Below are 72089 nucleotides of genomic sequence, written 5' to 3' on the forward strand. Positions count from 1 at the left end.
CATCACATGTTGTGTGTTTGAATCCAGCTGGAGCCATGACTTTTTTTTAACAAACATTTCTTTGAAAAAATAAAACGTTTCCCTGGGTCAGAGATTAAATAAAACTTCACTCGCACCAAACAAATTTATATTTCTAAATATCACAACATGATCGAATTTAAGTCATTTTAGTAACAATGAATAGTCACCTATGCGTTACAATATAAACATTTATATTGATTTAAATCGCGTTTAAATCGCCTTTATTTAAAACCCATAAATAAAGCTGATACTGTTTAGACTTTTAATTATTTAAAACTGTATTACAGCAGCACAATGCACAATGCAACGTAAATCGCTATCTTTGTCTTCTGCGTAATAATGTTCACCTCTCTGTCCAGCAAATTAACAATAGTAATAATAATGAACTTTATTGTATATGGCGCCTTTAAAGGTGTCTCCTCAAAGCGCTTTACAGGATAAAAATAATAACAACAATACTATTAGGCTGGGCAAACTATTTTTTTTTAAAGAAATACAAAATGAGATATAATGATGTGTTCCGGCTTAGACATTAACGAAGAGCATAACACGGGGGCGGCGTAGCGGTCGGCTCTGTCTTTCCCATCTATACCGATGCACTGCAAGTACAACCCCCCTCTCTGCGGGAGTGCTGGCTGTGACGAATTAAACCGGTTTCACAGGTATTTTCAAAGTAGAAGGGGGTGAGATTTCCAGCGAAAGACACCTCCCCCCCTCCAAAACCCAGTAAGTACAGTACTTACTAGTTAAGAAAGCTAGGCTCCTCAATGAAATCGCTTTAACATGCTAATGTGTTGGTGTAACAGTCCGGGCGTGGCAAGCTTCTAATGTCTCCCGACTACGGCGAAAGGAACCCTTCTTTCATTGGAAGACAATGAACATATTCTAGCCCTAAATGAATTAATAGCAAACATGGTTTACATAAAAGACATTTTTCCAAGAAAGTTTAGCCTTTGTCACTAATGAAACCACTAAATAAAGACATAAATATAGAAATCTTAAGATTTTTAAAATACATGACTTTGCTAAAATTTATTTAAAAATAAAAACGATTACAAACGCCAGCGGAGAGAGAGTGCTTACTTTGTCAGCACCCAGACAAAAATACAATGCTTTTATTCATTCTTAATCAGATGCTGAGAGTGAAGGGGGAGCGATAAGGTTGAAGGTGAGGAAAAAGAAGTGAAAGAGGGGGAAGCTTAATTGACTAGAACAGGGGAGGGATGTTGGTTTTGCATAAGGGGCGGGGCTATGGAAATTAGGTCTATTTGGGAATGTGGAGTTACATGTTCTGGCTGTTTGTGAATTATCGTTGTTGAGTATGGAGTGTTGAGGTACTGATTTTGTGTAATGCTTTATGTTGAAAATTGAGATGGATTTTGTTTATGATAAAGAGGATAAACTGGGATGGGAAGAGGGTTTGATTTTGCATAAGGGGCGGGATTATGATAATTGGAAGAATTTGAGAGAGTTTGCAGGCTGTTTTTGGTTTGTATTTCAAATAATTCGTACAAGATATTGAGATTTGTTGATAATTGGAGGACGGTTTTCCTTTAATGGTTTGATATATTTGATTTTGTATTGTGGTTGTTATCTATGTTTTTGGTTGGTATTATGTTTATATGGTTGTTTTTGTTGGTTGGTCGTTATTATGGTTATTATGCTTATTGTGTCATTTTTGATTATTGGATGCAATAATCAAAAGAGAGAGAGAGTGCCTTCTTTTTACTTTTGTAGCCAAAGGGCTTTGCAGATCAGATTCCCTTCCCCCTGCGGAAAGACAGACATGTTTTCACAGTTTAGAAGTCGCTATCCAGACGCAGGCGAGCAGCCCCCAGATAAAACATCAACTTGATTTAAACTCCAACGAAAGTATTAATGGTTTTTAAGTACCGTACTCTTATGGAACATGCCACCAGCCATCTGCATTGAACGATTAAAAATAAAAACAATTACGATTGGCACTCCTGTAGCTTTTTCACGAAACTTCCAACAGAGCTGTTCAACCGGATTTTATCGGGCACCTCTTATGTCAGGCATAAGCGATAAATATACAGTATTTAGCTGAAAAGCTGTACAACGCAAGACATTTCGTTACTCTAGGTTTTGTGAAAAAGCACATTGTGCTGCTGTAATACAGTTTAAAATAATTAAAAGTCTAAACAGTATCAGCTTATGTATGGGTTGTAATTTAAAAAAAGTCAAAAACCGCACTCAAAATGCAATTTAGAGCTTTCTGGCAAGAGGAGACACCCAAATTAGTAATGTAACATGCTACTGTTTGTGCATGGATATAGTTATACTGCTATTTCCTTAGACACATGATTCCATGTTTTATTTTGAATCCCCGGCGGAACCGGGCATCCATAAGAATCAAGTACTGTAATAGGTTTATTCCATGCTGAAAAAAAAGAAGAAAGAAAACACATTTCATAAGAATCAGCGCTTTTATATAGTGCCTTTAAAGGTGGCTTCTCAAAACGCTTTACAGGATAAAAACAACAATAACAACAACAACAACAATATTGTGTTTCATTACATTTTGACAGATCATCTTTAAATCAACTGTTGATTTAAAGTTTGACAGTAAATGTTTATATTGTAATGCATACAGCCTCCATTTCTTAATAAAAATGTAGCCTAAGAGGGGGGGGTCTGCTCTCACAATCCTCCATATACTCGAGTGAAAAATTAATAACGCCAATGTAAACGTCGTATTTACAATTTGTTGATAATAAAAATGTTAAATTCTCTAAAGCTTTGTGATAGTTTACCCAGTTTACCCATTGTTATTAAAAATGACTTGGATTCGAACATGTTGTGATATTTAGAAATATAAAAGTCAATGAATTGTCCATTTCTATATTTATGTCTTTATTTAGTGGTTTCATTGGTGACAAAGGCTAAACTTTCTTGGAAAAATGTCTTTGCTGTCTTGCTGAAAGAATTTCACCTCGGAACGTTTGCCCAGTGTACATATAGGCACATCCTGGAATTTTGACTTCACTGTGTAATGAAGAAATTTTAAAGACTACTTAGCATGGATAAAAAAGCTTGGATTCCCATGGACAGTATCTTATACAGTATACAAATCTTTTTCTATTGTCTTTGTTGATCTCTTGAGGATCCTTGTGATATTTGGAGCTCTCGTTGAATGATAAAAGTGTCACAGTTTAAATAATTTTCATTGTTAGAAATTATGAAACGCTCTGTTAAAAGCAAGGGAGTTTTTATATCTGTTATAGTAAAAGAAAATGCCTGACGAACTAGGGATTGAACAGTTTTTCAGTGCTTGTACAATCGATGGAAATGTTCAAATAAATGTGTTAAAGAAATAAACAAAAAAGTTATTCCTTTATCATATTGGCTAGCTAATGTCCCATCCTTGTTAGTTAGATCAACAGAATGCTGTGGTGGGTGTTACTTTTTGTCGATGAAAAAATAAAGTCGTTACAAATAGTGTGGACCAGCATAATACTTTGAGTTTTACTGGTGGAACTCATACAGCTGTGTCTGGATATCTTGGTCAAATATTTGGCTAGTGTGCATTGTCTGTTTGGGGTTCTGTAGCATTCCACACGGCTGGGCAGCTTGTTCCCCCCTCCCGCTGTTTAGGGAGAAATTGAGTATTGGTGTGTATTTTTTCTTTAAAATACCAATAACAGCAACATACAGTTTACGTAATATGTTTAAGTTCCTAAATTAATATTGTTTATGACCTTTATGACCTTCATTATGCTCCTCTGCCATTATGCTTAGCTACTAAAATTTCCCTTTTTTGACTGGGGCGGGGGACATTCGGGAATGTGAGTCTGATTAAGAATGAATAAAAGCATTTTATTAAAAACGCGTTTGCGTTTGTCTGGGTGCTGACAAAGTAAAAAACAATTACTTTTTGACAATGAAAAACTGTGTGTGTGTCTCTCTCTCTCCGCTGGCGTTTGTAATCGTTTTTATTTTTAAATACATTTTAGCAAAGTCATGTACCATAAAAGTATGGTAATTAAAAACCATTAATACTTTCGTTGGAGTTTAAATAAAGTCGATGTTTTCTCTTTTTGGCTAGACTTCACTATTTAGCCATGAGATAAACAATACTTTGTCATTAAACAACCTTATCATAAGGCGCATTTATGAGCAATCTTATTTCTTATTTCTGAACATTATTACGCAAAAGACAAAGGTAGCGATTTACGTTGCATTGTGTATTGTGCTGCTGTAATACAGTTTAAAATAATTAAAAGTCTAAACAGTATCAGCTTATGTATGGGTTGTAATTTAAAAAAAGTCAAAAACCACACTCAAAATGCAATTTAGCGCTTTCTGGCAAGAGGAGACACCCAAATTAATAATGTAACATGCTACTGTTTGTGCATGAACATAGTTACTGTATACTGTTATTTCTTTAGATACGCGATCCCATGTTTTTCTTTAATCCCTGGTGGGACCGGGCGTCCATAAGAATCAAGTTATAGGTTTCATTGCGCTTTGACAGAAACCAAATTATATCGTTATTAATTTCTTTAGATACGCGATTCCACATTATATTCCCTATTAATCAAATTCTAAAAGTATGCTTGTTGACTCCGGTATCGAGCGTATTCGCAGAAAAGATTAAAACTACCACTTTTTTACATGCTATTTCACGTTAGTTAAAGACTTCGATGCTTAAAATGTTTAGGGAGAAATGGAATACCGGTGTGTATTTTTTCTTTAAAGTACCGATTCCAGGAATCTGACTGGCTGACACCCTTCTGAAGTGGTTCCATAATATCTGGTATACGGAAAAGAAAACGTTGATAAAAAAGCCTGGATTCTCATGTATCTGATACAAGTATCTTTTAATACAGTCTTTGATGTGCTCTTGAGGATCCTTGTGATATTTTGAGCTCTGGTTGAATGATAAGTGTCGCAGTTTAAATAATTTTCGTAGTTAGAAATTATGAAACGCTCTGTTAAAAGCAAGGGAGTTTTTATGTCCGTTGCAGTAAAAGAAAATGCCTGACAAAGTAGGGCTTGGACAGATTCCAAGTGCTTGTACAAATGTGCTAAAGAAATTAGCAAAAAAAGTCATTCCTTTATCGTATTGGCTAGCTAATGTCCTGTCCTCGTTAGTTAGATCTACGAAATGCTGTGGTGTTTGTCAAAGAAAAAAACTAAAAGTATTTTCGTTTAAAATGACGGTTAGAAAGAATGTGGACCAGCGTAATACTTTGAGTTTACAGCTTGTCCAAAGTCATTCATTATTAATACTATTAGTAATATCTTCAGTAAAGGCTTTGATGCATAAATATTTCTGATAAAGGTAGGTTGTGTACTTTTGACCAACTGAGCAATCTTGCTTTCATAAAATATACTAGCTTTTTAATGACTTATGATTAACATGCTGTAATACACAGTTTAAATTTAAAAGCTCAAATGCTGTACATGAGAGGTTAACCTTTATTGGCTCCTCCTGGTGGTTTTACAAGGTGATTCCGGATACTTTCTGGCATGACGTCAAATGACGCAATATACCGCGTGATACTGCGTTTTGATGCGACACGCTCACTGGGGTATACCGCGAAATATCCCACCCATTTTGAATGGCTGCATCTGTACTTCGGACTTTAAGTACAACTCAAAGTCATGCCACCTGCAGAAGTTCTCAGATGACTCTGCAATTGTGGGATGCATCAACGGTGGGCAGGAGGAGGAGTACAGAGGACTGGTCAGCAGCTTTGTGGAGTGGTGTGGGGAGAACCACTTGGAACTGAATGTAACAAAGACAAAGGAACTGGTGGTAGATTTCAGGAGGAAGAAGGTCAAACCTACTCCTGTCTACATCCATGGGAGTGGCGTGGAGATGGTAGACTCGTACAAGTACCTGGGAGTGCACATCGACGATAGACTGGAATGGTCTAAGAACATCGAGGCCATCTATAAGAAGGGACAGAGCCGACTTTACTTCTTGAGGAGGCTCAGGTCCTTCAATGTATGTAATAAGATGCTACATATGTTCTATCAGTCGGTGGTAGCGAGCGCCATTTTCTACGCAGTGGTATGCTGGGGCCCTGGGATAAGAGCAGTGGATTCTAAAAGGCTGAACAAGCTCATCAGGAGAGCAAGCTCTGTCATTAGGTCTGACCTGGACCCCTTGGAGGTAGTGGCTGAGAGGAGAATGGTGTACAAACTAGAGGCCATCATGGACAACATCTCCCATCCCCTCTATGACAGGCTTGTAGAAATGAAGAGCACATTCAGCAATATAATGATTCATCCATGGTGCGACAGGGAGCGCTACAGGAGGTCATTCTTGCCTTCTGCTATAAGACTGTACAACGCATCCACCTTGCGTCTGGGCAGAGGCAACATTGACAGTGACCTGTTTCTGGACTGAACACATCTACACATCTACTGCTACATCTGTTCCTTTTCTTTTCCCGTTTACAACCGTTTTTTGTGAAACATATGCCAGGGACCTCTGCAATACATTTATATGTATATTTATATCTATATTTACATCTATATATTCATATGTGCAATATGATTTTTCTGCGTACTGTTCTGTTCTAGTTTGTTCTTTGTGTGTCCTGGACTGTGAGTAACTCTTTAGTGCACCCCTCACTGTACTGATTTTATTGTATGTATTGTATTATTATTATCATTGTATCATTCGTTACACTGTGGCTGTGTTGTCTGTGTTAAGCTGCTGTTGCACTTCAATTTTCCTCACGGGATCAATAAAGTATCTATCTATCTAATAAATGCCACTTACAAAATCCAAAAGTATTGGAAATATTAATATTTTTTCCTTGTCCCCTCATGTCAGAGCTTGTACTCAAAATATTGCATACTGTATAATAAGGAGGATTCTGCAGGACTCTATGGAAGCCTATTAGTGACACAGAAAAAAAAAACTGTTTAAACAATAATTACTGCATAAATAAGTGTGATGGTATATTAATATATTACAATAAATATATGCAATGATATCACCCCATGCAAAGTTCTATTTTCATCCACAAAAAAAATACATCATTACACTCCCCTTATTAATTAGTAAAAAGGAGTATGTGTAATGTCTTTGGTTTACAGCACATCAGGTACTGTATATCGCCCTGGGGTTGTTTCACAAAGTACACTTAGCCAGACATATAAAAATAGTTTATTGTATACTCAGTTGTGAACACAATGTGTTTTTTCAGGTTAACAAACACATTTAGATAATTTATATTGTGTCTTATTGCTAACTATGAACATTAAATGATACAAGGAAAACAAAATGAATATGAAAAGAGAGTTTGTTCTTTCTTTAAATGAAATAAGTCTTTTATCTTTGTTGTTTTTTACATGCTTATTTGCTTTCAGATATTATATTTTTAAAAGTGACTATGATGTATATTACATTTTAATAACATCTAAAATAAGATTAGCTGTTTTCTAATTAGTATTTATACACAAACATTTAATAATGTCCTGTTTTATCTGACAACCATAGCTGTGGTACTGTGGAACTGCACCACCTGGCAGTTTTACATAGTAGTGCAGTTCTGCATCTATTTATTTTTTAAAATAAAAATGGTGAGACGTGGTGCTGTTCATCATTCTTCAATGGTTACTGCAGTATACTGTCTGACACCTCGTGCATTCTAGATAGCTGCATCTGTACCTGTTCCACACTCTGCTCTGGTCCAAACCTTAGAGAGCTGTTCTCTAGAGAGTCGAAGTAGGGACAATTTCATTCTGTGTTTATGGACTTGGTACTCTCAAGAAGTGATACTTGAGGAAGAAACAACTGGCTTTTGAAAGTGTCTCTTTCACATGAATTCCTAAACAAACCATCCACTGAGATATACTGCATCTCAGCTTTATCTGCCTGAAGAAGTGAATGCTGACAGCAGAGCAGGTCTTCGCTTTTCACATTGGATCTGATGTGTCCTAAATGTATAACAACACGCTTAAATATTAAAGTCTGCATTTATTTTGAGATTCTATTGGTTTTTGTTCTTCTACAAGTACTAACATAAATGATTAAAATACTGTCATTCCAAAATTTGCAGAAATTTATCTCCTGACAAATTAATGTCGATACATTAATTCATATGTTTTAAGCAAGTGACAATTATACTCACCTCCATTTTCTTCCTGAAGGGACCATGTCATTGGTAACTGGGACGTTTGGGGGGATCTGTTTGCACTGTTTGATCAGTATGCGGTTGGTGCCATTTGACTTTCACTGAATTGACCACAAGAAAATGCTTTTACATTGCAATATTATGGGTTAGCACTGTTACTGCCATGCTCCAGCTCATGCCCATTGCTAAGACCTTCAATATACTTAAAAAGCAGTGGGAAACTCACAAGCACTGTGCACATACAGAATATACAGTATATGCAATGAAAATACACAATGAGAGGAGATAGTAGAGGGGGGTACAGAATACGGTAGGAGCAAAGGGATAGGGTGTCACGGATATAGGAAGGGATGAACCGTAGAATGGCAGGAGAGCGAAAAGACCCTATGCGTAGTGGCGAGACTGGGGTTAGCCCGGGCTCAGCTGTTCAGGGAATGCCATATAGAAACCTATGCCCTCAGGTAGCAGACGTGGGGCGACCTGGTGCAAGGTTGGTCTCAGGACATCCGAAAGTCAATGCTGAGCGAAGGCAGACTGAAAGACTCGGAAATATATAGCCCTAGAGAGAGAGAAACTCGGGAAGGACAGCAAAGAACCGGAAATGAGAGGAAGGACAGAGAAGGAGCGCCCTCTGGCTGCAGAGGGCGTGACAGTACCCCCCCCCCCCCCAAATCGGCGGCTCCTGACGCCCATACAAATAAATGAGCTGCACGGCATTGGGGGGAGGAAAAACCTCATTTAACTGAAAGGAAACCTCCGGGAGTCCACGGCTGAGAGCTACCCCCTCCTCCAGGGTATAAACTTTTATTGGGTAGAGGAGGGGGGGGGTTGAGTAGTGCTCCGGAGACTTAAAATAAAAAAGTACACAAGCACAAACACAACAGATAAAAACCTGGGAAAGACCAGGGAGACAAACCACAAAAAACAGATAGGAACCAAAAAAAGACACAGGGAGCAGGGAGGACCAAATAGGAGGGGAAACCAGGAAGAGAAAAATCAAAACAAGAATAAAAAACAAAAAACCCGGGGAAAAAATACCGCAGACTGGGCAATAGGCACGTTCACATTCCAACGCTGATATCGGAGTGGACAACCTGAGAAAAGCCAGACCGCAGTCCGCTCACAGACACAGATGCCAGGATTGATATCCAGCGAAAGGAATGGAGGAATGGCAGAAAGCTCACCAAACTAACGCCGATATCAGAGTGGACAGCCAGGCACAGGACCCGCTCACAGGCACGGATGACCTGAGTGATATCCAGCAATTAGGATGGGAGAGCCAGCTCAACATTCAATCACTGATATCGGAGAGATCTTATCCAAGGAAAGCCAGGTACAGGACCCGCTTACAGGCACAGAAGATCGGAGTGATATCCAGCAATTAGAATAGAGGAACTGAAAAAAAAAGCCCAGAGAAAAAAGAAAAAACTGCGGAAAAAGGCGCCGCTCAAGGGGTCGAAAATGGGCTCAGCATTCTGTCACTGATGTCGGAAGGGATGAACCATAGAATGGCAGGAGAGCAAAAAGACCCTATACGTAGCGGCGAGACGGGGGTTAGCCCGGGCTCAGCTGTTCAGGGAATGCTGTATAGAAACTTATGCCCTCAGGTAGCGGACGTAGGGTGACCTGGTGCTAGGCGGGTCTCAGGACATCCGAACGTCAATGCTGAGCGAAGGCAGACCGAAAGACCCGGATATATATAGCCCCAGAGAGAGAGAAACACCGGAAGGACAGCAAAGAACCGGAAATGAGAGGCAGGACAGAGAAGGAGCGCCCTCTGGCTACAGAGGGCGTGACATAGGAAAGGTGACACTCTGATATGGTGAACTCTGGGAATAGAGTTCCAGACCTCTGGGGCACAACAGGAGAAGGCCCCATCACCCATAGAGTGTAGACAGGTTTGGGAGAGAGATAAGAGACCAGAAAAATGATGAGAGAAGGGTGTGAGATGGAGAGCAGGGTGATAGTAGCTCAGACAGGTACTGAAGTACCAAGACATGCAGAGCCTTATAGGTGAGCATGAGGATTTTGAAATTGGCATTTGACATTTTGAACCCAACAGTAACATTAGCAGTAATGTGATCACTTGCATTAGATCTGGTCAGGATACTGGCTGCCGAATTTTGGACATACTGGAGGTTGTTCAATGTAGATTTAGAAACCCCAGCGAGTAGAGCATTACAGTATTCAATTCAGGAGAAAAATGTGTTTGACCTTTTTTCAGCAACAGTTAGCGATGACATAGGATGTAGTGTGGCTGTATTTCTTAGGTGAAAGAATGATATTTCGACAATATGTTGAACTGTAACCTTTGTGCTGTAAACCCACCTGGGCAATAGTCACCAGGGCAGATCATTACAACATAATGCTCTCCAACCCATAATACAATTGCACACTTAAATGCGAGGGAGTAAATCCTTAATTTTCTCAAGATGTTGGACAGCAAAATATTTAGATGTGCAGAAAAGTGCAGATTTGGTGCTAATGTGGCATTGAGTTTAAAATATTACTATAAATTAAGAAAAAGTTTGTGAGCCACCATCACAAAAGTAACTGCAGGTAAATTATATGTCTCCAGATATATTTTTTCTAAAATAAAGATGAAGAAGACATGTGATCATCACATTTTGGTAACATTTTTTCCTTATTTTACCTAATTTTTTCTGAGCTTACACTATAGTTCTACAGCATGTTATCTGAACTAACTATATGTGCATACTTCCTTATCTTTTCTTTATTTTGTTTGAAATACTGTAAGTACAATTTAAAACAGGATATTCAGCTTATTTGGTAAAAAGTTTTCTTATTGGAAACAAACTTATATTTAAAATGATTGAAAAATTATTATTACAAATATCCCTGAATCCTTCTGTAGATGGATATTGAAAAAGTCTCTCTTTACATTCACTATATTTGACATGGTAAGACTTTCAGGATTTTAAATATTGTAGATTTTGTTGGATACTTTTGTACATGTTATTAAGTGATAAAAAATGTTTACCAAAGGAATTTAAATACTAAAATATCACCTAGCCATCTTCTAGATTAACCCATAAAAAAGAGGTTCAGTTCTCTCATTCTGTATGTGTCTGACGTGTTTTTCAGGACGTCTATTAATCTGGATCCTTCCCTCTTAATTAGAAATACTGGTCTTACACTGTGGTGGCCAAAACACCCTAGATTTAATTATTGCAAATGACTCTTTTGTCTCCCACTGCTCTTCCCTTGATCTAGAACTCTCTGATCACTTAGCTATTCTTTTCAATCTGGAATTACCTGTTTCTAACACTTCCCCCTCATGCTCTGTAAATTTCCGCAATTGGCGATCAATTGATCACCCAAGGTTTGCAAATTCTGTTCTGTCCTCCTTATCTTGTTTCTCTTCCTCTGACTCACTAGTGGACAAAATACAGTTACTTGACAGTGCTCTTTTATCTACCCTTGATACCTTTGCTCCTTTAAAAACCTGAACCATCTCCTTTTCTCGCCCTGCCCCCTGGTACAACGACCATCTGCAATCTATGAAGGCAGCCTCCTGCAAACTTGAGCGTGGAGAGATTACTTGTCTGAATATACAGTAAGGTTACAATAGAGTCTGCTAGATCCACCTACTTCTCTCACATCATTGAAAATCACCATAACAACCCCAGACATCTTTTCTCCACCATCAACAGCTTGCTAAAGTCAAACTGCCCCACCACATTACCTGCCTCATTGCAACTTTGCAACAAATTCTTAATTTCTTTAGCTCCAAGATCGACAATATCCGGCATCACATTCTCTCCACTATGCATATCCTCCCTTCTTATTCAGCTTTTCTGGTTCCCTTCTCTCCAGCTTCTCTCTTCTTGACTCAGCATCCCTCTATAACCTAGTTACACATATGAAACCCACCACATTTATTTTAGATCCCATTCCCACCACTTTATTACAATCCTGTTTCTCTTCTCTCTGTCCCATTGTCCTCAATGTTATAATTGAATCCTTGAGCACAGGCATTGTGCCAACGGTCCTCAAAACTGCTGCCATTACCCCCGTGCCAAAAAAGCCTAACATGGCACTCGACAATCTTAATAATTTTCGCCCCACCTCCAACCTACCTTTTCTTGCATAAAATTCTAGAACGTGCTGTCACATTTCAGTTACATAACCACCTCATGACAAATAAACTTTTCGAACCCCTCCAATCTGGCTTCTGTCAACTTCACAGCACGGAAACTGCCCTGGTCAAAGTCACTAATGATCTTCTAATAGCTTCTGATTCTGGTTCTCTTTCTATTCATCCTTCTTGATCTCAGTGCTGCTTTTGACACTGTTGACCATGACATCTTACTTTCTTGTCTTGAGACTGTGTTTGGGTTTCTGACACTGCTCTCAAATGGTTCAAGTCCTACCTCACTGATCGCTGTCACTTTGTCTCTCTTAATGGGTATAGGTCTGAAATTGGTCTTGTTAAGTCTGGTGTTCCTCAGGGCTCAATACTGGGCCCCTTGCTCTTCAGCATTTACATGTTTCCACTTGGTCAGCTTTTAAGATCACATGGCCTCAGCTATCATTTCTACGCTGAAATAATGCTCTACTCGCTGGGGTATCTAAATCTACTTTGAACATACTGCAGTATGTACAAAATTCAGCAGCCAGAATCCTGACCAGGTCTAGTGCAAGTGATCACATTACTCCTATACAGGAGTCCTTGCACTGGCTTCCGGTCAAATTCTGTGTAGACTTTAAAATCCTCATGCTCACCTATATGGCTCTGCATGGCTTGGCACCTCAGTACCTGTCTGAACTATTATCGCCCTATTCCCCACCTCGCAACCTTCACTCTTCTAATTCTGCTTTCCTTACTGTCCCCCAAGCCCGTCTACATTATATGGGTGACAGGGCCTTCTCCTGTTATGCCCCCAAGCTCTGGAACTCTCTCCCCAAGGATATCAGAGAGTCACTTTCTCTAAACTCCTTCAAATCCAGACTTAAAACCTTCTTCTTTAGAAGAGCCTTTACTTTACTGGTTCCATTCTTCACCCCTCTGCTATTCTTAGTACCACCATCCACGGTCTCCTCTGTGTATTGTAATTTGTGTTTTATCTTGTGTATTCTTTTTATTTTTTGTTGTTGAGAAGCCACCTGTAAAGGCACTATATAAAATAAAGTTGATTATTACTTATTATTGAAACTGAAGGCAATGTTGCAAGTGAGTTCTAGCAAAAGCATTATATAATTTTCACATGACATCCAGTGATATAACTTAAACACTTTTAACATTTTAATCTAATTATGTTTTCTTCCCTGAACTGTTTTTTGAAGATTGTGATGAGTTATACATACATCCCTTGATCTTTCTCCTATGTTGCCTTTTCCAGTTCTACCCCACCCATCTGATATTTGACATACACCGCAAATTTCTTTCAGCATGCAGTTCTTTACACTTCTCAACATTACATTTTGTTTGCCAAGTAATGACCTCACTCTTTCCTGAGATAAATTCTCTTATCAGTGCCCCTTGTACTCAACTTTTAAAAACATCAAAATCTTGGATGTCTTGGATGTTTGCATGTCTCTTGTTTTCAAACATTATGTTCCTAAATCTTTTAAGTTGGTTAGACAAGATATACCTCTTCTATAGACAAGCTGATTGTCCTCTAAAATGCAGTTTTCCTATAAGCCTCATTTAATTGCCATTCAGGACTTGTTGATTTGAATCTGGTCAAGCCAAATCAATAAACAAGTCCTGGGGTTTGTAAGACTGATTTATATCAGTATAGTATGAATAATATAGCACTTCAAAAGGCCCCTAGCAATAAATACTGATACTCTATAGTGTTATATTATGTACAGTATATTGTATATCGTGACATTGAAATTTGTAAATTTTGAGATGTGATTGGATTTTTGGATTATTCAATAAAAGTGACTTTAAAGGTATTATGATTTTCAATTTAAATAATTTTAAAGTGATAACACAACAATACCTGATGTATCTGTTGCTTTGGAATGGCTGAAGAATTTGTCATAGATCTACATGCTCTCCCAGGAATACTTATGACTTATAAGTGAGAGGTCAGCTATTCAAATCCAGTTAGTGCCACAAATTTTCTTTTAACAAACATTTCTTTGAAAAAATAAAATAGCAATGTTATGGATAATTAATTGACTTTTTTATATTTCTAAATATCACAACATGTTCGAATCTAAGTCAGTTTTTAATAACAACGAATAGTTACCGTCTTTCCCTCTGAATCTTTCCAGAAGCAGGAACCTGTATCACATGGATCCCTTTAGATCTCCCTTCAGATTTAAAAGGTTATTAATAAATATCTTCGATGTCGCATCTTCCCTGTTTAGCTGATCTTTTGCTGCCTACGCATGCTTACACAGCTCCCTGGGTAAACTATCATACTTGACTGAAAAAGCTTTAGAGAACTAAACATTTTTATTATCAACAAATTGTAAATACGACGTTTACATTGGCGTTATTAATTTTTCACTTGAGTGTATGGAGGAGTGTCAGCTGTCAATGAGAGCAGACCCCCCCTCTTAGGCTGGGCAAATTATTTTTTTAATTAAAAAAAAAAATTAGATATAATGATATCATAATGCTACAGGGTTCACATGGGCACCCTCACCACTGCCATATCAGGTTGGTCCCCCATTGTCAGGGACTCAAACCCAGGCCTCCAGTGTCACTCAACAGGGACCCAGCCTCTTGAGCCAAAGGGGAATCTCCCCTCAGCCCAGTGGCTGCAGTCCCTGCTAGAACCAGGGAAGGGTGGTGACGTCACTGCGCTGGTAAGCCGGCTCTCACAAACAATGGAGGCTGTATGTGTTACAATATAAACATTTACTGTCAAACTTTAAATCAACAATTGATTTAAAGACGATCTGGCAAAGTGCAATGACATACAATATCGTTGTTGTTATTGTTGTTTTTATCCTGTAAAGTGCTTTGAGAAGCCACCTTTAAAGGTGCTATATAAAATAAAGTTTATTATTATTACTATTATTAATTTGCTGGACAGAGAGGTGAACATTATTATGCAGAAGACAAAGGTAGTGATTTACGTTGCATTGTCAGATTGTGAATCTATAAAGACATTTAATTAAACACGCGTTGCGATTTAAATTGAAATCTCTCTCTCTCGATGCTGTAATACAGTTTGAAATAATTAAAAGTCTAAACAGTATCAACTTGAATTCTTACCTCTATTAATGTAACTATCAAGTGGTATTGAATAAATACAGCTTTTTAGTATAGATTACACTTTTCTAAAATGTATTTAAAAAAACTCCCATCTTCTTTCACTGTTAATGAAAAAGAAATACAGTTTCAGGAAAAGTACAAGCATTGTTCTCTTATGATGTGCTTAAGAAAACCAACAGCATCTACTGTCAGAATTTTATTAGCAGTAACAGTACCAATACAAGTAGCATTTCACCTAGTGGGCAGGTTTAGTCCATCAATATATTCTTTTTTGTACATGTTTCGGTTTGAAATAATTATTATCTATTGTTGATTAACCCATATGGTTCAAGAACACATTTGTAAAGGTTGTATACGTTACAGAAATAGAAATGGAAAAGCCTGCCACATTAATACCATTGAAGTCTAAGCCATCAGTGTCTATAAAAGAGAGTGTATTTTTAAAAAGGAGCTGAGGAGGAGAATTCAGCATTTAGGGAGATGTCAAAGATTAGTAAGAGAAGGAAGAAGTGTTAATGATTTGTGCCATGAACTTAAGTCACTGTGTTTTGGATTGTAACCTCTTTCTTTTCTTAGGAGTATTATGTATAAAAGCAATTCATAAAGTCTGTATTGCATAACTGCATTACTGCATAACTTCTAGTGAACTAGGTAATTGTAAGACACAGGATGTGAACATTTATTTCTATATCATCATAGTGTCACGGATGTTGGAAGGGACGAACCATGGAATAACAGGAGAGCGTAAGAGACCCTATGCGTAGCGGCGAGACGTGGGTTAGCCCGGGCTCAGCTGTTCTGGAAATGCTTTATAGAAACCTATGCCCTCAGGTAGCACACGTGGGGCGACCTGATTCTAGGCGGGTCTCAGGACATCCGAACGTCAATGCTGAGCGAAAGCAAATGAAAGACCCAGAAATATGTAGCCCCAGAGAGAGAGAAAACCCGGAAGGACAGCAAAGCACCGGAAACAAGAGACAGGACAGAGAAGGAGTGCCCTCTGGCTGCAGAGGGCGTGACACATAGACTACAAAAAAAGCATACACATTTTATCATTAACTGCACATAGTACATCACTAACAATACTGTTGGAGATAAAGGAATAGTGATATTTTGTCAGTAATAACAATGATAATGTCAAACTTTACTCTGAATATAGCACATTTCAGAATGATAAACATAAATATAATGTTGGCATTTGTATACTGAAGTAAAATACAATGTAAATACATATTAAAATTATTCTATTTTTAAACAGGAAGAACTTTAAATTGCAACAAACAGTTGAGTCTAAAAATGGTTCTGCTCTTTTCAACAGAATATTTCACCAGGGATGTTTGACATTTTATTGTCTTTCCAATTCCAGGAAAACAACGGGTGAGACACAGGAAATGAATAATAACAAAACATGCGAAACAACTTTGTCCATTGTGAATAACCTTTAAAGAAGAAAAAAGTTTCTGTCATACTTTGAGAGTCAGATCTTGTACTGGAAACTGTGAGTAGGAAACAAGGGTGGACTTAAGAAAAAAAGAAAAGTACCAGCATCCATTGCTTCTGAGATAAAATATTTTTTCTTCCCTGGTTTTCAACCCAACCTCCCCCTCTGACTGTTATATATTGAGCTTGGTTCATACAGATGGTGCTATTGAGGCTTTAGAATAGGGTCACTGGAGGTCAGGGAGATGAGACAAGAACTAAATGATTCACTTACATCTAAAACAGGCTGCATGTGAGGAGAGCGAAAGTAAACAAAGGCAGCACAGGGGAGGGAGGGTGACACTGTCTGGGATCACTGTGGGTTGAATGGGTCACAATCCCACTGCTGGCATGCAGTTGCAGGACTTTCTCAAACTGTTTTGTTTGTGGGCTGCTTCTCTGGAAAAGTCTGATTCTCCTAAATGAAAAATCCTCATCCAAGCAGGTGCGCTCCTCTCTTCCCACTGAAAATGGGTCAGAGGCCTGATACGTCTGGTTGAAAATGAAGACACGCGCTTGTGGCCTTTCAGACAAACATCCAGAATGCGGTGCGAGGGTTCTGTTTCTTTTTCTGCTTTCCTCTTCATTTTCAAGCTGTTTATATGACAAGGTGAAGAAGAGAATTTCAGATTTTTGGCATCTGCATCTAAGTTACCCATTCTGTGCCTTGCAATGCCTTTCCCCAATTCTTCCTTTCAGCTTTTCAGCCTGTTACTCCATTGTCATCTGTTGTTGAAGCTCTGTGAGCTAGGTGACTTTGAGACCAGTTGTTATCCTAATTTATTTGAATCACCACAATTCAAATAGAGAAAAAAGAGCTGACTGACAAGATTTAAGATGTGGCTCCATAAAAAAATGAATTGAAGAATGTGCAATTAAGTTTTTTTGTGCCAGAATGATTTTCATCATCAATATTTCACTGATTCACAGTTTTAGGCGCTCTGGGATATGTTCACACACAATCAAGTTAGTATGTGCCAGAAACCCAAAACCATTCTCTGAAGACATGTTGGCAGTGCACAACATGTTGTAGCTAAAAATCATTACTAGCACTCACAATAGGTGAATATTTAGATCTGCATTTGTTCAGAAAAAAAACTACTTTTAGCTGTACTTAAAATCAGCACTGTTCAGATTTTGTTCACACAAGGAATCTTCACAAGAGGAAATGGCTCTGTCTTTGCATGAATGTGAGTGATTTGCATCAGGGAAGACGAATACGAACCTATTTCCCTTTGAAACTCCTCAAAAAAGACACACTCACCAGAGCTTGCACACCTAAAACCACTTTTGTGGGCATTTATGTACAAGTTTTCCATTCCATGTCCTCCTAACCCTGGTGTCTGCGTAGTTTTCTTGCAGCAGAGAGCCTGATTATTTAATTTACCCTCAAATTGAACTAATGTAATACTGACACAATTTAGACTGCATTGAGTTATGGAACTGACAGAGATGATAGTTTATTAAAAAAGTAAAACTGTAGCTTGTATGATAACAGAAAATAATTAAAAAGGTCTAATCAATCAAGGTACAGTATTAGAAAGGAAGAAAACCAGCAACACTCAAGCCCAGGTTTAGATGCTCTGGTGCTGGCTGGCTGTTCATGTTGCTGAGTGTGTGCCTCCCTGCAGTATTTCATACAATCAGAAGGACACAGTGAGGACAGCAAGATGCCAGGGTAGTGTCTGCAGGGAAGGCCTCATACCCTGTTCTGTTGTTTTAAAAAACCCTGCTCCCAGATTTTCATCATGGGCACAGCCAGTTCCCTGGCATTATATCCTAGAAGACACAGACCGACGCCAGACTGGGAGAATGCCCGCAGCATAAAAGTGCTTGTACAATCGATGGAAATGTTCAAATAAATGTGCAAAAGAAATAAACAAAATAATCATTTATTTCTTTATCATATTGGCTAGCTAATGTCCTCTCTTTGCTAGTTAGTGGCTGTGTTTCTGCGTTGGGTAGCAACGGGTGACTGTTCTCAGGCGGAAGATGTAAACAGCTTAATTTTCGTGTTAAATAATTTTTTTAAATTAAAATTCATTCTATACAGCAATCGCATATTTGGGTACCGTTTCATAAAACTTTCATGCTTAAAATGTTTAGGGAGAAATGGAAAACTGGTGTGTATTTTTTCTTTAAACTACCAAGACCAGCCATACACAGTACAGTTTACATACATACAGTAATGTTTATGTTCCTAAATTAATATCGTTTATGACCTTCAGATGCGTTATGCTCCTCTTCTTTTTATGCTCAGCTACTAAAATTTCCCTTTAGTGGTAAAATTCCATATAAATATTCAAAACTAAGCGGATTAAAATGTGCACAGTAAAGACATTAAATGATTAAATCTTTTCACTACCAACCAATGCACCAGGAGTGCCCCTGTCGGTCATTTTGGCCAGCCAATCACTTACCGCGGTGCCCTCCGGTGCCCCGCGGTGGCTTGTGGGTAGGTTACCGTACCGCGGGTTTGTACCGCGCATTTTGAATGGCTGCATCTGTAGCAAGTGAAGTAAAAAATGAGCCTTGTTTTGTCAAAGCAGCAGAGATCATCTCGCTTTCAAAAGACTACAAAGATAAACTTTCAAAAGACTGCAAAGATACTAGCAAAGGTTAATTGCACTATGAACCGCATAAAGAAATGTAAAATAGTCTTCTTTAGGTGTGAGGGCAGGAGTGGATGGCAGCAGGAATAAACAGCAAATCACAGGAAAACAAAGGGCAGGGCAGGTGAGAAGAGTATCTCAACAGTGAGTAATCAGAAAATCAAGGAACAAAACAATGATCGTACCCGGCTCCTCAACGGAATTGCTTTAACTTGCTAATACGTCAAACACATTTCCTGGTGTATTGTGTTTTAAAGAAGATGGGAGTGTCTTTCCCAGGTATTAGCTCATCAGTATAGTACACGTTTATCTGTACCATACTGTATATTGGTACAGACAACAAGCTGCACTACTGTATAGCTTTGGTAAGGAGACGGACTATGGCCGAAATCACAAAGACTCTCTCACACCAAATAATGAAGATGAAAAGAAACGGGAACTCAACACGAGACATTGTACAGCATTTGGCTTCGATGGACATCTTCGTTTGTGAAAGCACAGTGAGACGACATTATAAAGGGGAGAGGGGGCAAAGAGAATCTAAACCAAGGACGATTCAAAGGTAAATAACTTTCTAAAAATACTTTATTACATGTAAATACAACTACACACATTATTTTTATAACTAACTAACTGTTGATCTCTTTTTTTTTCAAGCCCTATTCTGCAAGCCATCGACAGACTGACGGATGAAAATGATGAGCTATCGGCGATGCAAGTTCAAAGACGGCTGGGGGCTGACCTCGGTGCGAGCGTGAGTCCGACGTTGATAAGAAGAGTGCGCAGAGGGCTTGGATGGAGATATAAAAAAACCAACACATGCCCCACAATAAGCGTAAAAAACAAAGAGGAAAGGCTCAAACAAGTGCTTCAATGGATTGAACAGGGAGAGGCATTTCATGATGTACTTTTCACTGACGAAACAACAGTGGCTCTGGAACAGTTTTCAACCATGTCATTTTGTAAAAAGCGGAGATATGTGAACAAGCCAAAGCCCAAACATCCACTGAAGGTTCACGTCTGGGGGGGTATATCTAGAAGAGGCCCGGGACCACTTCTTATTTTCGAAGGAATTATGGATCGTGAATTCTTTGAGGAAGTCGTGGTGAAACAGCAAGCCACCCCATATATCAGGGAGCACTTTGGATCAAGGCACCGTTTCTTTCAAGACAACGATCCGAAACACACAGCAGCAAGGGCGAGGCTTATAGCAGAAGGAGTGAACTGGGTGAAAACTCCAGCCGAATCCCCAGATTTAAATCCAATAGAGATGGTATGGCATTCTTCCTAGGATTGTGGGGGGTATTCGGGAATGTGAGTTATGTGAGTCAGATTATGAATGAAAAAAAGCATTTTATTAAAAACGCGTTTGAGTTTGTCTGGGTGCTGTACCAGCTGTACAGAAAATTAAAGTGCCCTTTTCCATTCAACGGGTGTCTGAGTCGCTGTGTCGTATCTTCTGACAGTCGCTGTTGTGAATGTCTGTAGATTGTATCTTATTTTTAGTTGTTGTTTTGTTTCACGTTAATTTTATAAGGGAGAGTGTCAAAGAGAAGACTTCCTTGCCCCCATCTTGATTAAAATATTTTTATTTTTTGACAATCTGGCAATGCCAGACAGAATTCACATTCACTGCAGCCAAATGGCCTTGGAGATCAGAAAATCAAGGAACAAAACAATTATTGTGCCCCGCTCCTCAATGGAATTGCTTTAATTTGCTAATGTGTCAAACACATTTCCTGGCGTATTGTGTTTTAAAGAACATGGGAGTTTTTTTAAAAACATTTTAGAAAAGTGTAATCTATACTAAAAAGCTGTATTTATTCAATACCACTTGATAGTTACATTAATAGAGATAAGAATTCAAGTTCATACTGTTTAGACTTTTAATTATTTTAAACTGTATTACAGCATCGAGAGAGAGAGATTTCTCTGTGTTTGACTAGATGTCTTTATAGATTCACAATCTGACAATGCAACGTAAATCGCTACCTTTGTCTTCTGCATAATAATCTTCACCTCTCTGTCCAGCAAATTAATAATAGTAATAATAAACTTTATTTTATATAGCACCTTTAAAGGTGGCTTCTCAAAGCACTTTACAGGATAAAAACAACAATAACAACAACGATATTGTATGTCATTGCACTTTGACAGATCGTCTTTAAATCAATTGTTGATTTAAAGTTTGACAGTAAATGTTTATATTGTAACACATACAGCCTCCATTGCTTGTGAGAGCCGCCTTACCAGCACGGTGACGTCACCACCCTTCCCTGGTTCTAGCAGGGACTGCAGCCAAGGGGAGATTCCCCTTTGGCTCAAGAGGCTGGGTCCCTGTTGAGTGACACTGGAAGCCTTGGTTTGAGTCCCTGACAATGGGGGACCAACCTGATATGGCAGTGGTGAGGGTGCCCATGTGAACCCTGTAGCATTATGATATCATAATATCTATTTTTTTTTTTAATTAAAAAAATAATTTGCCCAGCCTAAGAGGGGGGGGGGGTCTGCTCTCATTGACAGCTGACACTCCTCCATACACTCAAGTGAAAAATTAATAACGCCAATGTTAACGTCGTATTTACAATTTGTTGATAATAAAAATGTTTAGTTCTCTAAAGCTTTCTCAGTCAAGTATGATAGTTTACCCAAGGAGCTGTGTAAGCATGCGTAGGCAGCAAAAGATCAGCTAAACTGGGAAGATGCGACATCGAAGATATTTATTAATAACCTTTTAAATCTGAAGTGAGATCTAAAGGGATCCATGTGATACAGGTTCCTGCTTCTGGAAAGATTCAGAGGGAAAGACGGTAACTATTCATTGTTATTAAAAACTGACTAAGATTCGAACATGTTGTGATATTTAGAAATATAAAAAAGTCAATTAATTATCCATAACATTGCTATTTTATTTTTTCAAAGAAATGTTTGTTAAAAGAAAATTTGTGGTACTAGCTGGATTTGAATAGCTGACCTCTCACTTATAAGTCAGGTACATAAACCATCATGCCACTAGCATGGACAAGGACAAGTGGTGAAACAGCCCTACACATATCAATAGACACTGTATGTGTACAGTATATAGTACTGTTTGTGTTACAGTACATGAATATAATTATATCATTATTAATTTCTTTAGATACGTGATTCCATATTATATTCCCTATTAATCAAATTCTAAAAGTATGCTTGTTTACTCCGGTAGCGAACATATTCACAGAAAAGCTTAAGATTATCACTTTTCTCACGGAGTACTGTATACTGTATAAACGTCCTGTACAGTAACATGGTCAGAGGGTGCAAGGAGCATGTAAAAACGTTTCTGAAATAACCACATGTAAGACTTTGATGCTTAAAATGTTTAGGGAGAAATGGAATACTGGTGTGTATTTTTTCTTTAAAGTACAGTACCAAGACCAGCCAAATACAGTACAGTTTACATACAGTAATATGTTTATGTTCCTAAATTAATATCTTTTATGAGCATGTGAAAGGCATGGTGAATTGGAGATTCTCAATAATTACTTTTCATGATTGGAAACAAATGCGTGATTGGATCAACAAAATGCTGTGGTGTTACTTTTTGTTAATGAAAAAATAAAGTATTTTTGTTTACAAAGACAGTTACAAAGAATGTGGACCAGGGTAATACTTTGAGTTTACAGCTTGTCCAAGGTCATTCATTATTAATACTATTAGTAATATCTTCGGTAAAGACTTTGATGGCTTTATTAGCTCCACCTGGCAGAAATTACTATTATCTTACTTGCGGTATTATGCGGGATTATACGGTAACCCGTTTTAACGCGGTATAACCCGTTCGTTTTGAATGGCTGCATCTGTACCTCCCAGGCCAAGGTCCGCTAGACTAGGAGAATACAATAGAAAATGTTGAAATTAAATCATTGAACTGATTCTCACCGACCACATGCATTTATATTGTACAAGGAATATTTTTCGGGGTTAATATTGTGTATGTAGAGCATGCCCTCTCTATGAATTATTAAACCCTCCAAAAATGTTAAAACTAAGTGATCTAAGTGATATTCAAACTCAGGGTACAGGTTTAATTCTGTGGTCAAAATGTCACCAGCTCAAGTTCCATGAATCTAGTCAACTGTGACAGATTCAGCCTCTATAGTAAACTTCCAACAAATCGCTGACCAATGTCAAATTAAAATTCCATATTGGTTTAAATGTTTAAATGGATGGAGTTCTCCTCATGAGGGGTTGTTCACTGCCTTAAATTCCTTCTAATATTTGGTTTGGATGATTGGAACCAGGGAAGAGAATGGTTGTGTTCTGGTCTGGGGTGGCATTTCATGGAAAGGAATTATTGAGTACAAGTATTCTAATCTAATCTTATTATTTCATTTCATTTTATGTTTAGATTCTTATCAAGATCAGAACATGACCTATAGTACACAAGATAATCCCTGACTATACATGTACCATGATGCCTAGAAATTTCACAAAACTTAATCCCAGACCTTTTATTAATTATTAATGGTATTATTGATAAACTAGCATAGGATTTATAATCAACAAAACATATAATCAGTCTAGTACAGAACAGTGGTGCAGTGGTTGGCATTCACTGCCTTGCAGCACTGGGGCCAAGGGTTCAATTACTGGGGTGGTATCTGCATGGAGTTTGTATGTTCTCCCTCTGTTTGTGTAGGCTTCCCCTGGGGTGCTTCCTTCCCACAGTCTAAAAACATACTGGTAGGTTAATTGGCTTCTGGAAAGATTGGCCCTGATATGAATGTGAGCATCTTTCTGTTTGTGTCTGCCTTGAGAGGGTCTGGTCCATGATGTCTTTGTGCCTGTTGCTTGCTGGGATAGGCACTGGCTCCCCTGTGTGACCCTGAACTGAAAGAAGCAGTTAGAGAATGGATGGATGGATCTAATTTACAAAAGAAAAGATCTCTCTGCTTCAGACAACTATTCTTAATTCTACCAAATACTTTTTTATCCTTGAATAATAGTCCAAGCATTTCAGACAAGTTAGTAACTGCGGTTAGCATCAGGATTTCTTCTCTTTTCAAATGCAGCTGGCAGAGTGGAGCAGCAAGGTACTGCTTCTTCATATTGATGGTGGTGGTTTGGATGCCATCCAGCAGTTTATAGTCCACCAGGTAGATAGTACCTTTCTGTAGAAAACAATTACTCATTTGCTGCCTTTACAAACTGGAGTTGCTACGGTAATTGTTTGAAAATAGAAGACAACCCAAGACTCATAGCACTCAAGACACTGACCATGATTCACACTCAAACTGAAATGCTTATACACTAACTGTCATGCCCAACATCCCTCCCCTAGAGGGCGCTCCACTACTCCCGTTATTGTTCCTGTGATTGTGACTAAGCTTCCCCAGGTGTACTGTTATGTGTACTGTCATTTAAAGACTAGCTCAGGGCCAGGTGGGTTAGATTGCCCATGTTCGTGTTGTCCCCCTTCCCGGTGATTTTAACCTTGTTGCGTCCCAGGATGGATAACTTATTGGTGGATTCCCGGACTGTGCCCTGACCTGCCTTTGGACCTGTTTGGATTTGGATGCCATTCTCCCCCGTTCACTGTCTCACGGACTGTCACTATTATTTTGGGCACTATTAAACCTCTGTGTGTTCTCCCATACCACGCCTCCTGTTTTCTCCAGCTCTTACCGCATCGCATAGGGTCTACTATAAGACCCAACATGGACTTCTGTCCATGGTCATAACACTAACAGTGGCATAGACATTGGCGCTGCTGTCTCCTCGATCCAGGGATCTGGGATTCCTCTTAGTTTCATAAATCCTTTGGAGGCTGGTTTCCTCTCAACATCCAAAGCTGACTTGACATGATTAGCTCCTTAATTGTCCCTCTCTAAAAAGCTGTGTGATACACTGGAGGGGGAGAGAGATTGCTAAGGCCTGATAAGTTACACAAATCAAGTAATCCCTAGTTGCACACCACCACGTCATGGCCAGGATTGTCCAAAGATGTTATGATAAATGAATATTTAAGATTTATTGGTATTACAGACCCTTTAAGAGAATCAGAAGCCCCTTAAAAAGCCAGTTCTAAGAGCATTATGGGAAAGGATATGTGAAGAAAGGAGAAAGTTGATGGCAGGAAGATTTCATTAGAAGTAGAGAAAAACAGGTTTAAATTAGGTATTGTTTTTTGACTTTCTACCCAAAATCTAGGTTGTTTGTTATTTACAGTAGTTCCTAGAAAAAGTCATATAAAACAGAGCAAGTGTTGAGACTCTGCTGTTTTTAATTTTTTGTTGTTTTGAGGGTGAAAAGACAAAAGAATTAAGGCTTCAACTACATTGTTTTACTACAGACTGGGTGAGTTCTGCCTTGTTTCTCCTAACTTTCTCGACACAGGGGATTTCAGTTATAGTGCAAAGTTTTGTTGGGTGCAAAGTAAGTTACAGTATAGTGGAAAGTTTGGTTTGCTGTTTTTTTGTTGACTGGTGCTATGACTGTCACCTAAGTGTTTCATTTGGCTTTTTGGGACTGAATCTTAAACTGTGATTTAAGATTCATTTTATTTGTCACCCACCCTTAATACTGTAAGTTTCAGTGGTTTTGAATGCTTCCACATATATTTGCTTTTTTCCAAATCCCTGTTTCAGTATTATCAATTATGTGTCATAAATGTAGGGTGTTAAGACTTAGAGCTTTTCCCTGTTTTTTGTTTTCAGCTCTTAAGCAAATTACAAATAGTAAATTCCTGAACTTCTATTTGTTTTGCTAATTTGAATTGTTAAGAGCAGTTGAAAACGTTAGGATTCTCCACTACAATTCCATAAAACATTATATACAATCTAGTGCTGTCGACAATCATTGCATACAATCAACATGATGGCAGCTGTAGGACGTATGATGAGCTACAGTTGTGAGCGGTCTTACTGTATATAAGTGTAAACTGCATACTTCCCTGCAGTCACAGAGAGAGACGGGGAGTCAGTTCTATACAAGTACAGTATGTAGTTTACCTGGCACAGGCAGGGTGCGGCAGAATACCTGGCAAAGCCAGAGAGAGTAAGGGGCCAGGTTTTTTTATGTATCCACTTGACTCGTGTATTGGTACTGCAGTGCGACTGTCCAGGCCAAAATTGAGAGAGAAATAGAGATAGCAGGTCTGTGTTGGTCTGTGTGCTCTGGAGACACTCTCAGTCTGATGTACTGGTCTCTGTCTCAAAGTGTGGAGTGTAGCAACCGTTTATTCAGGAGGAGAATGACAACTGCAGTAGTCTTTTGGTGTGATGTGAGTGATCAGTCTCCTGATGTGTTGCAGCCCCTGTATTCAGCAGGCGGTTTTGTTTGTGAGTGTTGTGTAGGGAAAACCAGCAAGCAAAGAAAGCTGCAGTTTTCCACAGGAAGGGGAGCAAGTAAGGTCTAGGAACCTAGAACGGATTCATCCACGCATCTTTAACTCATGCTGTCGAAGACTTTTTTAGCCAATGTCCGCCTGGAATTTCTCTCCTTAAACAATTTGTTATACAGATGCAGCCATTCAAAGTGCGCGGCACAGACACGTACCGGAGGTAATTGGCTACGGCCTCGCGCATCATGATGCGCGGTGACGCAAAATACCGCGGTACGTGATTGGTTGACCGACAGGGGCACTCGTGGTGCGTTGGTCGGTCGTAGAAAGATTTAAATGTCTTTACTGTGCCCATTTTAGTATTGAATATTTATATGGAATTTTACCACTGAAGGGAAATCTTAGTAGCTGAGCATAAAAAGAATAGGAGCATACTGTAACGCGTGTGAAGGCCATAAACGATATTAATTTTGGAACATAAACATACAGTATATGGCTGGTCTCGGTACTTTAAAGAAAACATACACACCAGTATTCCATTTCTCCCTAAACATTTTAAGCATTGAAGTCTTTAACTAACGTGATACCGGAGTCAACAAGCATACTTTTAGAATTTGATTAAAGGGAGTATAATATGAAATCGCGTATCTAAAGAAATTAATAACAATATAATTATATTCATGTACCGCAACACAAGCCGGAATCCAGCCGGAGCCATGACTTTTTTTTAACAAACATTTCTTTGAAAAAATAAAACGTTTCCCTGGGTCAGAGATCACAATAACAATGAACAGTCACCTATGCGTTACAATATAAACATTTATATTGATTTAAATCGCGTTTTGATTTAAATCGCAAACGCGTGTTTAAATATATGTATTTTTTGATTCACAATCAGACAAATGCAACATAAATTGATATCTTTGTCTTCTAATTATCTTAATAAACTTTCAGCATAGCTTTCTCCCCGTTTAGATTTATTTTTCTTGGGATCTTGGGATCAAACGTGGAAAGATTAGATTGTAATCGTTTTTATTTTTTAAATACATTTTAGAAAACTGTAATCTATACTAAAAAGCTGTACACCACCTGCTATAAAGATACATTTTGTAATACTTTCGGGCTCGGATAGAACGGACACAAGAACTCAGACTTGCGGAGTTAAAGCAAGTTAAAGCCTTGATTTTATATATCACCTTTAAAAGTGGCATCTCAAAGCAATAAAGTAGATGTAAAAACAGTTAAAAGGACCACAGATTACAAAGTAAATACCCAACACTGATTGTACCCATCTGTCATGCTAATAAAGCACCTTGAATTGAATTGAATTGAGAGAGAGAGGGGGTGAAGGGCAAGCGAGAGAGCACAGCCAGGACAGAAAGGCAAATAAGATACACTCCACAGACATTCACAACAGCGACATATCATAAAATGTTTGCACATATTGTTAAATTATTACTTGTTTTTCAGGAGGTTAAAAAAACACTTGAATTACTTATCCAGTCTCTCAAAATAAAATTATTTTTCAAGCAATGCAACTAACGTCGGGCAACGTGTTTTTTTTAATCCAACATTGACAGCCACATCTTAAATCTTGTCAGTCAGCTCTTTTTTCTCTATTTGAATTGTGGCGATTCAAACAACTTGGGATAACAAGTGGTCTCAAAGTCACCGAGCTCACAGAGCTTCAACAACAGATGACAATTTCCTTAGTCCTTCCTTAGTCTTCCTGAAATTGTCAGATTATGAGTGAATAAAAGCATTTTATTAAAAACACGTTTGCGTTTGTTTGGGAGCTATATTATGTATTTTTCATATGTAAGATATAATGATGTGTTCCCGCTTACACATCGCACGACTTTAAAAGCTAGAAAAACAGGTTTCGATTCACATTATCTCGCCCACCCCCTCTCTCTCTCTCTCTCTCGCTTGCCCTAAACAGACAATACACAGGGGGGAGGGCAATCGAGAGAGAGAGAAAGAGAGAGAGAGAGAGAGAGAGGGGTGATATGTGAATATGATAATGTGAATTCCATCAAGTCAGGCACCTGTGAATTTGCAGTATTCCCAGAAAGAGCCACATCCCATCCACTGTTCCTCCAGAAAGCTTATGCAGAAGTGAAGGCATTAAATATGGAAATAATATGGAATTTAATATGGAATTAAACCGGTTTCACAGGTATTTTCAAAGTAGAAGGGGGTGAGATTTCCAGCGAAAGACACCCCCCCCCCCCAAAACCCAGTAAGTACAGTACTTACTAGTTAAGAAAGCTAGGTGTTAGCATAAATTATTAGTAATCAATAATATTAAATTTAGCACTGTAATAAATTGTGCTAATAATAAATTCTATTCTATTCTGAGAATGTAGGGGGAGGAAGAATGCCCGTGGTCTTTTCACTTACTGCAATATTATGAACACTCAATTGACTTTTAAAAAAAAAAACTTTTTTTGACAGCTGGTACAGCACCCCACCGCGCCCACGCGCCAGCATTATATTCTCATGTACGGGTAGAATATGTTAATTGTCTTCCAATGAAAGAAGGGTTCCTTTCGCCGTAGTTGGGAGACATTAGAAGCTTGCCACGCCCGGACTGTTACACCAACGCATTAGCATGTTAAAGCGATTTCATTGAGGAGCCTAGCTTTCTTAACTAGTAAGTACTGTACTTACTGGGTTTTGGAGGGGGGGAGGTGTCTTTCGCTGGAAATCTCGCCCCCTTCTACTTTGAAAATACCTGTGAAACCGGCTTAATTCGTCACAGCCAGCACTCCCGCAGAGAGGGGGGTTGTACTTGCAGTGCATCGGTATAGATGGGAAAGCCAGAGCTGAGTCAACTCTAGCCATGTGTGAGTCTAGTCTCACAGCGCTTCGACAGCAGATGACAACTTGTGAGTTCGATTAAGAATGAATAAAAGCATTTCATTAATAACACGTTTGCGTTTGTCTGGGTGCTGACAAAGTAAAAAACAATTACTTTTTGACAATGAAGAACTGTGTGTGTGTCTCTCTCTCTGCTGGTGTTTGTAATCGTTTTTATTTTTAAATACATTTTAGCAAAGTAATGTACCATAAAAGTATTGTGAGACATATTTGGGTTAACATGTTCGGTGTTCAGTGTGTGGTAATTTGTTTGGTGTGAGTGAAGTTTTATTTAATCTCTGACCCAGGGAAAAGTGTGGTGTGGACGGCTGAGGAGAGAATGCAGGCTCGCGCTGTGTCCGTTATTCTTTTTGTCTTCTTCTGGCTTGGTCGGATAGTTTTTGTTTTTGTTTTATCAATAAAGTTTGATAATCGGCCAGTGAAAGCTCTGTTGTCCTTCACATGAATGCCTGAATCATTGTACCGAACCCAGGATTTTACAGTATTTTTTCTTTAAAATACCAATAACAGCAACATACAGTTTATTCATGGATAAGTGTCGCAGTTTAAATAATTTTCGTAGTTAGAAATTATGAAAAGCTCTGTTAAAAGCAAGGGAGTTTTTATGTCCGTTACAGTAAAAGAAAATGCCTGACAATGTAGGGCTTGGACAGATTCCAAGTGCTTGTACAAATGTGCTAAAGAAATTAGCAAAAAAAGTCATTCCTTTATCGTATTGGCTAGCTAATGTCCTCGTTAGTTAGATCAACGAAATGCTGTGGTGTTTGTCAAAGAAAAAAATAAAAGTATTTTCATTTTAAATGACGGTTAGAAAGAATGTGGACCAGCGTAATACTTTGAGTTTACAGCTTGTCCAAAGTCATTCATTATTAATACTATTAGTAATATCTTCAGTAAAGGCTTTGATGCATAAAATATTTCTGCATAATTAAAATATTTATGATAAAGGTAGGTTGTGTACTTTTGTCTTACTGAGCAATCTTGCTTTCATAAAATATACCAACTTTTTAATGACTGATGATTAACATGCTGTAATACACAGTTTAAATGTAAAAGCTCAAATGCTGTACATGAGAGGTTAAGCTTTATTGGCTCCTCCTGGCGGTTTTACAAGGTGATTCCGGATACTTTTCGGCATGACGTCAAATGACGCGATGCACCGCGTGATACTGCGTCGCCCACCGTGGTGTACCGCGAAATACTCCACGTGTTTTGAATGGCTGCATCTGTAGCAGGAGCCTGGTTCAGGTCTTAAATTGAAGCCAACCCCCTTGGCTTTGAGTGTGTATTTCTTCATGGGTCCACTCAGCAGACAAACAAATGAAAACAAAAACCCAAAACAGCAGGCGGAAATTTTGTTTTGGTCTTCAGAGGTCAAAATTTTCAATTATAGGTGTGTCAGTTAGCTGGAAATGATTTGAAAACCTTGTTGTAGGTGTCTATTACGTAGGCTGGGCAAACGATTTTTAATTTTTTTAAAAAAGAAATAAAAAATGAGATATAATGATGTGTTCCTGCTTAACTTAGACATCGCACGACTTTAAAACCTATAAAAACAGGTTTCGAGAGTTAAAAACCACTTTTTATGCGTGAAAAATGGGTGATTTTTCTTCCTCATGATCAGCTCAGAATCTTTGTGTACGCTGTAAGGTTTTTACTTTTTAATTAAATGTTTAAAATACACGAATTTCATAAAGACAACACACGTTTCAAAGAGAAAAAATTCCATTCTTTTCTCTTCCTGGTGTGTGAAACTGATCAGCAGGTCTTTTTTTCCCAATCAGAGGCTCTGAAAACAGCGTACCGCCCACTGCGCTCCGTCAGAGAGGGGCGCGGCACCGAGAGAGGGAGGAGGCGCGGAGCACAGCAGTACAGAACGAACGTTCTGCTGCCTGGAGTGCTTATGGCAGCAATCGCGTCTGCATTTATAACTTAGTTTTTAAAATTAATCAAGCAATCTGAAGCATCTCTTTTTACTTTTAAGTCACTTAATTATCATTAAGCACAGCTTTCTCACCACTTAGACTACTTTTTGATACCATCCTTAGACAAAGCAGAAACTTGTTGTTCTGTCTAATGACATTACAAGTGGAAAGATTACAGATTTTAATCGTCTTTAATTTTGTTACACATTTTAGAAACGTTTCATCCATACAAACACCACAAAACTATTCTTGATTGTATTTCTGAATGGTATCTTACACTTAGTTCACTGTTTTAAATACATCTAATTAAGAAAGTTAGGTGTTAGCATAAACTATTGGCAATCAATAATATTTAATTTAGCACTGTAATAAGTTGTTGCACTTTCCCCCGCATCTTGTAAAAATATATTTTCATTGTTCAAATATACATTAAATCTGACTAAAAAATAGGGTTAAATATAATTCAAAATATTTTGCTAACAATGTTAACTGTTTATGAATAATAAAATGTATTAACTAAGGAGTAGGATGGCACAGTTGTTAGTATGTTTTTTGTTTTGTTTCTTTTTCATAAATACAACAGTAGTACCTGATGTCTCAGTGGCTTTCAAAATTAAATTATGCATGCAAACCTGTGAACTAGAAAGATAACTTAAGATATCCATCCATTTATAATGGTGGCGAAGTGGTTAGCATTGCTATCTTGCAGCACTGGGGTCTTAGGTTCAATTCCTGCCATCCTGTGTGTGTGGGGTTTGCACGTTCTCTCTGGGTTACATGGTTTTTCTCCATATGTGTGATATGACTCCCTCTCGCACTCCAAAACATACTGGTAAGTTAATTGGTTTATGGGAAAACTGGCCTTGGTGTGTTTGTGTCTGTCTGTCCTGTGATGGACTGGCGCTATGTCCAGGGTGTATTCTGCCTTGTGTCCGTTGCTTACTGGGATAGGCTCCAAATCCTCTGTACTGGATAAAGAGATTAGAAATGGATGGAAGTAAAGGCACTGTGTGGATGGAACTATACACAGTGTTAGAAACCCACTATGAAATGGCAGCATCTCACTGAGAATAAAATATTTTATAGTGCTGGCTTAAGGAAACAGCCTTTCCACCTCTCTTGCACATCAGTATCCATACCTAGTTATTTAAACAAATTGCCTCTAATTATAAACATCTTAATATGCTGGCTCTGTGGATCCGCATCAGCTATGTTTGCCCATTACTTCAATTCATGTGCATCCAACACACAGTTCAATGCTAGCAACTACACAAAATCTAAAATACAATCCTCATTTCAGTATCTATGTAAACATACAGTCTGTTAACTTCATCATCTTCATCAAAAGTATGCCTAACCCCATTAGGAAGTGTTCTTGTTATCAGTGTATTCCTCAGCTTTCCCAAAATTATCTTCTTCTTGCCAACATCTCTAGTCTTTTATCCTGCAATAACTCAGCCAACACTTAAATCTCCAAAAGCTGCTTGTGTTAATTTCTTTAAATCACAAATATCATGTGTAAATACTGGCCATGTAATACTCTGCATTGTGGAATAATAGTTTATTTTAAAGGGAACTAGAGAAATCAAGAAAGGCTTTTTTTTCTAGAATTAATAAATGCACATCCTGTTCACTGGGGAAATTAAATCCACACTGAGCAATCTTCAATATGTTCAGAATATGACAGCGAGAATCCTATCAGGGATGCATTACACCTGTTTTCAAGTCCTTGCAGTGGTTACCTATCAGGTTTCGAGTCAACTTCAAAATCCTCATCCTCATTCAATAATGGCTTATTATCTGTCTACTCCCCACCTTTGTCCGTCTGACTCTGGTCTTCTAGCTGTCCTCAAGAACATCTACATTCTGTGGGTGACAGGGTCTTCTCTAGCTGCACCCCAGAGCTCTCAATTTGTATTCCCAGTGATATCAGTCACGTACCCTGAGTGCATTTAATTCTAACCTCAGAACCTTTCTTTTCAGAAGACAGTGTCTGTATCTGCTTCATTTTCTAATTTTGGTAGCACCTCTAACTGCTTGTCTTTCTTATATGTATTTACTTTGTAATCTGTGGTCCTTTTATCTGTTTTTACATCTACTGTATTGCTTTGAGATGCCACTTTTAAAGGTGATATATAAAATAAAGTTTTTTATTATTGTTATAGAGAAATATGATCAGATTTTCCCTGGCTCAGAAAAAAAGATCTAAAGTATACTAGTTTGTCACTCTTCTCATTCCCTTTGCTAAATGACTTTTCATACTAATCTGATCAATCTAACTGCCTGTTTTCTATGCTTTCTCTATCCTGCTAGATTTGCAATTATTCTGAAAATTTTCTTCTTGAAATAACTCATTTCTAAATACCTTTTTTCACTGTTAACATCTTGCAGCAACTCTGCGACAAAACATACACTTAGCTCAACCTGACAGTTCATCCTGCTACCAACATTGAATAAAAAAAATCTTAAGATTTCTATATTTATGTCTTTATTTAGTGGTTTCATTAGTGACAAAGGCTAAACTTTCTTGGAAAAATTTATTTTATGTGTTGTGGAAAAAACTGACTTGCTTTAACAAAATATGTTTACAAATCCTTTCACCTGGCAATCTACCTGAATGCCCAACTATCTGAGAAGCCCTCCATGAAACCATGGTTGCTATTAATTCATTTAGGGCTCACTGACAGAATTGCTGTTTTTTATGCATGCTAATTTTCTGATTCCTCACTCTGTTTCATGTTTATAGATAAGACTTTATTGATCGCGAAGGGAAATTGATGTACATGTTCATGTACATGATGAACATGTTTGCATGTTCTTTTGTAACATACACCTTTTTGTGATTTTTTTGTATATCTAAGCAAGTGTTCCTGCATCCCTCTTCTGCACTATAGTCATGGCTTTTTTTCTGTTTGCTTATTTCAAAGCAACACCTCCTCCATTTCTAAAACTTTTTGCTCATGTGCATTTTTGTAGTTTTTACACCTCTAGCACTTTAACGTCCTGAATTTTCATTTGCCTTAATTTGTAGAATGAATTTGAGTTTTAGCTCTAAAAAGCTTAAGTTTTCACTATCCTTTGTTTCTTGTCCTACAACTGTTATTATTGATCACCGAATTATTGTACTTGACATGACTTCATTCACCCTTTCCTGAACATCTATGACAGGCAGAGAGAGTGCTGTTTCTGGTGCGATCTTTTGCAGCTGACATTTCACTGTTTTAAACGAACAAGAAATTAGATTGCTCATAAATCACTTATTCTATATAAACACAGCGTAATTGCCCTCCGAAAATCCTCTTTTTCTTGTTCGTTTTAGAGACCTTGATCGAAACTGATTTTAGATGTCAGAAAGGATTTATTTTCTCTGTATTTCCTACATTGCTTTGTCGAGATTTTAACTTTATATTTAGGCTCAGATTTCAACTATAAATCGTACAGTAATTAATAGCAGTAAATACTGATGTTTTGCTCCCTCTTACCACAAAAATATATATGTTTTGTAGCTGGGATGAACTTTATTTCGTACGCGTAGCTACTACGACTTGGACACGGAACAGTTAAAGATGGCGGCAAATCACGGACCCGGGGGGGGGGGGGGGGGGCGTCTTCTCGCCTCCATAACTAAAATGCTTAATAGGAGTGGCTTAAGCGACATACACAGTCATGTAACTGACAGTTTGAGGTAGCCTATCGTGTAAATTTCGCTTTGTTGCTGAAAGCTTAAGCTTTCGAAACTCTGCCCCAAAGTCATGTGACTGATTTTTCGCCCTGTTTCGTTGGTTAAACGCAATGATCACAAGCACCACCATGGTAACTGGGATGTGTAGTTTTTAATTCCGTTTGAATTATAACTGTACGTACTGTCTTCATATTTGGCCAGGGCTTTAAAGAGAAGGCGCGCCAAAAAATTTCGGTGCCGTTGTCTCCGCTTTAAAGGTACCCCCGTGCTGGAAGAATTTGACCTCGGAACGTTTGCCCAGCCTACATTAGCTTGGATAAAAGTCTGGGACAAATTGATCAATTTGAAAAAATTCTACTTAATGTTTTATGAAGACTGGACCTGGAATGAAATTTCTTGCATATAGTAAATAAATCATAAAAATTATTGAAAGCAGTAACAATAAAAATCCATTGCAATTGCTCTAACAACCTTTAGACACTGCTAGAGAGCCTTTTTCTCCTTAGGCATTGAAAAATAACCTCAGAGTTGCCTTCTGGTGTGAAAAAAGGAGCACTGATAAGAAACTGATTAATTACCCCTTCTGAGTCAATGATTGACAGCTAGAAGGCAGGCGGAATGCAGCCTGAGGCTTCTAGAGGAAGTCTCACCCCCTTAAGGCCTCTGAATGGCTGAAAATACAAGGAATGACAGCGGTCCTGCTTCAAATATCTATTCCAAAGTCAATAACGTTCAGTTTCCTCCAGGTCTGGAGGTGGGATTGTCTAGCCTTTTGTGGATATATATTGTGCTTCAGAATAAGGTAAAAACATGGGATATATATATATTCTGCTGGGTTTTGCTTTTGCGGTCTTGTTTTGCTGGCTTATTGATTACCTTCTCGATGCATTTTGGAAGTTTTGGAAGTGCATCATCAGATAAAAAGTGACTTTGTGATTGATTGTCTTGTTTTTTTAAATAAAAAATATTTTTTTAAAAGCTCCAGTTATTGATAACATGTTTTTGTGGTTTTGTTGGTAAAAAACAAATAAATATGATGCAGGAATCAAAAGTAAATATTGATTTACACCACCTATGCTAGCGACTACGCCAAACACGGGACACGTTTGATTAAATGAACGTTTTTTTGGGGGGCTTCTGAAAATGGTTTTGTGAAGCTCTAGTTGAACCTTTTTTGATTGATAAATCTGTAAACCTGTAAAGGTTTTGTGGTTTTGGTGATGTAAAACGATGAAGTGAGATGCTCCTTTTAAGTCAAGTTTCTTAGTAGCCGCATGTGGTCAAGTTTGCACTAACAACCCAGTGGTCTATCAACTGAAAAGGGCTATTTGACCGGCTGCATAGCAGTGTGTGAGGCCTGATTGAATGGAAATTCATGTGTAAATTAAAAATAATAAGTATGAGTAAAAGAGCAGATGTGTGAGTGAGTTAATGAGTGAAGTGCAGAGTGAGGTAGTGTTGACAAGTACACCTTAACTCTAAAAGGGAAGTACAGAGTAAAGGAAGCTTCTGACCTTTGGCAACTTGTGAGAACCAGAGTAGGTGTGTGATAGACAGGCCCTCAAGCTACAAGTGAAGTACAGGGTGGTGAAAGGCTTCTGTCTATCTACAGGCCTTTGGTTAGACTCCAGGATGTGTTGTGCTACCCTGTGGGAGGCATGAAAAAGGTGTTACTTCTCACAGGATGGTATGTGGAGTTGTGGAATGCAAGGTCAGCCAGCAGCTCCGAGTTGTGTGTGAGACAGTGAGGGCTCAGAAAAAGATGGTGAAACTGATGCTGGAATGTCTGGAGCTCAGGCCAGTGGAGCTGGATGATCACTAGGGATGAGTTGACATGTGGATACTGGGCATAATGCAGGACACTCAAGGACACTAACCCTAACCCTGAACCCTGCAGAACTGAACAGAACAATGCTGAAGTTGTTCCCTGAAGATCCAACTAACATATACCGTTAACAGTAAACAATACAGTATGTTAATTAATTCCCATTAATTAGGACTAAGATTAGGGTTGGGCCGGTTTTGCTCTCGCTCTCACAGCTCAAGAAGGCTCCAGAGCTGAAATGTGTCTCTTTTATTTTCAGCGAGGAATAAACCTTTGCTTATTCCCTTTCTAGTTAATGTTTCAAGGTCATAGAGAGACCAGTTTATTACATCACTTTTAAATAGTTTACATAATTAGATTTCCAGTAGACATTACTGGTTCGCACCATTGACCACTAGAAACCAATAGCTAATTTCTGCTGGAACCAACCAGACGTTCCATTAGGGAATCCAAAATGTGATTGTGGAGTAGCTGCACTATATATGTAGGCATCATTCTCCTGGAGACACCACAAGCCCCAGTTGTCTATTTCTTGGTTTCTCAGGGACAGACAACACTGTTACAGCGGAGATTGGTGTTCTGGTTTCTGATCATAATGGGAAAGGGGCAACTGTATTGACAAGCCTTCACACGGCCAGTTGAGGGGCTCCCAATGTGGGTCCTCTGTCCTTCAGTGGAATGGTCTTTTTGTACAAGGATTCTTGTCTAGTGTTTGGAGTTGGGGAGAAGTGCTCTTTAAAATCAATTTAATTAATGTGGGGAAGAATATAAAGTGTTTAATTTATAAGAAAGGAGCAGGTTTCAGCTTTCATTTCCCTCCTCTTCAGTTCTCCATTTTATAAACTTTATTGGCCCTTCTTTCTGGAAACATGTCAATGTTTCCACACACACCTGTCTCATTAATATGAAGAGGCTATTGTTTTCACTTTGATGAACCAGCGCAATGTTGGTATTCCCAGATTTCATGCCAGGGAACTGAATGAAATGAACAGTACTAAGTAACTCAAAACCTACTGACAGTTTTTTTCACATATACTGTATTCATATTACCCTGCAGCTCTCAACTGGCTACCCACTGGAGCTAAGCAGTGTTGAGCCTGGTCAGGACCTGGATGGGAAGCTATGGTTGCTCCTGGTAGTGGTGTTAATGGGACCAGCGGAGGGCACCCACCCTATGATCTGTGTGGGTCCTAATGCCCTGGGGACACTATACTGTAGTGGGCGCTGTCTTTCGGATGAGACGTTAAACTGAGGTCCTGTCTCTCAGTGGTTATTAAATGACGCGGTATTTCTCGATAAGTGTAGGGAGTTATCCCGGTGTCCAGGCCAAACTTCCCCCCTTGGCTTTTAACGTGGCTTCCAAATTGTCCCCATGTATGATTGGCTTGCACTTGCCCTGCGATGGACTGGCGCCCCGTCAAGGGTGTATCCTGCCTTGCACTCGTTGCGTGCCAGGTAGGCTCCGGCTTCTTGTGACACCTTGTGCTATAAAGCGGTTTGGCAAATGACATTACATGTATTCATATTGACCTGATTCTTATATGATGCAGTGATTTGTAATGCATTTTTCACTAATGCACAATAAGCAACCACAGGAAACTTTGTAGGGAGTGTGTACCTGAGTTGTTCACTCCACACAGACCTGTGTTTTATCATACCTACCGATAACTGCTCCTGCGGTTCTCCAGCTCACTCTTTCTGTGTTTCTGCAGGATGGGAAATGTATCTTCCTGGGGATTCTTAGCTGGTAGACAATGCAGAGGACATTTTAATGTTTAGACATCCCTTAGTATTAAAGTTAAAGTTTAGTATTGCTGAACATGACTGCAACATTCCTAGATTGGGATGTTTTGTTTTTTGTGGCATTACTCACATTCAAAGACTAATATTATTGGAGAATAACTACATGCAACAAGTGTTACCATTTTGCTTTAAACCAGTGATTCCCAATCCTAGGCCTGGTTTTCATTCCATCCCACCTTCATTAGAATTGAAGCCTTATTTGATCTAAGAAGTAACTATTAAAGTTCAAAATATTAAATATTTTGTTTCAAGTCACAATTGAGGGATTTTATTATACTTACAACATACAACGGTTAAAGTTGAAACTTTTTAGGGATGGGAACAAACAGTTCACATTAATCACATTAAATGTATTATTGTTAAGTCAATAAGGGTTAGACTGTGTAATGGAGAGCTCGGCTGGAGCAAAACCCAGCAGGTGTGTGGGTCATTGGGAACCAATCTCTAAAATCAGTAAGATGTTTTTTCACATTGGGATTGTTTAGAATAAATTATGGATTTAGAACAGTGGTAAAGGGCTCACATTTCAGGCAGCACTAACAAATCCATTTCAGTACAGTTTTCCATTTTTTCCCTCAGTATTACTAGCTGGCCAGTTTTCATCACTCATTCAAGCTACATACATTATATGCATTTCCCTTCATATTTGTTCTGTGCCTATTGAAACCTCTTAGCAAACAAAACCGTCACATACACAGATTTGGATTATTTCCTTTATTGCACTTATCTGTTTGTGTGTGAGACGTATCTGTCTTTCTTTCTATATATGTCAGATGGGCTTGGGAGACTGAAGAGGCTTCTGTGTTTCCCTGCTGAAGGACCAAAGTTGAATTCAGGCTGGCTATATCATATCTGAGTCGAGGCACTAATGTGCATTATCGCAAGTACAGAAGCAACCATTTAAGAAGAAGCATTGAGAAGAACATTGTTTAAAATTAAGGACATTTTGTTAAGATTTATGTTAGTGATCTGTGTGTTATGATTGGTTTTATTGTGTGTTTATGTATTAATTCTTTTGAACCTTTCTTTGGTCTGTTGTAAAGTTCTGAAAGGTCTCTGAGTAGTTCTCCCCTACTTTTGAAAACAGTGACATTTGATTTCACCAAGTAGTCTAGACTGTGTTCCTCAACACATCTGAAAGACAGCATTTCCAACAAAACTGTACCTATGTTCTTGATACTGGGGCATTGGTTTTAAAAATGTGTTGTACAGAGGGTAAAGTGCCACCTACTGGTCCACAAACATCATATACAGTACATCTTAGATGTCGAACCAGAGCCAGATATGCTTAGGTTCTGAGATTTTGCAACATCAAGCTACAAGGTGACTGCACTGATGTCATGTTATTAGATATTTAGCGGCCCTCAGAATAACTCTGAAAGGTGAGCAACTTCCAGTTCCTGACACTTGTATGTGCTCAGTGTTACAATCTCAGTCTGTACAGTACAAATAATCTGCTGATTTTAAAATTAAATAAACATTATTTTCAGTTAAGTTTACATTAACACATTAAACAGTAGAAAACAGTTGAATACCTGTATCCTTTAAACCCAGAAATGTCTACTGTTTATAAAAGGAATAAATACAGTACCTTTGCCCTCCCTCAACTCAAGAGTCTCTTTCTCCTTTAAACATCTGTAACAGGGAAAGTTGTAGGTTTTCTCCTCAAACTCCACTGTCACCATCGAACAGAACCAGTCATCTCCAGCAAGAATGGGGGACTTTTCCAACCTAATCAGCACAATGTCTCCCAGATGTTTTTCGCAAGTTAAATAGTACACATCAGTCTAGAAAGAAACACATACCATACAGATGCAGCCATTCAAAATGCGCGGGCGATACCGCATTATTTTGCGGTACGCTGTACGCAGTCTACCGCAAGCTACCGGTAAATACCGCGAGTTACCGTAAATTCTCCTATAATACGACAAGCAAAATAATAGTATCCGGAATTTCCGCAAGGTGGAGCTAATAAAGCTCAACCTCTCATGTTTGAGCTGTGGCCATCAAAGTCTTTAACGAAGATATTACTAATAGTATTAATAATGAATGACCTTGGACAAGCTGTAAGTGTAAACTCAAAGTATTGCCCTGGTCAACATTCTTTTTTTCATTGACCATCTTTGTAAAAGTAACACCACAGCATTTCGCAATCACGCATTTGTTTCCAATCATGCAAAGTACAGTGATTCACCATGCCTTTCACATGCTCATAAAAGAGATTGATTTAGGAACATAAACATATTACCGTATGCAAACTGTACTGTATACAGTATGTATATGTATATTTAATGTCTTAACTGTGCCCATTTAAGTATTGACTATTCATATCTAATTTTACCACTGAAGGGAAATCTTAGTAGCTGAGCATAAAAAGAATAGGAGCATACTGCAACGCGTGTGAAGGCCATAAACGATATTAATTTTGGAACATAAACATACAGTATATGGCTGGTCTCGGTACTTTAAAGAAAACATACACGAAACATGGTTTCATTATGACCAGAATCTGTCTTGAGATATTTTTAACTTGATTTACAGTATTTGAGAGGTATGTCTTAACACCGATACTACAGTGCTTAAGAACTGCTCACGTATATGTTTCTAGGTTTATATTATGCATTTCATAAGGTCAAATTACTTTTGAGCAACTAATAAGAAGCGCGAAACGGTATGCGTTTTAGTTTCGTTTCGTGCTGGGACCCGTGGATTGATTAGAGATATCAAGTACATACAAGTCATTTTTTAAATGTTGTAGTTCGTCTTGAAAAAATGTTACGAGTACATCATCTATCAACAATTACACAGGTTCTGTTTCCATATTGCGGATTTTGGTTACGTAATATTATTTTCTAGATTTCACGTTGTGAATATATGATTTGGGCAAACAGAGCCGCAAAGAAGTACATTATGGGTTGTTGTTTTTTTTATGCAGTTTTATCTAGAACAAGCGATGCTTAAACCTTTGTCTGATTCTTGTGAAACTATCCACACGACAGTTACAGTACCTAGGAGTTGACTTCAGTGATGTCACTGATGGGATGTTTCTAAAAATCCATCCTCTGTAAAACGTCTTCTCTAGTTGTCCTGCATATGTATTCGCTAATGAAGCTGTGTGTTCTGAGCCTGGATCTCTACATTTCTGTATGAACCAGCTTAGAGGGCTAAAGACAGCTTGTGTTTAAATTGAGTGTAAGGCAATTTATGCTTCTAAAGTCATGGTCAGCATTTATTATTGAACTGTTCTGTAAACTTGTTCTGTGCCAAGTCACATTATTTTATAGCGTTTTTATAGCGTTATCAAATCCGGTGGAGTTTCCTGACTCCCATGTCACATGGTCTGTGATTGAAACTTGTAAAACCGGTTTAATTCGTCACAGCCAGCACTCCGGTTGTAAAGTAGAAGCAGGCGAGATTTCCAGCGAAAAACACCTCCCCCTTCTTCAGGTGTGAGGGTCTTCTGCTCAGAATGAAACGCTAAAATGTAATGTAGGCTCTGAATGGGTTCAATTGTGATTTGGGCTTGATTAAGGTCGCTGCCTTTCATCTAAAACCCTACTTGAATCCTTCTAAACTAAAAATCAGTGTTTGTGAGTTCTAAATAAAGAGGTATCCAGGTAACAGTGAAACGGGCGGACAGTCTGGGGAGATCGCCCGTTTTCCATGTAAATAGTTCCCTGGTTCCGCACCCCTTGGTGTTTCTCTCGCTCTCTCTCGGGTCACCTGATCATTAGCTCGAAAGATTTGAGTGCTTTGTGTATATTCTAATGGTAGTGGGGGCAGGGTGTGTGGGAACAGGTTTGGTTGAAATTGCATTGGAGATCTATGTTCTTCACACCTGAAACATTTTCTCTGAAAGCATTTTCTTCGCAGTTTAACCGATCTTGTTACAGCATGTTACAGTTTACTATTATTAACCATATTAATTTTAAGTGCTTAATGTAAAATCTTGTAAAAATATATTTTCATTGTTCAAATATACATTAAGTCTGACTATCATATAATAAGTTAAATACAAAACTAAAGAAAAAATAGGGTTAAATATAATTCAAAATATTTTGCTAACAATGTTAACTGTTTATGAATAATAAAATGTATTAGCTAAGGAGTAGGATGGCACAGTTGTTAGTATGTTTTTTGTTTTGTTTCTTTTTCATAAATACAACAGTAGTACCTGATGTCTCAGTGGCTTTCAAAATTAAATTATGCATGCAAACCTGTGAACTAGAAAGATAACTAAGATATCCATCCATTTATAATGGTGGCAAAGTGGTTAGCATTGCTATCTTGCAACACTGGGGTCCTAGGTTCAATTCCTGCCATCCTGTGTGTGTGGGGTTTACATGTTCTCTCTGGGTTACATGGTTTTTCTCCATATGTGTGATATGACTCCCTCTCGCACTCCAAAACATACTGGTAAGTTAATTGGTTTATGGGAAAACTGGCCCTGGTGTGTGTGTGTTTGTGTCTGTCTGTCCTGTGATGGACTGGCGCTATGTCCAGGGTGTATTCTGCCTTGTGTCCGTTGCTTCCTTAAAATCTAAAATATGAGCTCTACTTGCCACTTACAGTACCAACAGTACCAGCTAACTTTAGTAGTGACATTTTCATGGATCTTTTTAACAATAAAATTTACAACATCAGACTTCAGACACAATTAAACAGGCCTCAAAAAAGTCTGGTACAAACATTTTCAGCATGGAATAAACCGTTACTTTAATGGTATAAACCTTAAATGGATTCATATTCTCAATAAGATTTGGTGCTCAGTAACATGACTTAGAAAATGACAGAAGACATACGTATCATGCTTATCCTTCTATTTTTCATAATCGTAAACTCCTTAAGGCAGTTACATTTTCTCTGTTCTGACCTGGAGTTACAGAGAAATTTAAATTCTAATAAGAGATTTGTAATGAGGAAAGTCATACCAATCACTCATACAGTACCAGGATTTGCAATTACAATACAAATACTTTCTTTCTGTATGTGTTTATTTTGCAGTTTGAGTCTATGGCATTCCTTTGGGGGTCTATACTCCAAGGCATGACTTTTTTATGTATAAACATCAGTATTTACTGCTATTAATTACTGTACGATTTATAGTTGAAATCTGAGCCTAGATATAAAGTTAGATATAAAGTTAAAATCTCGACAAAGCAATGTAGGAAATACAGAGAAAATAAATCCTTTCTGACGTCTAAAATCAGTTTCGATCAAGGTCTCTAAAACGAACAAGAAAAAGAAGATTTTCGGAGGGCAATTACGCTGTGTTTATATAGAATAAGTGATTTATGAGCAATCTAATTTCTTGTTCGTTTAAAACAGTGAAATGTCAGCTGTAAAAGATCGCACCAGAAACAGCACTCTCTCTGCCTGTCATAGACGTTCAGGAAAGGCTGAATGAAGTCATGTCAAGTACAATAATTCGGAGATCAATAATAACAGTTGTAGGACAGTATATAAGGAGGATAAGGATTTTGAAGTTGACTCGAAATCTGATAGGTAACCAGTGCAAGGACTTGAAAACAGGTGTAATGCATCCGTGATAGGATTCTTGCTGTCATATTCTGAACATATTGAAGATTGCTCAGTGTGGATTTAATTTCCTCAGTGAACAGGATGTGCATTTATTAATTCTAGAAAAAAACTAGATTTCTCTAGTTCTTAGTTTCTCTAGTTCCCTTTAAAATAAACTATTATTCCACAATGCAGAGTATTACATGGCCAGTATTTACACATGATATTTGTGATTTAAAGAAATTAACACAAGCAGCTTTTGGAGATTTAAGTGTTGGCTGAGTTATTGCAGGATAAAAGACTAGAGATGTTGGCAAGAAGAAGATAGTTTGGGGAAAGCTGAGGAATACACTTATAACAAGAACACTTCCTAATGGGGTTAGGCATACTTTTGATGAAGATGATGAAGTTAACAGACTATATGTTTACATAGATACTGAAATAAGGATTGTATTTTAGATTATGTGTAGTTGCTGGCATTGAACTGTGTGTTGGATGCACATGAATTGAAGGAATGGGCAAACATAGCTGATGCGGATCCACAGAGCCAGCATATTAAGATGTTTATAATTAGAGGCAAGTTGTTTAAATAACTAGGTATGGATACTGATGTGCAAGAGAGGTGGAAAGGCTGTTTCCTTAAGCCAGCAGTATAAAATATTTTATTCTCAGTGAGATGCTGCCATTTCATAGTGGGTTTCTAACACTGTGTATAGTTCCATCCACACACTGCCTTTACTTCCATTTCTAATCTCTTTATCCAGTACAGAGGATTTGGAGCCTATCCCAATAAGCAACGGACACAAGGCAGAATACACCCTGGACATAGCGCCAGTCCATCACAGGACAGACAGACACAAACACACACACACCAGGGCCAGTTTTCCCATAAACCAATTAACTTACCAGTATGTTTTGGAGTGCGAGAGGGAGTCATATCACACATATGGAGAAAAACCATGTAACCCAGAGAGAACATGTAAACCCCACACACACAGGATGGCAGGAATTGAACCTAGGACCCCAGTGTTGCAAGATAGCAATGCTAACCACTTTGCCACCATTATAAATGGATGGATATCTTAGTTATCTTTCTAGTTCACAGGTTTGCATGCATAATTTAATTTTGAAAGCCACTGAGACATCAGGTACTACTGTTGTATTTATGAAAAAGAAACAAAACAAAAAACATACTAACAACTGTGCCATCCTACTCCTTAGCTAATACATTTTATTATTCATAAACAGTTAACATTGTTAGCAAAATATTTTGAATTATATTTAACCCTATTTTTTCTTTAGTTTTGTATTTAACTTATTATATGATAGTCAGACTTAATGTATATTTGAACAATGAAAATATATTTTTACAAGATTTTACATTAAGCACTTAAAATTAATATGGTTAATAATAGTAAACTGTAACATGCTGTAACAAGATCGGTTAAACTGCGAAGAAAATGCTTTCAGAGAAAATGTTTCAGGTGTGAAGAACATAGATCTCCAATGCAATTTCAACCAAACCTGTTCCCACACACCCTGCCCCCACTACCATTAGAATATACACAAAGCACTCAAATCTTTTGAGCTAATGATCATGTGACCCGAGAGAGAGCGAGAGAAACACCAAGGGGTGCGGAACCAGGGAACTATTTACATGGAAAACGGGCGATCTCCCCAGACTGTCCGCCCGTTTCACTGTTACCTGGATACCTCTTTATTTAGAACTCACAAACACTGATTTTTAGTTTAGAAGGATTCAAGTAGGGTTTTAGATGAAAGGCAGCGACCTTAATCAAGCCCAAATCACAATTGAACCCATTCAGAGCCTACATTACATTTTAGCGTTTCATTCTGAGCAGAAGACCCTCACACCTGAAGAAGGGGGAGGTGTTTTTCGCTGGAAATCTCGCCTGCTTCTACTTTACAACCGGAGTGCTGGCTGTGACGAATTAAACCGGTATTACAGGTTTCAATCACAGACCATGTGACATGGGAGTCAGGAAACTAACAGCACAGTCCCAGCACGAAACGAAACTAAAACCCATACCGTTTCGCGCTTCTTATTAGTAGTTACTCATAAGTAATTTGACCGTATGAAATGCATAATATAAACCTAGAAACATATACGTGAGCAGTACTTAAGCACTGTAGTATCGGTGTTAAGACATACCTCTCAAATACTGTAAATCAAGTTAAAAATATCTCAAGACAGATTCTGGTCATAATGAAACCATCTTTCGTGTATGTTTTCTTTAAAGTACCGAGACCAGCCATATACTGTATGTTTATGTTCCAAAATTAATATCGTTTATTGCCTTCACACGCGTTGCAGTATGCTCCTATTCTTTTTATGCTCAGCTACTAAGATTTCCCTTCAGTGGTAAAATTAGATATGAATAGTCAATACTTAAACGGGCACAGTTAAGACATTAAATATACATATACATACTGTATACAGTACAGTTTGCATACGGTAATATGTTTATGTTCCTAAATCAATCTCTTTTATGAGCATGTGTAAGGCATGGTGAATCGATTCTCAAAAATTACTGTACTTTGCATGATTGGAAAAAAATGCGTGATTGCGAAATGCTGTGGTGTTACTTTTACAAAGACGGTCAATGAAAAAAAGAATGTGGACCAGGGCAATACTTTGAGTTTACACTTACAGCTTGTCCAAGGTCATTTATTATTAATACTATTATTAATATCTTCATTAAAGACTTTGATGGCTACAGCTCAAACATGAGAGGTTGAGCTTTATTAGCTCCACCTTGCGGAAATTCCGGATACTATTATTTTGCTAGCGGTATTTACCGGTAACTTGCGGTATTTACCGGTAACTCGCGGTAGACTGCGTACAGCATACCGGAAAATAATGCGGTATCGCCCGCGCATTTTGAATGGCTGCATCTGTATGGTTTTCCAGAAAAAAAGCCAGACCCCAGGGAAACAGCTACAAATTCACACTTAACAACACATTAACACCTAACAACGGGAGCAGGGACGAATTAGGCCAGTACCCACTATTGTTAAACATACAGAAAAGGATATTAAAGTATTGAATATTAGTATTGGCTTTAGTATTAGCCATATAGAACATTAAAGTGCCCCTTTTCCATTCAGCGGGTGCCTGAGCCGCTGTGTCCTATCTTCTGACAGTCGCCGTTGTGAACAAACATTTCTTTGAAAAAATGAGACGTTTCCCTTGGTCAGAGATATAAATATATAATATATAAATAAATTAAATTTAACTAACGTGAAATAGCGTGTGAAAAAGTGGTAGTTTAAGCTTTTCTGCTAATATAATATGGAATCGCGTATCTAAAGAATTTAATAACGATATGATTATATTCGTGTACTGCGACAGGGCTGTGTAGGGCTGTTTCGCCTCTCTCTTCATGCGACTGTACCAGGAAGAGGATTTCTTTCTATTCGAAATGTGTATTTTAAAAGTTTAAGAAGTAAAAACCTTACAGCGTACACAGATTTCTAAACTGATCAGGATCGTTATCTTTGTCTTATGCATAATAATGTTCACCGCTCTGTCCAGCAAATTAATAATAAACTTTATTTTATATAGCGTTTTAAACGAATAAGTAATTAGATTGCTCATAAACCTAATCACTTGCTTTTTCTTTTTATTTAGGCTCAGATTTCAACTATAGATCGTATTATTAATAACCATAATAACAACCAACCAACAAAAACAACCATATAAACATAATACCAACCAAAAACATAGATAACGACCACAATACAAAATCAAATATATCAAACCATTATACTCTCGCAATTCCTCCAATTATCATAATCCCGCCCCTTATGCAAAACCAAACCCTCCTCCCATCCCAGTTTCTCCTCTTTATCATAAACAAAATCCACTTCAGTTTTCAACATAAAGCCTTACTGCTTGCTGGGTTTTTGAGGGGGGGTGTCTTTCGCTGGAAATCTCGCCTGCTTCTACTTTACGAGTACAACCCCCTCTCTGCAGGAGTGTTGGCTGTGACGAATTAAACCGGTTTCACAAGTATTTTTAAAGTAGGAAGTACAGTGTTAACTGGTAGCTGGGCACCTCAATTAAGTCGCTTTAACATGCTAATGCGTTGGTGTAACAGTCCGGGAGTGGCAAGCTTCTAATGCCAACTCGACTCGATTGGAAGACAATGAATGTATTTTAGCCCTAAATGAATTAATAGCAAACATGGTTTACATAAAATACATTTTTCCAAGAAAGTTTATAATAATGCGATCTATAGTTGAAATCTGAGTCTAAATATAAAGGAAAAACATTTTCAGAGAGCAATCACGCTGTGTTTATGTAGAAAAAGCGATTAGGTTTATGAGCAATCTAATTACCTATTCGCCTAAAACGCTATATAAAATAAAGTTTATTTAGAGATGAATGATCAGTGCTGCAGTTTAAATAATTTTCGTAGGAGGGCTTGGACAGATTCCAAGTGCATTTTTGCAATTTACGTTGTAATACAGTTTAGAATACAGTTAGTCTAAGCTTTATCGGCTTTATTTATGGGTTGCAATTTAGAAAAAGTCAAAAACCGCACTCAAAATGCAATTTAGAGCTTTCTGGCAAGGGGAGACACCCAAATTATAATGTGACATGCCACTGTTTGTGCATTAACAAAGTTATACTGCAATTTTCCTTAGATACGCGGTTAAAAAAAAAAATTTTTGAATCCCCGGCGGAACACACTCCATAAGAATCAGCGCTTTTATACAGTATATCGCCTTTAAACACATATATTTAAACACGCATTTACGATTTAAATCAAAACGTGATTCAAATCAATATAAATGTTTATTTTGTAACGCATAGGTGACTATTCATTGTTATTAAAAAGACTTAAATTCGATCATATTGTGATATTTAGAAATATAAATTTGTTTGGTGCGAGTGAGGTTTTATTTAATCTCTGACCAAGGGAAACGTTTCATTTTTTCAAAGAAATGTTTGTTAAAAAATAAAGTGATACTGTACAGTAGTTCCATGGGATTCAATCACAGACCATGTGACATGGGAGTCAGGAAACTAACACACAGCGCCACCAGATTTGATAACACTATAAAAACGCTATAAAATAATGTGACTAGGCACAGAACAAGTTTACAGCACAGTACAATAATAAATGCTGACCATGACTTTAGAAGCATAAATTACCTTACACTCAATTTAAACACAAGCTGTCTTTAGCCCTCTAAGCTGGTTCATACAGAAATGTAGAGATCCAGGCTCAGAACACACAGCTTCATTAGCGAATACATATGCAGGACAACTAGAGAAGACGCTTTACAGAGGATGGATTTTTAGAAACATCCCATCAGTGACATCACTGAAGTCAACTCCTACTGTGGGTAACTGTCGTGTGGATAGTTTCACAAGAATCAGACAAAGGTTTAGGCATCGCTTGTTCTAGATAAAACTGCAAAAAAAAACAACAACCCATAATGTACTTCTTTGCGGCTCTGTTTGCCCAAATCATATATTCACAACGTTAAATTAGAAAATAATATTACGTAACCAAAATCCGCAATATGGAAACAGAACCTGTGTAATTGTTGACAGATGATGTTCTCGTAACATTTTTACAAGACAAACTACAACATTTAAAAAATGACTTGTATGTACTTGATATCTCTAATCAATCCACGGCGATATAGTTAAAGCAGTCCCCGCACAAAAAGGAAACTAAAACGCCCTGGGCATACCGTTTCGCACTTTTTATCACTTGCTCAAAAGTAATTTGACCGTATGAAATGCATAATATAAACCTAGAAACATATACGGTACGTGAGCAGTACGTACTGGTGTCAAGACATACCTCTCAAATACTGTAAATCAAGTTAAAAATATCTCAAGACAGATTCTGGTCATAATGAAACCATCTTTCGTGTATGTTTTCTTTAAAGTACCGAGACCAGCCATATACTGTATGTTTATGTTCCAAAATTAATATCGTTTATGGCCTTCACACGCGTTGCAGTATGCTCCTATTCTTTTTATGCTCAGGCACTAAGATTTCCCTTCAGTGGTAAAATTCCATATAAATATTCAATACTTAAACGGGCACAGTTAAGACATTAAATATACATATACATACTGTATACAGTACAGTTTGCATACGGTAATATGTTTATGTTCCTAAATCAATCTCTTTTATGAGCATGTGTAAGGCATGGTGAATCGATTCTCAAAAATTACTGTACTTTGCATGATTGGAAAAAAATGCGTGATTGCGAAATGCTGTGGTGTTACTTTTACAAAGACGGTGAATGAAAAAAAGAATGTGGACCAGGGCAATACTTTGAGTTTACAGCTTGTCCAAGGTCATTTATTATTAATACTATTAGTAATATCTTCGTTAAAGACTTTGATGGCTACAGCTCAAACATGAGAGGTTGAGCTTTATTAGCTCCACCTTGCGGAAATTCCGGATACTATTATTTTGCTAGCGGTATTTACCGGTAACTTGCGGTATTTACCGGTAACTTGCGGTAGACTGCGTACAGCATACCGGAAAATAATGCGGTATCACCCGCGCATTTTGAATGGCTGCATCTGTAGCTGAGTGATAGCCATGTTAAATTATTGTAAAGTGTTGTTGTTTTTATAGCGTTATGAACCTGATGTTAAGTGAAGAGCACAGTAAGCATTGCTTAACCAAATTTTTGCAAAGTAGCTCATTAGGACTACAAGAGGTAGTTATTCTTGTGTTAGTCATTAACTCAAATTAAAAGAAAGGGGATGTAATATTTGTGTGCGTCAGCAGTGAAACTGCATGTGGATTGGTGGAGGGCTGAGCGGGAATAATGGTTGCTCAGGGTCAAAGGTCATAGGGAATGTAGGAGCTAATGGGTTCGGAGTTACAGGTTAAATAATAAAGAGTTTGTTCGAGTGCCACATCAGGAAAGTGTATGCAAGAACGTGTGTAACTTCAGTTGGACAATGGGTGTCGTGTACTTTACTGTCTGCGGATGGTGACAGAGATCCCTCTGTCACAAAAGTAAAAACTTTTTTTCTTTTATTATTTCAAATAATGTCGTTATTTTTTTCTTTCAATGTGTTTCTTTCATGTAAATTCACAAATAACTGAATTTAAATAATCTGAAAAATGTTTACATAAAAAATGTATCATATACTGAGAGGGAGCTTTGGTGTTGTGTTAACTGAAGGGGGACCTAGTGTAGATCATTCCCATGCAGCTAAGTAAAAGAAGCACAAGATTGTGGCTCTGGGATATTATAAAAACATGAAAGCTCTTTAAGAAGTTCCCGAAACGTGACAAATTACTGTGAGAAATAAGAGGGCGTGTGCATCTTTCCTCATGTGGGATGCTCTTCACAGTGTGTACAATATGCTTCACTTGAGCTTCAGATCCGCCTCACTCACGTTGTAAACAGGAGCCACCAGTGTAACTAATCTAAATTCTGCCAGGCAAATCATGCTACTGCACAGTGCACCTAACGTATGGTGAACACTATTCCTGATGCACATTCTGAATGGCTGCATCTGTAGTTTATGTAAGTTTTGTCTAAAAAAGTCTCCCTACAGATACAGCTGTTACTAAACTACAGATTGCAACTATTCAGAATGTGTGACAAAACTAATGTTCACCTTACTACCATAATGTCTGCTAAGAAAACCAAACTCCAGCATTTCAAATCTTTTTTTAAAATCATTTCAAAGCTAAACACAAACATCACAGAACACTTGTGTGTCAAATTCATATCTAGTCATGACATTAGTAAAAATTAGGACCTTCCCTTCATTACTGAAATTCTGTATAACTTTAAAAGGAAAGGAAGATTTATATTGTAAACAAGATTTAAACAATAATTAATAAAAATATTAATAACACTAATAACAATTTGTTTCAGGATGTTTAAGACTTAGCCTTAGCCTAAGCTTACATAGTGATATAGCCTTACCTGCAAAGCAATGTGTTTTCACTTATAACTACCATGCAAATCATTAAAGAGATAATCACAGCTCCTCTCACCCCCCCCTTGTCCAGTGTAAAGGTGTCACTTGTGTCATTGGTGCCTATCAGGGTGATATAAACATTATCAGCAGAAGCCATGTCACCTGTGGTCACAGACACTTTACAAGTAAATGTGGCCATAGTTATTATTAGGTTTCCAGTTGTAGTGTGCTCTCACGAGGCACCAGTTCTGTAGGGGTTTGGGCATTTACTGGGACAATTATTAATTGTAGCAGTAAATCACAAAATTGATTCTTTTAATGGCCTTAGAAGCCAACCATGCGATATAACTCAAACAACGCACACACACAGGTACTAATACACGATGATACATTTATTAATACATAAAATAGGTATGTAAACCTAATAGATCTTATCGTGAGGGTTATCAGAATACAAAAGGCTGTGCTGTGCGGCTTGCGACGGTGCGCTGCTGATGCTCTCTGAAGACCGGCTAGTTAGTTTTGGCTGAAACTAGCAAGAGTTTGTGCACAGGAGAAAAGATGACTGTGGGTCCCAGCAAGTCAGGAAGAGGACCGGTTCGTTCCTGATGAAGCGCTAGTTCTGAATACTGATTCAGCTGTCCACGGTTCCGACCTGTTCACGAGGCTTGCTGCTGATGCCAACCTCGGGTGGATCCTTTGGTTACCCGTGGCAACCTCCGCTCTCGACTCTTAGAACAAAGCAAAGTTCTGGCACTCGGACACACTGGCTGTTACGTGGTTGTCCGGGCTGAGTCTCAGGATGGTCAGAAGGCGTGCTGCGAGAATGTCCTGCCCTTGGGAGCCTTTCTGCTCCTGGGCCGTCCTGCCCTGGAATTGTCTCGCACCCCTGGAATTCTCCTCTGAATTTTCTTTAGAATAGTCTTGGAGCTCTGTGTTGCCTGTTTTTACCTGGAGGAACTTCAGCTCGTTCATTGGCTGAAAGTTTCATGGGCATCAGAGACCCACGTGGGTTACTCGGCCCTACCAGTCCCTGATTGGTTGATCAAGGTGAAATATGACTCACTTACTCCTGACACTTAGGAATGCAGTCCAGATGTCCATCTGGCACTCCCTAGACAGATAGGCGCCAATGGATGACCATTGATCATGATAGCCAGGCTTAGCTAAGTGCATCCCCATTTGGGAGCTGTCCCTTATCAAAGGAAACCTTAAATCAGCCTGCATGAATAGATTCTCTGTGGCTGCACCACAGAGATGAAGAGACAGATGGGGCCTCATTTGGGAAAGCACAGCAACACTTAATTCCTGTATTTTAATAAGCCTTGCCGCTACATCACCCAGAAAATCCCAGACTACCAAGTATTCAAAACCATTATAGTGCCTACAGATACCAAAAGAAGACAAAGCCACCTTCTAAACGCAAAGAATACAACCGACAGTTAATTCTCTCTATATATAAATCTGGATGCTACAAAGTGACTGGAAAATCTATGTCCCTATTCTAAACATGCAACTGAGGAATCTAGAATAAATGCTTTTAACAATTTATCTCCTAAAGGTCAAGCTGCATATTCTTTGCCTGTCAGCAGGAAATGCATAACAAGTGCTGTCCATTCATGATTTCATACAGCAATAATGTGCATTTAAATATAATGCAGAAAAAAACAAACAAACAAACATTGTACTTCACTCTATTGCACATGTACAGATGCAGCCATTCAAAGTACGCAGCACAGACACGTACCAGAGGTAATTAGCTACGGCCTCGCGCATCGTGACGCACGTTGACGCAAAATACCGCAGTACGTGATTGGTTGACTGACAGGGGCACTCGTGGTGCGTTGGTCGGTAGTAGAAAGATTTAAATGTCTTTACTGTGCCCGTTTTAGTATTGAATATTTATATGGAATTTTACCACTGAAGGGAAATCTTAGTAGCTGAGCATAAAAAGAATAGGAGCATACTGTAACGCGTGTGAAGGCCATAAACGATATTAATTTTGGAACATAAACATACAGTATATGGCTGGTCTCGGTACTTTAAAGAAAACATACACACCAGTATTCCATTTCTCCTTAAACATTTTAAGCATCGAAGTCTTTAACTAACGTGATACCGGAGTCAACAAGCAGACTTTTAGAATTTGATTAAAAGGGAATATAATATTGAATCGTGTATCTAAAGAAATTAATAACGATATAATTATATGCATGTACCACAACACAGGAATTGTACACGCTGTACGATGTCTGTTGATAATGTTTTGTAGGGCTTTTTCAACACTCCTCATGTGACCTTGCCGGTGGTGCTGTGGGTTAGGTTCTAGACTCCTCCGTCACATGCTGGGTGTTTGAATCCTGCTGGAGCCATGACTTTTTTTTTTAACAAACATTTCTTTGAAAAAATAAAACGTTTCCCTGGCTTAGAGATTAAATAAAACTTCACTCGCACCAAACAAATTTATATTTATAAATATCACAACATGACTGAATTTAAGTCATTTTAATAACAATAAATAGTCACCTATGCGTTACAATATAAACATTTATATTGATTTAAATCGCGTTTAAAACCCATAAATAAAGCTGATACTGTTTAGACTTGTAATTATTTAAAACTGTATTACAGCAGCACAATGCACAATGCAACGTAAATCGCTATCTTTGTCTTCTGCGTAATGTTCACCTCTCTGTCCAGCAAATTAACAATAGTAATAATAATGAACTTTATTGCATATGGCACCTTTAAAGGTGGCTCCTTAAAGCACTTTACAGGATAAAAATAATAACAACAATACTGTTAGGCTGGGCAAACGATTTTTTTTTTTAAAGAAATACAAAATGAGATGTAATGATGTGTTCCGGCTTAGACATTAACAAAGAGCATAACGCAGGTTATAAAGGTCATAAACGATATTAATTTTGGAACATCAACATATTATGTAAACTGTATATTGCTGTTATTGGTATTTTAAAGAAAAAATACTGTAAAATCCTGGGTTCGGTACAATGTTTCAGGCATTCATGCGAATGACAACAGAGCTTTCACTGGCCGATTATCAAACTTTATTGATAAAACAAAAACAAAAACTATCCGACCAAGACAGAATAACGGACACAGCGCGAGCCTGCATTCTCTCCTCAGCCGTCCACACGACACTTTTCCCTAGGTCAGAGATTAAATAAAACTTCACTCACACCAAACAAATTACCACACACTGAACACTTAACATGTTAACCCAAATATGTCTCACAATACTTTTATGGTACATTACTTTGGAACCACTTCTCTGGTTCCCATCTCTCCAGCTTCTCTCTTCTTGACTCAGCATCCCTAAACAAACTAGTTACGCGCATGAAACCCACCACATCTATTTTAGATCCCACTCCCACCACTTTATTCCAGTCCTGTTTCTCTTCTCTCTGTCCCATTGTCCTCAATATAATACATGAATCCTTGAGCACCGGCATTGTACCAACGGTCCTCAAAACTGCTGCTATTACCCCCGTGCCAAAGAAGCCTAACATGGCTCTCGACAATCTTAACAACTTTCGCCCCATCTCCAACTTACCCTTTCTCTCTAAAATTCTAGAACGTGCTGTCACACTTCAGTTACATAACCACCTCATGACAAACAACCTTTTCGAACCCCTCCAATCTGGCTTCCGTCAACTTCACAGCACAGAAACCACCCTAGTCAAAGTCACCAACAATCTCCTAATAGCTTCTGATTCTGGTTCTCTTTCCATACTCATCCTTCTTGATCTCAGTGCTGCCTTTGACACTGTTGACCATAACATCTTACTTTCTCGTCTCGAGACTGTGTTTGGAGTCTCTGACACTGCCCTCAAATGGTTTAAGTCTTACCTCACTGATCGCTGTCACTTTGTCTCTCTCAATGGGTACAGGTCTGAAATTGGTCTTGTCAAGTCTGGTGTCCCCCAGGGCTCAGTACTGGGCCCCTTGCTCTTCAGCATTTACATGTTCCCACTTGGTCAGCTTTTAAGATCACATGGCCTCAGCTTTCATTTTTACGCTGACGATACTCAAATATACATCCATACCAAACCTGACACTGACGTGGCTGTCTCTATTCTATCTAATTGCATCTCTGACATAAAAATTTGATTAACTCAAAACTTCCTTCATCTTAACTGTGACAAGACTGAAGTCATGCTTATTGGTACCCCCCATCAACTTCGTAAAGCCAGTCCTGTAACCCTGTCTGTAGATGGCTCTGTACTTGAGCTTCAATCAAAATTGAAAAACCTTGGGGTTATATTCGATTCTGGCTTAACATTCGACCCACATGTACAGCATACTGTCAAAACATCTTTTTTTCACCTTAGAAATATCGCAAGACTACGCCCTATGCTATCATTAACTGTGGCTGAAAAGCTGATCAACATATTTGTATTCTCTCGAATTGACTACTGCAATGCTCTACTCCCTGGGGTATCTAAATCTACTCTGAACAAGCTGCAGTATGTCCAAAATTCAGCAGCCAGAATCCTGACCAGGTCTAGTGCAAGTGTTCACATTACTCCTATCCTGGAGTCCTTGCACTGGCTTCCGGTCAAATTCCGCGTTGACTTTAAAATCCTCATGCTCACCTATAAGGCTTTACATGGCTTGGCACCTCAATACCTGTCTGAACTTTTATCGCCCTACTCCCCACCTCGCAACCTCCGCTCTTCAAATTCTGCCCTCCTTACTGTCCCCCAAGCCCGTCTACATTGTGTGGGCGACAGGGCCTTCTCCTGCTATGCCCCCAAGCTCTGGAACTCTTTGCCCAAGGATATTAGAGAGTCACCTTCTCTAAACTCCTTCAAATCCAGACTCAAAACTTTCTTCTTCAGAAAAGCCTTTACTTAACTGGTTTCATTCTTCACCCCTCTGCTCTTCTTAATACCACCATCCACGGTCTCCTCTATTGTTATTGTTTTAATTATAATTGTGTCCTATCTTGTGAAATCTTCTAATTTATTGTTGTAGTCTTCTTATTTATTGTTATTGTCATCCTGTAAAGCACTTTGAGAAGCCACCTTTAAAGGCGCTATATAAAATAAAGTTTATTATTATTATTATTATTATTATAAAATGTATTTAAAAATAAAAACGATTACAAACACCAGCAGAGAGAGAGACACACACACAGTTCTTCATTGTCAAAAAGTAATTGTTTTTTACTTTGTCAGGACCCAGACAAACGCAAACGCGTTATTAATTAAATGCTTTTATTCATTCTTAATCGAACTCACAAGTTGTCATCTGCTGTTGAAGCTCTGTGAGACTAGACTCACACATGGCTAGACTTGACTATTTAACCATGAGATTATGTTTATGTTTATTAATCTTCCTTGTTATGCACTGAGAATGATAAGCACCCCAAACACGAGGGCGGCGTAGCGGTCGGCTCTGGCTTTCCCATCTATACCGATTCACTGCAAGTACAACCCCCCCTCTCTGCGGGAGTGCTGGCTGTGAGGAATCTCTCTCTCTCTCTCTCTCTCTCCCTCTCGCTTGCCCTCCCCCCTGTGTGTTGTCTGTTTAGGGCAAGCGAGAGAGAGAGAGAGAGAGAGAGAGAGAGAGAGGGGGGTGGGTGGTCGAGATAATGTGAATCAAAACCTGTTTTTCTAGCTTTTAAAGTCATGCGATGTGTAAGCAGGAACACATCATTATATCTTTCATATGAAAAATACATAATATAGCTCCCAAACAAACGCAAACGTGTTTTTAATAAAATGCTTTTATTCACTCATAATCTGACAATTTCAGGAAGACTAAGGAAGGACTAAGGAAATTGTCATCTGTTGTTGAAGCTCTGTGAGCTCGGTGACTTTGAGACCACTTGTTATCCCAAGTTGTTTGAATCGCCACAATTCAAATAGAGAAAAAAGAGCTGACTGACAAGATTTAAGATGTGGCTGTCAATGTTGGATTAAAAAAAACATGTGGCCCGACGTTAGTTACATTGCTTGAAAAATAATTTTATTTCGAGAGACTGGATGAGTAATTCAAGTGTTTTTTTAACTTCCTGAAAAACAAGTAATAATTTAACAATATGTACAAAAGTTTTATGATATGTCGCTGTTGTGAATGTCTGTGGAGTGTATCTTATTTGCCTGTCCTGGCTGTGCTCTCTCGCTCGCCCTCCCCCCATCTCTCTCTCAATTCAATTCAAGGTGCTTTATTAGCATGACAGATGGGTACAATCAGTGTTGGGTATTTACTTTGTAATCTGTGGTCCTTTTAACTGTTTTTACATCTACTTTATTGCTTTGAGATGCCACTTTTAAAGGTGATATATAAAATCAAGGCTTTAACTTGCTTTAACTCCGCAAGTCTGAGTTCTTGTGTCCGTCCTATCCGAACCCGAAAGTATTACAATATGTATCTTTATAGCAGGTGGCGTACAGCTTTTTAGTATAGATTACACTTTTCTAAAATGTATTTAAAAAATAAAAACGATTACAATGTAATCTTTCCACGTTTGATCCCAAGATCCCAAGAAAAAAAATCTAAACGGGGAGAAAGCTATGCTGAAAGTTTATTAAGATACTTAGAAGACAAAGATATCACTTTATGTTGCATTTGTCTGATTGTGAATCAAAAAACACATATATTTAAACATGCGTTTGTGATTTAAATCAAAACGCGATTTAAATCAATATAAATGTTTATATTGTAACGCATAGGTGACTATTCATTGTTATTAAAATGACTTAAATTCAATCATGTTGTGATATTTAGAAATATAAATTTGTTTGGTGCGAGTGAAGTTTTATTTAATCTCTGACCCAGGGAAATGTTTTATTTTTTCAAAGAAATGTTTGTTAAAAAAAAAAAGTCATGCTTCTAGCTGGATTCAAACACCCAATGTGTGATGTGGGAGTCAGGAACCTAACCCACAGCACCACCAACAAGGTCACATGAGGAGTGTTGAAAAAGCCCTACAGAAACATTATCAACAGACATCTTACCACATGTACTAGTCTTGTGTTGCGGTACATGAATATAATTATATCGTTATTAATTTCTTTAGATACGCGATTCCATATTATATTCCCTTTTAATCAAATTCTAAAAGTATGCTTGTTGACTCCGGTATCACGTTAGTTAAAGACTTCGATGCTTAATATGTTTAGGGAGAAATGGAATACTGGTGTGTATTTTTTCTTTAAAGTACCGAGACCAGCCATATACTGTATGTTTATGTTCCAAAATTAATATCGTTTATGGCCTTCACACGCGTTACAGTATGCTCCTATTCTTTTTATGCTCAGCTACTAAGATTTCCCTTCAGTGGTAAAATTCCATATAAATATTCAATACTAAAACGGGCACAGTAAAGACATTTAAATCTTTCTACGACCAACCAACGCACCACGAGTGCCCCTGTCGGTCAACCAATCACGTACCGCGGTATTTGGCGTCATCGCGCGTCACAATGCGCGAAGCCGTAGCTAATTACCTCTGGTACGTGTCTGTGCCGCGCACTTTGAATGGCTGCATCTGTAGCAATTAGGCATGCAAAAAGCAAAAGACAAACACATGGAAGGGAAAGAATTGCAGTTGTCTAATATCTACTATGTAGAGGGTCCTTCAAACTATTACAAACTACAAATATAAGCCCCCTTCCCTCCAAAAAATTACCTGTCCCTACAGTTTTATTGCAGATTTGATAAGCAGATCCTTAACAATGGCTCATCATGCAACCTGTTATCTCCTTAAATCTGTAACACCTCACCTTCCCCCTCACCCCCGTACCCATTCTCTTGAAGCCACCTAAAATCTCTGAATCTCCAAATTGTGTCTCTCCCCTTATTATCTAAGAAAAGGAGGTCCTTCAACTCTTTGCAAACCAAAACTGCAAGAAAGCTGCTGGTCCATATCTCGTTTCTCTAAACACCCTGAAGCACTGTACTGCTCAGCTCTCCCCAGTGTTCACAGACTTATTAAACCAGTCCTTGGTCCAGTGCAGGTCCTTGCCTGCTTCAACTCCTCTACTATCATCCCTGTTCCAAAGTTTTAATGGCTATATACAGATGCAGCCATTCAAAGTGTGTGGCACAAACACGTACCGTGGGCATTTGGCTACGTCATCGCGGTCATAACGCGTCATATCTGCGGTACTGGATTTGTTGACCGAGAGGGGAATTAGTGGTGCGTTGGTCAGTCGTAGAAAGATTTAAATGTCTTTACTGTGCCCATTTTAGTATTGAATATTTATATGGAATTTTACCGCTGAAGGGAAATTTTAGTAGCTGACCATAAAAAGAATAGGAGGATAACATGTGTTAAGACCATAAACAATATTAATTTTGGAACAAAAACATACAGTATTACAGTATGTAAACTGTATATGGCTGGTCTCGGTACTTTAAAGAAAAAATACACACCAGTATTTCATTTCTCCCTAAACATTTTAAGCATTGAAGTCTTTAACTAACATGTGAAATAACATGTATAAAAAGTGGTAGTTTTAAGCTTTTCTGTGAATACGCTCGATACCGGAGCAAACAAGCATACTTTTAGAATTTGATTAATAGGGAATATAATATGGAATTGCGTATCTAAAGAAATTAATAGCAATATAATTATATTCATGTACTACAACACAATAGTACATGCTGTACAATATCTGTTAATACTGTATGTGTAGGACTGTTTCACCAGTACTCATGCGACATTGTGAGTAGTGCTGTAGTCTAAGTGCCAGACTTGTAAGTAAGAGGTTGGCTGTTCAAATCCAGACAGTGCCATGACTTTTCTTTTAACAAATATTTCTTTGAAAAAATAAAATAGCAATATTATGGACAATTAATTGACTTTTTATATTTCTAAAAATCATAACATGTTTGAATCTAAGTCATTTTTTTAATAACAATGAATAGTCACCACGCATGCTTACACAGCTCCCTGGGTAAACTATCACAAAGCCTTAGAGAACATAACATTTTTATTATCAACAAAATGGTAAATACGTTTAAATTGGTGTTATTAATTTTTCACTTGAGTGTATGGAGGATTGTCAGCTGTCACTGAGAGCAGACCCCCCCCCCCTTAGGCTGCGCAAATTATTTTTTAAATTTTTATAAAGAAATGGCGGCTGTATGCGTTACAATATAAACATTTACTGTCAAACTTTAAATCAACAATTGATTTAAAGACGATCTGTCAAAGTGCAATGGAATACAATATTGTTGTTGTTGTTATTGTTGTTTTTATCCCGTAAAGCGCTTTGAGAAGCCACCTTTAAAGGCGCTATATAAAGGCACTGATTCCTATGGAATGTGTTTTCTTTCTTTTTTTCAGCATGGAATAAACCTATTACTTGATTCTTATGGTGTGTGTGAGAAGCCAGGGTATCAGCTTGTTCCCCCCTCCCGCCCCTCCCTGTGTACAGTAGAGCCTCCTGTGCTGTCTGGTGGAGCTCATACAGCTGTGTCTGGAGAGAATCCAGGGTATCAGCTTCAACCACATGGCTGGGCAGCTTGTTCCCCCCTCCCGCCCCTCTCTGTGTACAGTAGAGCCTCCTTTCTTGACTGGTGAAGCTCATTCAGCTGTGTCTGGACAGAGCTCCCTGAGCCAGCTGGTTCTGAGGCTCACTGACCTGAGCCAAACCGACACCAGCCAGCCTCAGGACAGCACTGCTATAAATAAAAACCGGTTTGACGACTCTTAAGTATACTTAAGCATACTGTGGTTTCTGTTAACACAAGTTTATCAGTGAAAAGACAATGGGGATTCTCAGAGTAGAATAGTTGTGCTTTCCAATCAAAGACAGTCCCCCTTCCCCACAGGGAAAGACAGACAAATGTTTTCACTGCCTATTCAGCTACAGGCTACAGGCGTGCGAAAAAGCTACAGGCATGCCAATCACAATCGTTTTTATTATTAAATACATTTTGGCAAAGTCATGTTCCATAAAAGTAAGGTAATTAAAAACCATCAATACTTTCGTTGGAGTTTAAATAAAGTTGATGTTTTCTCTTTTGGCTAGACTTGACTATTTAGCCATGAGATTATGTTTATGTCTGTTTTTATTAATCTTCCTTGTTATGCACTGTGAGAATGATAATGTAATGATAATGTAGCCTTTGGCTAAAAAAATTAAAACCAAAACTAAAAAAAGATACACTCTACAGACATTCATAACAGCGACATATCATAAAACATTTACATTTATTGTTAAATTATTACTTTAGATAAATACTTTCAGTTACTGAAACAGGCCGCTAATAGATAGATAGATACTTTATTGATCCCGTGAGGGAAATTGCAGTGCAACAGCAGCTTAACACACACAACACAGCCACAGTGTAATGAATTATATAATAATAGTACAATACATACAATACAATACAAGAGTTACTCACAGTCCGGACACACAAAGAACAAACTAGAACAGAACAGTACACAGAAAAATCGTATCACACATATGAATATAAATATAGATGTAAATATAGATATAAATATAAATGTATTGCACAGGTCCTGGCATATATTGCACAAAAAGTGGTTGTAAACGGGAAAAAGAAAAAGAAAAAGAAAGACAACAGATGTAGCAGTAGATGTGTAGATGCGTTTAGTCCAGAAACAGGTCACTGTCGATGTTGCCTCTGCCAAGACGCAAGGTGGATGCGTTGTACAGTCTTATGGCAGAAGGCAAGAATGACCTCCTGTAGCTCTCCCTGTCGCACCGTGGATGAATCAGTCTATTGCTGAACGTGCTCTTCATTCCTGCAAGCCTGTCATAGAGGGGATGGGAGAAGTTGTCCATGATGGCCTCTAGTTTGGACATCATTCTCCTCTCAGCCACTACCTCCAAGGGGTCCAGGTCAGACCCAATGACAGAGCTTGCTCTCCTGATGAGCTTGTTCAGCCTTTTAGAGTCCACTGCTCTAATCCCAGAGCCCCAGCACACCACTGCGTAGAAAATGGCACTCGCTACCACCGACTGATAGAACATATGTAGCATCTTACTACACACATTGAAGGACCTGAGCTTCCTAATAAAATTGTCGCAATTTTTTTCTCGTTTGGAAGACAGAAAATTAAAAATGAGATATAATGATGTGTTCCGGCTTAGACCTTTAAAGGTACCCCCGTCATGGAAGAATCTGACCTCGGAACGTTTGCACTTTGACAGATTGTCTTTAAATCAATTGTTGTCAGAATATCCCCACCTCCAAACGAGATCAAAATTGCAACGATTTTATTAACTGGCTGTTTCAATTACTTAAAGTATATATTTAAAGTAATAATTTAACAATATATGTAAATGTTTTAAGGTATGTCTATGTCTGTAGATTGTAACTTATTTTTAGTTTTTGTTTTGTTTCACGTTAATTTTATAAGGGAGAGTGTCATAGAGACTAGTCCCTTACCCCCTATCTTGATTTAAATACTTTTATTTTTTCACAATCTGGCAATGCCAGACAGAATTCACATTCACTGCAGCCAAATGGCCTTGCAGATCAGAAAATCAAGGAACAAATTAATTATTGAGCCCTGCTCCTCAATGGGATAGCTTTAACTTGCTAATGCGTTGGTGTAACAGTCCGGGTGTGGCAAGCTTCTAATGTCTCCTGACTTCGGCAAAAGGAACCCGTCTTTCATTGGAAGACAATTAACACATTCTAACCGTACATGCCCCCTGACCCTGTTTTGCGTCAGTTAAGATGAATAAGAACCTATTTCCCTTTGAAACTTATCAAAAAAGACACACTTACCAGAGCTTGCACAACTACTGTATAACTAAAAAAGACCTCTTCACTGTGTGAAAATACTATCTTTATAAGTTTATGCAGGTAAATAATTGCTATTTGGAATGATTTTTTAATCTATCAATTAAATCAATCTATCAACATTGCCCGACGTTAGAAAGCATCTTGCATTACATGAAATTGAAAAATAATTTTATTTCGAGAGACTGGATAAGTAATTCAAGCGTTTTTTAACTTCCTGAAAAACAAGTAATAATTTAACAATGTATGTAAATGTTTTATGATATGTCACTGTTGTGAATGTCTGTAGAGTGTATCTTATTTTTAGTTTTGTAGCCAAAGGGCCTTGCAGATCAGATCAGATTCCCTTCCCCCACGGAAAGACAGACAAATGTTTTCACTGCTCGCCCTCTCTCTCTCTCTCGCTCGCCCTCTCTCAATTTCAATTCAATTCAATTCAAGGTACTTTATTAGCATGACCGATGGGTACAATCAGTGTTGCCAAAGCAAATAAAAAAATGAGATTCACATAAAACAAAACAAAAAATAAAAGTAATATCAAATCTACAGACATTTACAACAAAGACATTATAAAATATTGACATATACTGTAGACAGAAGGAGCATTATTGGGAGACAGACTCACTGTTCCTCAGGCTGTGACAGGAGATCACATACTGGGCTGCCAGTTCCACTGCGTTCCCTCCTCCCTCTCCCAGTAGGATTGGGACCCGTTGTGATTCTGGCAGGTGTGGGAACTCTGGGACTAGATTTCTGAATTAAGGGAAGAATGTTTCTCTAATCCCAGACTATCTGTCACAGTGCAGTAGGAAGTGCACCTTTGTCTCTATTTCTCCCTGCTGGCAGTTGGAGCACAACCTGTCCTCTCTGGGCAGCCAGGTCTACCTGTGTCACCTGGTTTCTATGGCCAGGCTGTGGTCACTGAGCCTGTTCTTCGTCATGGTGTGTTTCTTTTTGTTGCTTCTTATCTTGGTCAAATATTCGGCTAGTGTGTATTGTCTGTTTAGGGTTCTGTAGCATTCCAGTTTATGTTGTGTTTGTGTGTGTGTGTCCCAGTGTGTGAGATATTGCTGTTTGATCTGTGTTGTGATGTGGTTGAGTCCGAGTTGTGGTGCTCTAGCAGTGCTGTCCTGAGGCTGGCTGGTGTCGGTGTGGCTCAGGTCAGTGACCCTCAGGACCAGCTGGCTCAGGGGGCTCTGTCCAGACACAGCTGAATGAGCTTCACCAGTCAGGATAGGAGGCTCTACTGTACACAGAGAGGGGCGGGGGGACAAGCTGCCCAGCCGTGTGGTTGAAGTGTATTCTTTATATACGCGATTCCATATTATATTAGCAGAAAAGCTTAAAACTACCACTTTTTATACACGTTATTTCACGTTAGTTAAAGACTTCAATGCATAAAATGTTTGGGGAGAAATGGAATACTGGTGTGTATTTTTTCTTTAAAGTACAGAGTCCAGCCATATACAGTTTATATACTGTAATACTGTATGTTTTTGTTCCCAAATTATCATCGTTTATGGCCTTAACACGTGTTATGCTCCTATTCTTTTTATGCTCAGCTACTAAAATTTCCCTTCAGTGGTAAAATTCCATATAAATATTCAATACTTAAACGGGCTTAATAAAGACATTAAATATATATATACTGTATACAGTAATATGTTTATGTTCCTAAATCAATATCTTTTATGAGCATGTGAAAGGCATGGTGAATCGGAGATTCTCAAAAATTACTTTACTGTTGCATGATTGGAACCAATGCGTGATTGGATTAATGAAATGCTGTGGTGTTACTTTTTCAAAGACGGTCAATGAAAAAAAGAATGTGGACCAGGGTAGTACTTTGAGTTTACAGCTTGTCCAAGGTCATTCATTATAAATACTATTAGTAATATCTTCAGTAAAGACTTTGATGGCGACAGCTCAAACATTAGAGGTTGAGCTTTATTAGCTCCACCTTGCGGAAATTCCGGATACTATTATTTTACATGCGGTATCATGCGGTACTATGCGAGAATATACGGTATTAATACGGTAACTTGCGTTACACTGCGAGAAGCGCACCGCAAAATAATGCGGTATCGCCCACTTGTTTTGAATGGCTGCATCTGTGCCAGTTGCATTTACGTTGAGCCTGATATTTCAATACCTCCGGACTATCACAGATTCAAATCTTCAGAACCTTACGATTTGCATACAGAGTCAGTCGGCCAGAGGGTGATGCAGTTTATATTTGCCTCCACTAAAACCTGTATCATCTGGAATCTCCAGGAACATATAAGAGACTCTTTTTTTTGTGTTGATTTTAGTTCTCCATTTTCACCAACAGAACTCCTCTGCAATGAACTGTCTAATTGAAATGTTCCCTGCCCCATCTGTCAGTGGATCATCAACTTCCTAACAAAAAGCAACATGTGCGAATGGGCTCCTATTTGTCAGACTACTTACCTGTGAACACTGGTGCATCTCAAGGCTGTATTCTCTCCCCATTACCCTACTCCCTGTATCCTAGTGACCACCTCCAGCATCTCCCCTGTCACACTACTTTCTAAGGTCAATGAAGTTAATTATTACATTTATTTTTATAAATAGAGTGTTTATTATTCACAAGGGGCAATTTGTTGAAAATAAGTACAATTTGTGTATTGGCCGTACTGTATATCAAACCCCAACCACTCACATGCCTCTCAAGAATTCTACCACTGAACCACCAATACATTGTTCTGGTGGTTTGGGTATCTGATATTGGTATTTGAGTGGCTGTGTACTGCAGCTGTTTTGGCGTGTAGCTGTGGTACTTTGAGGATTCACTGCACCAACTAGCAGTTTTATAGAGCAGTGTAGTCCTGCACCAGATTATTTGAAAATATAAAAATGCTTTGACGCACGTCTGTGTGTATGATGGTGAGAGAAGGTGCTGCACATTTTAAATGGCTACATTTGTATGGATGTTAATAGGCCTGGACATTAGATACAGCATATCAAATGCTATATCCTAAGTTTTAAGCATAGCATATTTCTTCCCTGTATTAAACATTATATACTATAATTGTTGTGAAATAATGTAATATTATGTTGTAATTACACTATAATATTTTTTTTCCATGGGGGAATAAGACTTTTGTAGTACCCAGTTTTAAAGTACTGGAAAAGGATTGAACTAGCATAGCCCTTCAGGAAAACAAACAGACAATAAACACATTGGTTAAGCAGAGCATTCCTCTGTACACCTATAGTTTTTGTCTCTTTCTGTCTGAGTGAAAGAACAACACAGCTTTGAAAGTGTTCAACCAAATCTATGAAAAGATTATAGCAACTATTGTATATGAAGCATAACATACAGTATACAGGATGTAGCATTACTTCATGAGAAAAAAAAAATTCTTCAGTGCAAAATAAGAAAGTAAAACAGAATACAAAAGAGATTATGCCACATTTGAATTCAAGAAAAGAGGTGTGCAACATGCTCCATACTCCCACAACCCATTATGTAAATAATTGCCTCCTGTTATCAGTATTACATGCATTTCCAAGTAGTTTTTCATCTGTTTCCTCTGGTTTGTGTATCACTGTTGGCTCTGTGAAAGGTAGCAGGTCTGACTTTGGCAAGGAATTGGAATACATGAAAAGAAGCTTTGGTTAAGCAATGGGATCTCTAAAATGGACTTTCCTGCAACATTCTGGGAGAATCCATTGGGAAGGGTGCTACCGTGATGTGAAAACTATAAAACTACATTCAGGAGTCAGATCCATTATCCACTATACATGTACCATCTTGACAAAAGACTCCACAGAGAAACAGAAGTACAATTAAAAAAAAACATCTAGTTGTGATACTGTACATGGTATGTGTTTCTTTACAGACTGACGTGTACTATTTAAATGGAGTTTTTAATGAAAGTTTGGGAGGAATGAAGGCAGCCGCACTCATTCGACACAGCTGCTGCAATTCTCACTAATCCCGACGTAAGCAACCGGTCTCCATATATATCAAACGTCACCCTCTCCTCTTCCTTGTTCGTTTTCTGCATCCCTCCTCCACCCCCTCTCCACCTTTCAGCTACCCAATTGGTCGCATGGGGGTCCTATCCTCCCCATCCAACGGCGGGGAGGTTGGCCCTCAGCCAAGCAGGTTACGCCAAATCTCCACATCCCAATAAACAATACTAATTTCTCCCAAGCTTTCGGCTGCTGTCATTCCTCCTGAACTTGCAAAAAACATCTGGGAGACATTGTGCTGATCAGGCTGGAAAAGTCCCCCATTCTCGCTGGAGATGACTGGTTCTGTTCGATGGTGACAGTGGAGTTTGAGGAGAAAACCTACAACTTCCCCTGTTACAGATGGCTAAAGGAGAAAGAGAGCCTTGAGTTGAGGGAGGGCAAAGGTACTGTATTTATTCCTTTTATAAACAGTAGACATTTCTGGGTTTAAAGGATACAGGTATTCAACTGTTTTCTACTGTTTAATGTGTTAATGTAAACTTAACTGAAAATAATGTTTATTTAATTTTAAAATCAGCAGATTATTTGTACTGTACAGACTGAGATTGTAACACTGAGCACATACAAGTGGCAGGAACTGGAAGTTTCTTACCTTTCAGAGTTATTCTGAGGGCTGCTAAATATCTAATAACATGCCATCAGTGCAGTCACATTGTAGCTTGACGTTGCAAAATCTCAGAACCTAAGCATACAGATGCAGCCATTCAAAATGAGCTGGGTATGCTGCAGTACAACGCAGTGGGTGTGTCGCACTTAAATGCGTCTTAACGCTCCTTTGGCGTCTTCCGGAATTACCTTGTAAAACCACCAGGTGGAGCTAATAAAGTTTAACCTCTCATGTACAGCATTTGAGCTGTTACCAGAAAACACCAGGTTTTGAATCCCGATCACTGCTGAGGGACAATCTTTATCCAATTAAGAATTTATGTTCTATACTCTTTAGACTTTTAATTTTAAACTGTGTATTACAGCATGTTAATCATTAAACATTAAAAAATCGGTATATTTTATAAAAGCAGGATTGCTCAGTTGGACAAAAGTACACAACCTACCACTTTTATCATAAATATTTTAATTATGCAGAAATATTTTATGCATCAATGTACTTACCGAAGATATTACTAATAGTATTAATAAAGAATGACCTTGGACAAGCTGTAAGCTCAAAATATTACCCTGGTCCACTTACTTTGTAACCTTCTTTGTAAACGAAAAGATTATTTTTTCATTGACAAAAAGTAACACCACAGCATTTCGTTGATCCGATCACGTATTCGTTTCCAATTATACAAAGTAAGTTTTGAGAACCTTCGATTCACCATGCCTTTCACATGCTCATAAACAATATTAATTTAGGAACATAAACATATCATGTAAACTATATATGGCTGGTATTGGTATTTTAAAGAAAAAATACTTACCAGTATTCTACTTTCTCCCTAAACATTTTAAGCATCAAAGTCTTACATGTGGTTATTTCAGAAACATTTTTACTTGCTCCTTCTGACCATATTAAGATTATATACTTTGTGAATAGTGATAGTCTTTTAACCTTTTTTGTGAATTCGCTTGTCATCGGCATAAACAAAAGCATAGTCTTAGAATTTGATAAACAGGGAATATAATATGGAAACGCGTATCTTAACAAATTAATAGCGATATAATTATATTCATGTACTGTCTGGTGGAATAAACTGAAGAGTTAGTTAATGCGACACGGAATTATTAAGAATTATCACCTCTTTTTACACTTATGAACATTCCACTCAGTGGGCGATGCATTGTTATCTCCATCACTTGGTAATTCGTTTTACACCACGGGAAGACAGGAGAATGTGATTGTACTGTATCTGTATGGAATGTGTGTTTCAATCAATACAGTAATTGATTAAAATCGCAAACAGGTTTTTAATTAAATGCCTTTTTTGATTCACAATCTGACAATGCAAACTGGGGTAAAGTTAGCTTGAAGTTCAAAAACGATTTTGGCATGCCTGTAGAATTTTCACAAAACCTCCTAGAGTTGTGAGAACACTTGCTTTGTGTATAAAGTACATTGTGAATGTTTTCACAGCCTTCACTTTGTCGTTTTTATGCAATTTTTTGACCACGCACGAATATTCTTATGTCCCTATCTTTGCAAGGGAATCAGTGCGAATTTTAATACTAATTAAATGACCGTGGGCACTTTCCACCCCCTCTACATTCTCAGAGTAGAATACGCTAACCTTCTAATGAAAGACAGTCCACCCTCCCCCACAGAAAGGAAAAGTGCCTGCAGGCACTTAAACTTAATATAAACTTAATAAGGGGCACGTAAAAACGTTTCCGAAATAACTACGTGTAAGACTTTGATGCTTAAAATGTTTAGGGAGAAAGTGGAATACTGGTGTGTATTTTTTCTTTAAAATACCAATACCAGCCATATACAGTTTGTAACATAGTGATTTCTATATTTATGTCTTTATTTAGTGGTTACATTAGTGACAAAGACAACTTTTAGCTTCAGTAACACGTACGCCGTATGGCATATATGTTTGTAATGACAAAATAGTGTTGATAATATTTGTTGTCACTAATAATATCAGTGAACATGATTTCATGGAGGGCTTCTCAGAAAGTTGGGCATTCAGGTAGATTGCCAGTCGAAAGGATTTGTAAATATATTTTGTTAAAGCAAGTAAGTTTTTTGCAACACAAAAAATACATTTTTTCCAAGAAAGATCTGATGACGAGGAAGAAAAATCACTTGTTTTTAGTGCATAAAAAGTGGTTATTAACTATCAAAGCTGCTTTTAAAATCATGCAATGTCTAAGTTAAGCTGATTGTACCCATCGGTCATGCTAATAAAGCACCTTGAATTGAATTGAAAGACAGAGTGAGAGTGAGAGCAAGAGAGAGAGCAACACACAGGGGTCTATTCAGGTAGCTACACAGGGATAGGGTGGCAGTTGGGTACACTTTCTTGGGCATGATTTGTTTAGGCAAAAACCAGGCTAACAGGCTTGTTTTGTGATCTTCCTAAGACTGTTAAGCGCAGTGTCAAAATGTTTCCATATGAAAGGATTAATATGAAAGGCAGTGACGTCACCATCCGGAGGCGTGTGTGTGTGGCAGGCAGGTCGGTTTAGCCTTTGTCACTAATGAAACCACTAGATAAAGACGTATAGAAATTCCTACATACAAACTTCAAGCGTTTCATTTTGGCTATTGCTACGATATTGACAGCAGTGTAGTTACAAGGAACATGTCAAATCGCATGTGGACAAGCCAAAGCAAAAAAATCCACTGAAGGTTCACGTCTGGGGGGTATATCTAGAAGAGGCCCGGGACCACTTCTTGTTTTCCAAGGAATAATGGATCGTGAATTCTTCAAGGAAGTCGTGATCAAACAGCATTCTGCCCCATATATCAGGGAGCACTTTGGATCAAGACACCGTTTCTTTCAGGACAACGATCCAAAACACACGGCAGCAAAGGCGAGGCTTATAGCAGAAGGAGTGAACTGGGTGAAAATTCCAGTTGAATCCCCAGATTTAAATCCAATAGAGATGGTATGGCATTCCATGAAAGACTATATTCAGAAAATGGCTAAACCTAGCACAAAGCAAGAACTGATCTATGCGATTTACAGGTTCTGGGAGGAAGAACTGACAGAACAAAATTGCAACAATTTTATTAACAGGCTGTTTCATGTTCTTTCTAAGATCGTTGAGCGGGGGGGGCATTCAGGAATGTGAGTTATATGAGTCAGATTATGAATTAATAAAAGCATTTTATTAAAAATGGGTTTGCGTTTCTTTTCTTTTATACCAGCTGTATAATAATGCCACAATATGTCTTTTATGTTTCGCAAAAAACTGACTTGCTTTAACAAAATATATTTACTAATCCTTTCGCCTGGCAATCTACCTGAATGCCCAACTATCTGAGAAGCCCTCCGTGAAACCAAAATAACCACGATTGAACGAGTTTTGACAATAAGAGAGA

This window comes from Atractosteus spatula, assembly GCF_055471065.1.
Source record: "Atractosteus spatula isolate fAtrSpa1 chromosome 16 unlocalized genomic scaffold, fAtrSpa1.hap1 SUPER_16_unloc_1, whole genome shotgun sequence".
Taxonomy (NCBI): domain Eukaryota; kingdom Metazoa; phylum Chordata; class Actinopteri; order Semionotiformes; family Lepisosteidae; genus Atractosteus; species Atractosteus spatula.